The sequence below is a fragment of the Camarhynchus parvulus genome, chromosome 3 (genome assembly GCF_901933205.1).
Source record: "Camarhynchus parvulus chromosome 3, STF_HiC, whole genome shotgun sequence".
NCBI classification, from domain to species: Eukaryota; Metazoa; Chordata; class Aves; order Passeriformes; family Thraupidae; genus Camarhynchus; species Camarhynchus parvulus.
In genome coordinates, this window is record NC_044573.1 from 41,897,882 (window position 1) to 41,969,377 (window position 71,496).

The following is a 71,496-nucleotide window of genomic DNA, read 5'->3' on the forward strand; positions in this document are numbered from 1 at the left end:
AGGAGACAACAGCCCATAATGCATTTGTGACAGCACCTCAAGCAACAGTGCACCCTTCACTAAATGGACGTGACCCCAATTAGATCCATGAGAGAACATGGAAGAGGAACACAAAGAGGAAGGGAAGCAATTTATTCTCACTTCTCCTGAAGCGAACAAATGGTTCTGACAGCAGGTTTGTTTTCAGACAGTTATAACTTGGGCTGACAGGCCAGCTTATTTAACAGAAGAAGCCCCTTCACCCAAACACTAGAACCTATACTAAAAACATTTTTATTTCAATCTGCCTCTGAAATGAATGAAGATAATCTCAACGTTAAAGAAAAGTCTGCATTGCTACCACAGAAATCACATTGTGCAAATCCATGTCATTCATCTGCAGTGCTGAGTCACATCTGGATGGTGGATGTGCATTCCTGCATACCACACCCTGGGAATGTTTCAGCACTTCCCCTCCTACCAGAACACTGCCTTAAAAAAGAACTGCTACAGTGACATGATGAGAATTGATCTTTTCCTGCCATCTGCTGTACATGTAAGATTTCCACAAACAATTGGCCAAAATTTGTGTACTACAGTTATTTCCCAAGTCACAAATACTATACAAGCCCTTTGTACAGGATATGCTGTCCAAGGACACGTGACCTCCACCTTCTCACTTCCCTACACCCCATCCACCAAGTAAAGCATTCCATGCTTGCAGGGATTGATTCAAAGTCTTCAGCTTCTGGAATGCAGCAGACAAGAGTTCTGCATCTTTCAAGGACTCAAAGAACCTCTGTTTAGCTCATCTGCTCAATGTACAACATGTTCAGTAAGTGCTGCCACCTTGTTCCCAGGAACAGTTAGGTTCACTTCACACCACAGAGGTGGTACTTTCCGGATTCACACGCATCAATCTTGAGGCATTTCTCAGATCCTGTAGCTGCTTGGCTGGTTTTCCAACTCCTTCCTCAAACCTTTTTTCCACAACAGGAAGGACAGTTTCATACAGGAAAGAGGCGTTCTGCCTAATGAATGCTTTTTTCTCAGGGTCCTGTTCACACCGTAAACTGTAGTCAACATGCTGGACAGCCACCAGGATGATTTCCACCAGGCTCTCCAGGAGAACCATATGCAGCTCTGGAAAGTAAAGCTTTAATGCTTCCTCTAAGAAGGCCATAGTCTGCTTAGTGAAAGCTACTACAGTGTAACTGAGGTTGACCCAGCAGTCATCACCTGTGTATTGGTCAAAATTGCCCACCCCACAGCTCCTCATCTCCTCCCTGAGCTTCCCGAGAGCCTCCGGAGTCATCAGGTTCATCTTTCTCCACATCTCCTCAGAGTTGCGGTGCTTGGTGGCCTCAATGATGATATCCTTGTAACTCTGCAAAGCACCTTTGATATCCTTCACCAGGAGGGCGTGAATGATGAAGGTGAGATCCAGTCCAATCTCACTCAGCTGCTTGCAGTGCTCCTTAGCCACCTGGGATAACAAAGAAAAGCAATGTTATATTATTACTGTGTTGTTATTACTGTGCAGGCTCCCTTCACATTTTACACATTTATCAAATGTATCTCAGAAAACTGAGAAGGATTACTCATACTTATTTCTCGTGCTTTAAGAATCTCATTAATGAGACATTAGTAACTGAAAGATGGCTGTCAAAACTACTCTGGACAATTACACTATATAACCCACACATGTAAGCTTCCCCCCCTTCCAATTAGCAGCTGAAAGAAAGCATAACCTGAGAAAGTTAGTCTTGCAAAAAAAGAATGAAAATGTAGCTAAGGACAGCCTTGGAAAACAAAGAGAAAGTTCTGAAGTACTTATAATTCAGGTGTAGCTTATGTAAATTTTAGAACCTCCTACTAGCTAAAGGCAAATTAAGAATCAACACATTTTGCATTCCTGATAAAGGCAGGGTTTTCCTTGACATGTATTATAACCTTAAGGCTTTCCTCTGTTAAACCGAAAAAAACCCCAAACAAATCTCAAATTAATACTAATCCTTCAATGCAGAAAACCTCTCTGGAGACCCACACAAGAGTCAACAACTAAACTAGAGTTAGAAAAGAGACTTTAAAGCTTTGAAGCCTTTGTTTCAGCTGCTGTGCCCCACTACCCCCCGCTTGGACTCTCTTACCTTGACACACTCTGCCGCAGTTGACAAACTCTCTTTGCTATCAAATACTTGCTTACTGAAGGCATCTACAAACATCCTCATGGACGAACGCGCCCAGACAACGAAGGCCGAGTAGCAGCCGTTGTTGCCGGCGAAGTCCGTCTCGAACTCCCTGGCCGTCTCCAGGAGGCTGGTGAAGAAGACATGGCACAGCTTGTGGATGTAGAGCAGCGTGGCGCCCTCGATGCGCAGCTGCCGGATGGCCGTCTGCACGGCGGCCGCGCGGTTCTTCAGGAACAGCTCGCAGGCCTTGGTGGACTGGCCCAGGCGGATGAGCTGGGACACGGCTCGGCGGGTGGCCCGCGGCCCGCCCCGCAGCGAGCGGTCCGGGGACAGCTCGAACACCAGCACGTCCGTCAGCTGCCGGACGCGCTCGTCCACCTTGGCCCGCAGCTCCTTCACGGGCTGGCTCACGGGCTTGTCCGCCAGGTACTCGTTCAGTTTATCCAAGAGGTCCACCGCCCCCTCGAAGTCCCGCTGAGCAATGCAGACGTCTAAGTCCTCGGGCAGCTCCTGGATCCACTCCAGCGAGAGGTCAACGACCTCCTCCTCAGCGGAAGGCTCATCCTCCTCCTCCTCGTCCTCATCCTCGTCGAAGGGGTTGGTGGATTCGGGGGGCGTCGGGGCGGGCCGGGGCAGCGCCTCCTGCTCCAGGCGCCGCTTCTCGCTGAGGGCACGGTTGCGCTTGGTCTCCTCCAGCACCTCCAGCCACTCCTTCTTGATCTTGGCGTTCTCAGCCTGGAAGATGCGGCTCTCGGGGAACATGAGCAGCTTGAACATGTCCTTCATAGGCGGGTTGTCCTTGACGTTGACCACGGCCAGCCCGTCGAGGGGGTACAGGGCGTCGTAGCGGTAGGCGCCGCGGCGGTTGGGCAGGGCGGTGGCCACGAGCAGGCAGTCGTTCATGAGGAAGGCGTGCACCCGCTGGATCTGCGCCATGTGGTCGGCGTCGTACTCCACCAGGTCGCCGTTGTAGACCAGGTACTTGCCAGGGCTCTCGGGCAGGAGGTCGCGGCAGCCCTCCACCTTCTCCAGGAGGGTGGTGAGGGTGCGCTGCCGCCCCTCCTCGTTGGCCGCCGCATCCTTGGCCGACAGCGGCAGAAAGGGGTCTGCGGCGGCAGCGCGGCGGGCGCCCAGCGCGGGGTCGTCGCGGTCGGCCTGGAGGAGCAGGGCCTGGGTGACGGCCTCCATGATGCCCTTCTGCTCGGTGAGGATGTGGCTGAGCTGGTACATCTCGCTCTCTAGGTAGCTGATCTCCCGCGCCGTCTCGATGAACTGCCGGTAGTTTTGGTAGACGTTGCGCTTCAGGCTCTGCGCCGTCTCCTCGCTCAGCGCCTGGATGCGCTGCCGGTGCTCCTGCAAGTCCCGGTCCCCGTCCGACTGCTGCGACAGCTGCTTCACGTACTCCCCCGCCGCGAAGCCGCCCGACTCCAGCTGCCGCCGCAGCCGGCTCCCGCCGCCGCCCTCGCCCAGCGACAGCGCCATGGCCGCGCCGCAGCCGCCACCGCCCTGTACCCACCCCGCCGCTACCGGGGACACGACACCGCGCCGCGCCTGCGTCCCGCAGCTCGGCGGTAGGAGCGGCTGCCCGCGGTGACGCGATGGGGCCGCGCCGGGCGGGGCGGGGGCGGAGGGAAGGACGGGAAGGAAAGGAAGGGATGGGAAGGGCAGGGAAGGAAAGGGCGGAGGGGACGCCGGCGGCGCGCGCACTCGGAAGAACGCGGCGGCAGCAGCCCGCGGGTCGGTGCTGCGCGTGCGCTACGGTGCTGCGGTTTCCGGTTGCGACGGTGCCGGCCGAGGGCGGCCGCGCTCGGCATGGAGGACGAGGATTTCTTGTTGGCGCTCAGGCTGCAGAGGGAATGGGAAGAGCAGGACAAGGCGGCGGCAGCGACGGCGGCAGCAGCAAAGCGCCCTGATGTGTCTCCGTACCGCTCGTCCCTCCGCCCGCTGTCGGTGGTGGACGAGGCGTGGGAGCTGCTGGACCCCAGCCCCGACGTTCATGGCCTGTTCGTCCACTTCAACCAGACGCTCTTCTGGGGCAAGCTGGAGGCTGTCACGGTGTCCTGGAGCCCCCGCATGACCAGGTGCGGCCCCGGCGGCTGTGGGGCCGAGCTCCCGGCGCTGCCCTGTCCCGGGGGCGGTCGCACGGCCGGGCGGGCAGGCCGATCCTCGTGTTTCGGGAGCTGCCCGCCGTGCCTCCGCCCGCCCCGGCGGCGGGAGCGGTGTCGGGGCGGCGGGAAGGGCCGGCACCCATGGAGCCGCGGCGTGTGGCTGTCGGTGTCGGGGAGGAGCTGTCACTTGTCGCTGTGCTGCTCCTCGCTGTGCCCCGCTAGCGCCGTGCTGGCGCCATGGCTTCTCTTCCCGGGCACTTGGATGTTCCGCTTCTCTGGCAGAGCCCGTACGGCGGGACATGAGCTGGTCCCTGTCGTTGTCTCCCTTGCCTTGCATCTGTCGTCCCTAGCAGCCATCAGTGGCTTTCCCCAGGGTGCAGGCAAGCCGGAGGGATGTTAAAATGGAAGAAATTACTTGGTCTTAGATAGTGTGTGTGGAAACCTCACGTACTCGTGTTGCTGCTCTGGTTCTCAGTCTTTATGATAGTGTTACTGCACGGCAGATACGCAAATATGAAGCAATAATAGTATATTTGAAACGTGTGGAATGGGCTAGGAATATAGAAGAAATCTGAGGTTAAACCCAGGAATCTTTGAAGTGCAGTCTGCAGTTCTGCAGCAGATGCAGTTGCTGGCAGCTGGAGGCCGCCTCTTATCCTCTGCTGGCTGTGGTATTCTTTAGGCATTTGGAAATAGTTGGATACTGCACTGATAGAGGACTAACTCAGTAGGACTAACACAGACCAAAAAAGTGGTGTTTCCTGGATTAGTGCACAGAAGTGGAGGTATATGTAGATTTGGTATGGGCCAAAAGTTGATGAAGGGTGGGGAGTGAAATTGAAACAACCAGCAATTTAGTCAGCGTTTGCTGCTGTGACTCTCCAGCCTCTGTGCATTGTATTTTAGTCTATCACAAGTTCTAAAGGAAACATTCTTCTGCCTTCAAAACAGGTTTTTCTCCTCTAAGGAACATGTGGGTTTTTTTCTTTGCTAAACGATGCTGAGTTTTTCAAGTAACTACTCAAAGGGATTTTATTCCATGTTCTGAGTGACCTAGCATGTGTTTGTAGGGGATGGCATTTTAACTCAAATACTCATTTTTCTTCATGTGCTACAGAAACAAATAGATTGTTATATTTTCTTTCTTCTTTTCCTTTCAGCTCTGCTGGTATCTGTTCATACCACGAAAGAAGTGGGTTGTGCTCCATTCGTCTCAGTGAGCCGCTTCTAAAGTTACGGCCAAGGAAGGACCTTGTGGAGGTATTTCAGCATGGCTCATGAACCTGCACATGAAGTGTACTGTGCCCACCCCCCCACTTCATACAAACATTTTCGATTTCATAGTGGGATTCTTTTATGCAGTAACTTATAGGTCATGAAATAGTGGTGGCTTTACTGTTAGGTTCGTGTGGCTTTTGTTGCAGTGCCATGGTAATCTTTAGTTTTATGTTTCTAAGTGGGCAACTCCACGTAGAAGTCTAAGTCACTCATTTATTTTATTGACTTTATATAGAGAAAAAAATCCCAAGTTTTTGAACTCCTAAATTATTCTTTAATATTCAAAGCAAACGTGGACTGTAGTTTCTAAAGGGCCAGCAGCAGAAATTAAGGATATAGGATATGACTTAACATGACATTTTGTTGCTCCTTGGGCCTCTGCCAGAGCTACTGCTTTGAGCTGGCTGAACATTCACTTTTGCCTAAGAACAGAAATGCTGTAGAGTTTCATCTTGCTCAAAAGTGGCTCTTTTTTGGGGGTGTATAGGGGATGATGTCTTTAAAGATGTGACTTAAGTTTGAAGATTATTTCTTCTTTTTGGAATGCTGCTTATTGGAGTGATATTATGCAGCATGTTTTAGTATGTGGGAATAGGGGTAATTTGGTTTGATAGATCAAACATGTTTTTATGACCCAGACCGAGTATGTGAATAATCAAAGATAAGATCAGGAACCACAATCAATGTAGAAGAGTAAAATAATTGCAGCTTAACCATGAAACTGAAAATGCAATGCTTTTCTGTGACTGTCTAATGGTTGCATCATTGCAGACGCTGTTGCACGAAATGATCCATGCCCTGCTCTTTGTTACTCATAACTACAAGGATCGTGAGTCTCACGGACCAGAGTTCTGCAAGCACATGCGTCGCATTAATCTCTTGACTGGAGCCAATGTCACAGTAAGAATAATCCTCTCCACCTGATTTAATAGAGCTTTCTTCCTGGTTTGCTGTTTCAGTTGACTGGTGCAGAATAAGTAATGTTCTTATTAGACACTCCACAGTTGGTACCAATACAAATTTGCATCCAAGTGTGTGCCACTTCCATAGTTATTTGTTGGGGATAATGATGGGAACAGGTTGAGGAAGATGTGGTGAGCTGTTAGTCATGTAATTTTCAGATGTGCTCTCTGTAAGAATTTTTCTTTTGTGGTAAACTAGAAAGAGCTGAAATAGTAGCAGGGACAGAAGTGCTCCATATGAAGAGCAGTCAAGATTTATGTCAATAGAGAGTAATGATATTTATGTTAATATTTAAAAATAAGGTGTCTAATAAGATGAATTAAGGTAATAGCTGAAAGGAGAATACAACACTGGTATTGTTTGCAATGCATTCTAAACTGTTCATCTTCTAGGTGAAATTGTAGATAGATTTCCAAAGTGATTTTATTGCAGTTCCAACAAGATAACCAGGACATATTCATCCACATTCTATCTTTTTTGTAAAGCTTTGTTTTAATGGTAGCTAAGTGTTGATCAAATTTTACTCAGGTCCAGCTCTTCTAACTGCTAATATAAAAATAACAGCAGTAGTGGAAGGAATTGAATGGAAATAGATTATTAAAAAAATATTATAGAGCTAGTGATGCAAAATTTGTAACTTCCTGAATGACTGGTTTTTGTGGGTTTGTTTGTTTGTTTTTTAACGTAGATCTATCACAATTTCTATGATGAGATTAATTTGTACCGCCAGCACTGGTGGCGATGCGATGGCCCCTGCCAGAACAGAGCACCTTACTTTGGGTACGTGAAGCGCTCCATGAACAGAGCACCCTCTGCACACGACTTCTGGTGGGATGAACATCAAAAGACCTGTGGGGGCACGTTCACTAAAGTGAAGGAGCCAGACAAATTCTCAGAGAAGTCCAAGCAGAAAACTCAGACGGCAAAACCTCCACATTTCAAGTCAACTAACAAAGGTATTTTATAATTTTTTTTTCTTTTTTGAACTGGTTTTTGTCCAGACATTTTCGTGAACAAATATGGACAAAACACTACATAAGCTTGGTTTAGATGTTGCTGTTACATAGACAAAGAACAGGGCCTGTTTGTTTGTGCACTCCTAGGCTGCTCCTCAACTGAATTGTCTGCAAAAAGTTTAGTTTGATGCATTATTTTCAAGCAGCTGATTTCTTTTGTGTGAAGCACCTCAAATAATAAGCCCATGATTTTTTAATGAAAAAATTATTAACTTATTTTGAATCTGATTTTGCAGGTAAGACAGAAATGCATGGTAATTGCAAGGACCTGACTCCTTTTAGTGGGACGGGGTATCGGCTTGGAGGAGGAGACGGTGTGCTTTCAGAGAAAAACACAAACGCCAGCAGCTCCACTGCAAACAGTGAAGCACACGGCTCACTGCATCGTTCAGCAGTAAGGACAACACCAATCCCTAAAAAGGAGATTAAACTGGAAAAATCACCCCATGGCAGCATCTTTCTGCTTCGTACCAGTAGTGCCAGTGAGAAGAGCAGCTTAGCTTTAAAGCCTGAGTTTCCAGAACCCTCTGCTGCTGATACAGAAGATGATGAGAACGACTGGGGGTTGCCTGCTAGGATGGCTCGTGTTGCTGAAGGAACATCAAGCCAAGACTCACCAGTTGGCAAGAGGGCTATGCCATCTTCTAGCTGGTCACCAAAACGAATTTGTTTGGAGCAGACCCCAAGAGCTCAGGGTGCATCTGAGAAAAAAAGCTTAGAATGTGCTAATACACTGCAGCGATGGCCAAAACAGGAAGACAAAACTGCCTTTGAAAAGTATTTCAACAAAAAGGGGGGTACTGATGTCACTACAACTACAAAACCCAGAGCTGAATTTACACAGTCCTCTGCAAGTCCTAGCAATCCTGTGAGGCAGGAGAGAAGAGTCAGTTGTCCTGTCTGTGAGACTGATGTTTTGGAATCTGAAATAAATGAACATCTTGATTCTTGTCTTTCGTAGAACAGCAGAAAGTTTCTTAAAAAGATAAACCAGGGCTGGAAACATTGTTTGAAAGGTAATTTTTGCTCAGGGTTTGCTTAGCTGTGGTTAAACTCCATGTGCCTGTTCTGAAATGGAATTAAAAATGTAGCTGACCTCCATATCCTCACAGTAGTAAGTAAAAATTGTGTAGAATGCTGCTAGGAATACTGGTAAAGACTGTTCCTGGACATGTCATAAGAGCTCTCATGATTTCCCAGTTAAACTTCCTTCAAATGCTATATAGGACAAATAAGGATTAAAGTGACATTACCTGCCAGTCTTTATTTTGCTTCTTCTGGAAGCCAGCCAGGTTCATGGTTAGCAGGCCAGTCAGTTGAGTACTAAAGCCATTGTGGCATGAGAAGTTATGAGTGCCAGCCACATGTGTTTTCTATGTGAGCTGCCTGAAATGTTCTCTTGGTGCACTAAGGTATTTCATGGGTTAAGCATTAAACAGTGTGATTCCTTACAATCAGTGAAACTGATTGGATGTTTGGTTAAACATAAAAATTGTTTTATATAAATAGTTTTTAAACAAAATAGTTTTATATCTTGTTACTGTAATTTTAAATGGTTGTACATATTTACAGTGTTACTGCTGCACTCTTAACTCACTTTAAATGCTTCATATTTTAAAAAATATTGACACTACAGAAGTTTAATGTAAATTACTTTGTTCTTGTGTACTCTGAATAAATTGTTACTGAAGTTTAAATTTCCACTAAGCCTGGCCATTTTGTGTCACTTACCACTGGGTTCCCCTGTATATAACAGTCTTGTTTATTAGAGCCTTTCTGCATTAACACTTTTCCTTCTTAAATTTCCCTGGAAAAATGGATGCTGGTGAGTACAGATTGCATCAGCTGCTGCTTTCTACATCCTGTTTTTAAAACAGTTTCACTATTGTTGCATTTCTGTGAAAAAATTTTAGGAATACTGATAGTAAAACTTGCTTTGCCATGTTAATTTTCCATACTTTCCTTCTTAAAGCTGCAGCTGTCTATCAGTGTTTCCAGTGACATTTTCAAGGCCAGGACTACCACGAAATATTTGTATTATATTTTTAGGATAAGGGTGACAGTTGCACCACAAAGCATCTCTCACATCATGAAGCATTTTTGAGAGGTATTTCCATTAAATTGCTCTCTGCAGTTTCCTCATTTGTCTTTCTTACTGTGACAGATGTGAGTAAAGGAGAAGGATTGTGGGTATTGTTAAATGTGGGGATTTTTCCTAATGTCTTCTTTTACTTCTGAATTGTTCATTTGAATGACAAACAGAAAACGAAGGAAGAATTTAGTGAGTAGTGTAGCCTGTTGAGGGGGGGAGCTGTAGGCAAGTCTGTCCCTCATATACAAGTCCTAAAATAGATCATTGTCCAAACAATTGAGCAATTCTGGATTAGCTATGGAAAAATAGCACCTCTGTCATGTGTTTTTACAAGGAAGTATTCTAAGACTAGGATCTCTTTTATCCAGAGAGGAAGGCTTTGCAGTTACTATTTATTGCAGGCTGTTACTAATGGGTCATGGCCACCTTTGTTTTGGGTATGTTACTACAAATGCTGTTTCTGTAAAGTGTTGTGCTTGAATACAGTGTCCTGCCCACAAGGATAACAATGACTACCACTATGTTTTTTAAATACGCTGCTCAATTTGGGTCAAAGATGAGAAATTCCATCCTCTCTATCAGTTGTCTATGTCCTTGAGTGAGTTTACATACTGCCTGGAACAACACATGCTGTCAGTGAGCCTTGAACAAATCCACTTCGCTGAAATGCAGCGTGAGTTGCCTGAATGGAAACTTGAGAAACAAGTTAATAGACTCGATTTCTGAGGCAAGGCAGCTGTGAAGGAGGGTCAAGTGTGTGTGTGCATCTTGTCAATAGAAGGTTCTGCAAACTAAAAGCCATCTCATTTTGAGGTGACCTGCTAGGATTGCTCTGGATAATTCAGAGAGGAGTTCCAGAGGTTAAAACTACCTAAGTCAGGGTTACTTGGCCCTTTCATTATTATCATAAGAGACTGCTCTTCAGTTGCCTTGAAACTGGTTATCAGGAAGAAATCCTGAAGGTCACATATTACCAAGTATTTTTTACTTTATGGAAATGTTATCTAGGAAGTTTTCATAACAATTGAGTTCTGATGAAGCAGTGGGAAGAATTTTTCTCAGGGCTCCTAAAATGTATCAGTATCTTGCAAGAAGATGCAATATAAATAGTCTGGTTTAGAACATATTCTAACAGCAGCAGTGTGCGTTCATGTCTCCTTTAGTCCAACCTCTATTTGTTTTCACCTGGCGTATTTGGGTCACATGGGAGAAGTGTATTCTCACAGCTGCTTCAACCCTAATGCCTGTGCATAAGCTGATGGCAAGGCTATTTACATCTGGGTGCAAACAGGCCCTCAGGCAGGGCAGGGCCTGCTGCTCAGAGTGTGGAACCAGGAACCTCTTACCTGAGCCCCCTTTCTAGGAACATTTCCCAAGAGAACAACCAGAGAAATATTGCTTATTTGGAACAGGCTGTGCTACCTGCCTCTGGGCCAATGTAATGAATGAAGGTCACCAGCTAATAATCTAGTACAAAATGAAAGGCTAGAGAGGGCTTAGGCATAACTGGACAAGAAGTGAGTAATAATTCCTGAGGTGCAAAGTAGCTGTTCAAACTTCAAACTTCCCTTGGTGCAGCAGGAGGACACTAAATATCTTGTGAGGGCTTTCTTCCTCATATGTTCTTCTGGAGCCCCTCAGTTCTGCATTTTCCATACACACAGCATCTCTTCAAGTAAAGCAAGATACACTTTACTGAAGGGTTAACAGCAAGAAGGCATCAACAACAAGTTTCTGAGGAAAAAAAACGATGGACATCTCTTCTGAGTGGGTGGAGCAATCCATGGTGATGGTGGGACGATGCAGACTACTCTGGCTGGAGAATGTTAAGAAACTGCCACCACAGCAGTTTGCCTCAGCACTGCTGGGTCTGGTCATCCTAGAACACCAGGTCTGTGCCTTTTGTTGAATCTTGTCACCTTAAATTGAAAGGCCACTAAAAGGTTGCACCAGGTGACCTTGTGAGGTTACACATCCCACATCCCCCTGTGAGCATGTTTGTTGCTGCCTGGTCTTCAGCAGCTGCTCCCTAACAGACAGCCAGTATTCATCAGTTTTACACTCCAAACTGAAATACCCAAGTTCTTACTTGCATCTGGATTACTACAGCTGTCTTGAAGCCTTGGGATTTAATAAACTATTTTTAAAAATATGAATGTAAAGAGTATGCATAAAAATTACCCTTGAAGTGTGGTTTGTGGGCAGACAGGCCATGAAAGAGACTTGCATTTCACTTTATGTGGACATATGTGTGTGTGATTTCACAGACTCCTGCGTGTGGAAAAAAAAAAGCCAAGACCCCAGGAGCGTTGTGTGGAGCTCTGGGATCCTTCACCAGGCCGTTAGGTGGCACTCCTTGCACATAAGGAATTCTTATTTCGTCCTCTCCAACCTGCGCGGGCAGAGAACAGAGTGCAGGATTGCCGGCTTGTGTTTTGCCTACCCTGCACTCCAGGCTTAACGTGTACCAGCAGCAACACTGACTGGATCACAAACAAGCTAAAGGAGGAGGAATTGGGGGGGGGGAATATCTGCGACTAGCTGGGAAACAAAAAGTAAATTCATAGCTAAGTAGATTCCATGAGTGCTGCAAGAAGGACTGGGAAGATGAAAGAGTAGCTTGTTTTTTCCACTTCAGGGCTCAGGAGTAAGCCCAAAGGCATCCTTTTGTGGGTTACAGACACCACACTGCTTGCATCCATTGCAGTGACAAAGCTAATTTTCTGTCATCATTTGGCATCAACACAGCTCTGTAAGAGATGCAGGACAGTTTAGGAAGTCAGAGGGGTTTATAAAACACAGAACTCCTGTGCTTGGCTAAGCCAGGGAGCCAGAGGGGTGTAACAGGCCCAGGGAAGGGTAGTGTACTACAGGTGTGAAAGCTTAAATGGGATGTGGCCATGGCCTTAATTCCTGTTTCCTTTTAGCTTCTGCCAGGCCAGGCTGCTTCAAGACTAGATTAAATTTCTAAGCAGGTGCAGCAGCTTGGCCTCAATAGCTCACCCTGTCTCTGTTCTATCCATCACCTTTCATTTACATAATTTCACCTGCTTTTTTGCCTTAGTATATCTTAGACGTGACATTTCCTAAACTGTATAACAAATAATCTTTGAAGGGGCAAAACCCAACAAGTCAAGTATTTGGCTTTGCCATTGCTTAATTTAAAAGGAGAGATTGCTTTATTTTTTTTTAACTGATGTCAATCTCTGGATCACAGCTTTTGTGTTTACTTCAAGTACCTTCTCTTCAGAGAGCTGTCATTAGTGGCACAAAAAGTCTGGGGCAAGACATGGGCTAGAGCTCAGTGAAGGCCTGCTACAGGATATCAGCTATAGGAATATGGTTTAGTTGGAGGTTTAATTCTTCTTGTGGCTTCAGTAAGCAATTTACAATGGCAGGAATGGCCAAAGGGCCTCTCCGCTCTTACCCCACTTTCTCCCCACTGCTTTGCTGCCCTGTCTTTGTCTTCCCACTGCCACTGGTCTCTTCCCTGGAGTATCCCAGTAATGATCTGCTTTCTTCCCCAAAGGATCCCTTCAGTGGGTGTGCTGCCACTGATCCATAAGCAGTTTTTGATTCACTGGGAAGGTGTTGTGTTTGGAGGCAGGCACAAAGCTGAAGTGCAAGTGACTCATCTGGAAGGTGCCCTCCTGCAGATGCCAGTGCAGCCTCTGCAGGGTGGGACAGGGCCTGGCTGCAGCCCAACAGCAAGAAAAGCAAGAAAGGCTCCCTGGTGTGTCCCAGCACCAACAGCAAGGAAAGGTGCCTGGTGTGTCACAGGAGCACAAGGCTGGGCATGGGCTGCTCCGGGTACTGTGGCTCTGCAAGGACATGGCACAGATCTGGGCTCTTCTGGCAGATGGCAAACAGAAACATATCCAAAGGGAAGAGTCATCCTGAGGATAAGCCAACATCCCAGGGGTTTCAGAGAGGGTGGCACCCATACCAGGTGCCAGGAGTATGGATAGCTGCAAGTAAGGGACTCTTAAATCTGCTCTGTTCCCCAGGCTGTGCTGCTAAGAATCCTTTGGGCCGTTCCTTTGATTTACATTTAGCAGTACCTACATGGGAAATTTAACTTAAAGAAGAGAAAAATTTTCTTTCAGCAAGGGTGGCTGAACATGGGAACAGGTTTTCTGCAGAGGTTCTGGAGTGTCCATCTTTGGAGATACTCAAATCCCAACTGGACATGGTCTTAGGAAGCTGGATTTGGGTAACCTTGTTAAAGGGCAGGAGAGCTGGAACAGACCACCTTCAGGAGCCCCTTCCCAATAAACAGCCCTGGGTTTCCACCTAACAAGCCCAGGAGCACTTCAGGTCAAATTGAAATTACAGCTGAAGGCAATTAAGGTCCACCTGCTTGCCCTTGCCCTGGTATATCCCAGAGGTGCTGACACCATCTCTGACCATCAGCTGATTTCCAGCTGGGCATTTCTTCCTCTCCCTGCAAGGTTTGCGTGGGCAGCTCTCATCACTGCCACCATGCAGACCCTGGGCATGGGGGATAAGTCTCCTGTCACATCAGAGACTGGGGGACTCCAGGCAGGAGCTGGGCAGGTGCCAGGACACAGGGACAGGTACAAGAAAGCTCTGCCCTGCCAAGCCTAATTGCTGAATCCTCTCCAAGTCACACTGTGGGGGGGAGGATTATCAGCCCTGCAGACAGCATGAATGAAAACTCAGACTTAATAAACTCTGAATGTACCTAGAAATTATTTAGAATGCCAGAAAAGCATCCCATGAGAGGAAATGGGAGGTATTCTGTGCACTGCAAAACCCGAAGTCTATCCAAGCTATCGGGCAGCCTTTCCCAGGCAATATGGCAGAGTTAAGACAACTCTGCCAAGAGGTCTCACACCGCAGGACCTCACCTCCTCTCTCCAGTCCCAGGAGCCTGAAGCATTTCTGCACACCACTCCTGGTGTCCCAGGCACAGCCTGGCCACAGCTGGCCCCCTGCTCCCTACCTGCCCTCCTGGATTTGTATAAGCCTTGGGTTTATCGTGAAATACGTGCCCTCCCTCCTTATCTCATTGCATAATGTTCCATGGTTGCAGAGCTACAGCAGCTTTCAGCTAGATACAGTCATTTCCTAATGTGCTATTTTAAATAAAGGGTTAAAAAAGCCCAAAAAACAAATCAAACAGCTGTAATGTTCTTAAAGTGCAGGTGGGAAAAAAAATAAAAGTCGTCAAAGAAGTTTCAAAATTGCTACCAAAGAGCCCAAAACTGCTCTTCTAGATACAAGAAATATTTAGGATTGAAGAGAGTTAACTTTGTAGTTTCTGCTTGTTCATTAAAACATGACTGTGCAGAACATGTGTCCAGCACCACATTACTCACTATTATGTTGTGGCTGGGGAAGGGGAAGTGAAGGGAAAATAAATATGCCTAATGTGACAGCTCAAACTTTGCTCTTTGCTATCAAGAACACCATCAACTGGACTCTCAGAAAACAGATTGTTATTAGTCACGGCCCTCTGGCAAACATTAGCGGTGTCCACAATCACATTTTCCCTGAGGAAATATTCTCTTTTATGTCCAAAGATGTTCTCAAGTGCTCCTATAAAAACAGTTCTGAAGTATCTTTTGGCTCTGGTAACTCATGGTACAGCACTCACCAGAATTCTATTTTTCAGATCTAGGGGTAGTGGCATTTAGTTTGTTTCTGTAGTGGTTGGTTGATTCACTCCTATCTTACTGCATGAAAAAAATTCTCAGGATTCCAACAGCCATTAATCCAGACCGAAAATTCTAGTTTCCTTTTGTTCCTTAGAGCTGCCACCATGTCTTCTGCTATGATGCACCTTTTCACTGCTGTAATGCAATCTTTTTCACTTTATAAAGCTTGCTTACATGCAGTAATGTAAGCAAGACACATTTACAACCAAAGCGACTTGCCTTCAGATAGTTTTGAGAGGTTTTTATTCTTGGATTTTGGTTAATCCTTGCTTTCTTTAGGTAGCAAAATACAACTCACAACCCAATATGATATTCAGGCACTAGGCTTTTCATTTGTGAGTAGGAGTCAAATCTCTACACTTTAGTTATGATGTCTTCATCTTTTTGCTCTTAAATAAAATAAAACAGAACCACATCGGCCCTTGAAACAACTCCGGGAGAAGAACTGGTTCCACCCTGGCAAACCACACTGACACAGACAGACAAGCCCACAAGGAGTGCTGGATATTCAGAATATTCAGAGATTAAATTTTACTTCCTGTCTCCAACAGTATTTTAAAGAAATAATGTGTTTCAGTGCAGACACTGCCCTGAAGCATGTGCCTTTTATCATGGCTTGCCTGTGTGTGATCCTGGTAAGTTGTTAGCCCATCTCTGTTTTACATCCCTCCCACTCTGATGTGAGGCATGCCCTGCAAACTTTCAGCCATATGGAAAGGACAGTACTGGGTTTAGAGGCTAAACGAGCCAGTCACCACTTCCAGCATTTATCACCATGTTACAAAGGTAGTTATCATTATTTCTCCAGAAAATCCCCTAAACTATTACCATTGGAAGTTTAATCCTAAACTGTATATTTAATAAGGGGAAAGTCCAACAGCTTGCTTCTGGAATACAGACAAGAAAACCAGCTCCTAGTTCAAGTAAAGTTATGAACATCTCATCTTCAGAGATAAAAATATGCTTGTTTGCAACACACATGCATGAAGAAAAGGATGGATGGGATGCAGCAACTGTCTTTTCTGAGACAAACACACTGTGCATTCCTTTTCCCCACACTTCATGTTCCTCCCAAAGCAGACATCTATAGAGTGTTTTTAATTGCACTGTCCCATATTCCTCATACCACCCAACATGTTGTATCTTGGTCTCATGTGCCAGTCTCTCCACATCCTACCTTACCATTTCTATTCAACTCATTACTTCCTCCCTCTCCTGCTAAAGACTTGAGTCTATTCCCAACAGGTTGCCAAGTTACATCTCATCTGTCCCTTCCACTTTTAGAGCCAACTCATTTGGGAGCTATGACTTTGGGGTTCTTTTTTCATATTTCAGGAAAGGGATAAATGTTCTGTATATTCACTCAACTTCAAAGCCATCAGGAAAAGCCTGATGAAACTCAGTAAGCGGTAGTAAAAGTCAACAGAGCAAATTCTCTGGAACTGGTTTTGGCTGGTAGGAGAGAGGACCTTGAAACCTGCTCCTGTCAGCTACTATCCACCCCTAACAGACAGGGTCAAGCAACTCTGATGCAGCAGATGTTCCAGAGTGAACACAACTCCTGTACAAACAGACTTCAGTACATGTGCAGTAATTACTTACATTCAAGCTTTACATGTGGAAAAAAAAAAAGCTGACAATGGGAGACCCAGAGATCCATACTTTGACGCCCATCCCCTCCCAACAGCAGGTGAGATCCAAATCCAGCTAAGACACAAAGTTATTCAAAGTCTTTGCTGCTCAGTACTCATAAATTCATACTAAGTATTTGCAAGAGCACGCTGCTATCTGCATGCCTGCAGGCAAGGTGCAAATGGGAGACTCCTGGAGTTTTGTGACTTTGAGTTTGCTCTCTTCACTTGGCCTTCTCCCCTCTTCTTCAAAGCATTCAGCATGCACAGAAATGGCACTTTTCAGTCTGGCCATACTTACCAGTAGGATGGAGATGTGATTTTTCCACTCCTGACCCTGAAGTGGTCAGCAAAGCCAGATGTTTTACATATGATACAGGCTGTCAGCTCTGAAATCTGCAAATGTCTTTTCTGAGAAACACCCAAGAGAAACACTATTTTCCCTGGTGCAGTGCTTAAATTTACTATGCAAAACAATCCCCCAGCATATTGTGCTCAACCATGTGATAATTTAAAAAACAAAACAAAACCCAAACCAGGTCTACACAGGATGGTTTCAAGAAAGGCTCCTTCCTTGTTCAAAGTAAAACTAGGATGGGGAAGAGGTACTTTCAAGAGAACTTGTAAGAAGTTATATAGCATTGAACATGGAGAAAGCTTCAAAGCACTTTGCCATCAGCTCAGTGCTGCTACACTTGTGTTTCAACCTAAGAAAATGCCAAGAACCATCACCTTAGAGCAGAAATGTGCACAACTGGCACCCGAGTGCCATGAAAGGTGCACTAATGCTGGAGACTCATCTGAAGACCCAGGTAACTCTTTCTGAACTAGCTGAAGACAGACAAACACAGGCAGGGGGCTTCACAAAAGCTAGAGTGATGTCAGAAGCCCAGCCGGACAGCTGCTTCCTTGATAACCACACAGCCAATAAAAAGCCAAAAGCTCATCAAAAGAGGAGGAATAGTGTGTGCTATCTCTTACAGTTCTGCACCTGCAGCCTCTACCTCTCTCAAGGGCCCACAATTCATTGGGAGCCATGTAAAACTGAGGACATCCCATGAAACTTTACACATCCTGTTTGAATGTGACTCATTCTGTACCTCACATACCTGTCAAAAGTGGTGAAAAAACTTGAGCTGACTCTACATCATAATCACTCTTCAGAAAGCCTGAAAAGGGTTCTGTTTTTGAGGGAGGAAATCATCAGGAAAATGGTGACCACACCCAGATAACTGTAGGCAGTCTAAAGAAAAAAAGTCCCAAATCCTTCTCCAGAGCAGAATCAGCTCTGATTAAAAAAAAAAAACAAACCAAACCAAAACACACCACCAAAAAAAAAAAAAACCCACCAAAACCAAAACAACAAAAAACCCCAATGCAAACAAAAATCCCAACCAAACACCCACAACAAAACAACCAAAATTCCACATACCCCCTTTATCAGGAGGCATTCATAACTTAGTTGCTACAGAGTAGTTTTAAAAGTTAAAAATATTACAAATAACCACGTAGTTTTCAAGAACCTTTATACATCATCTTTTTTAATTAGATTAGCTTTACAAGCAACTTGAGGAGATGTTTCATAATGAACACTGCTTTTGAAATTACACAACTTTATAGGCAACCTGTAAATGAATCCTGAATTTCTTTGCCTGCTATAGATAAAGGTCTCATATTTCACAGCCAGCTAACATCATGAATAAAAATAGCATTATGAAGCTTTATTTTTAACCAGGACTAGACACATACAGATCATAAGACAGTTTAAAAAATAGTTTTAAAACAAGGACCTGCTTGGTGATGCTCAAGACTGAATATTCAACCGACATGAAATGAACAGTTTCTAAAGGACATGGAAGAAATGGCTGACCTGATTTGTTGACCCTGTTGTAATGACTTACATGGAGTGAAAAATTAAGCACTTTTTAAAACTGTCTGGCAAGCACAAACTTACAGTGTGATTAGAATTTGATACGCTGTTTGACTGCAGCAGTTTGAATTACAGAGGGACTGAAATGAGTTTAAAGGCTTATGCTTACATTTCTAAAACAAAACCAAACTTCTGTTAAAGGCAGTACTAAATGAAGATGAAGTAGAAGAGGTGACTTTTTTGCTTGTTTCACTGGTAGCCTAAAAGCACTGCAGACCAGACAGTAATGAAGATTTGCACTCCTTGGCCAGGTTGGCAGAGGCACTTACAGTAAAGGTATCCTGTCTGTTTCTCTGGGAAGAAAAGAGGAAAGAGGAAGAGAACTGTACAGGGCAAGAACTTACTAAAAAAAGGAAAAGTGAAATCAAAACAAAGCTGGGATTTCTGTTGGTTCTCCTAAATGATATACCAATACTGAATTTTTCTCCCCTTCTGTCAGTTTGTTACTAAACAATTAGCTTTTTCATGTTTTACATGAACAATAGTAATGTTTTTAATAAAAAATTACTGAGCTTTCCATAGAAAGGGTCTTTAATTGAATACAAACTATACAGATGCTAAAATTGTCACAAGTTGTAATATATACAGAAATATTTCTGTACACTCACATTGTTTTGGCTAAGTAAGGAAATAAGGGACAGATAGAAAACTGCAGTGGGTAAGGTGAACAACCCCCAAACTCCTGTAAATATGAATGCTGTCTTTGATAAGTTTGCTTTTGTTTTCTCAAGCTTTTAAAGCTCAGGGAAAAAAAAAGGAAAGAAGAAGAAAAAAAGTCTGTGTCCAAAACATCCATTTCTTAAAAATAAGAATATCACAGTTTCTGCACATCTCACTTTTATTCTGTGATATCTCATCTTCTGGATAAAATAAAAACAATGTAAAAGAAAGCAAATGTTTTCTTACTAAATATATACCTCAGTATTGATCAAAAGGCAGTGCCTTTTTGGGGAAATCCTTCAGCAACAGCGAAAATTTAAAGACGTATTATTGCACAAGGAGCTTACAGAGTGATGCACTTCAGCTTCAGTGTGCTGACCACCTCCTTGATACCATATAATAGATCAAGGTGTCAACTTACAGACTGCATGGGACACCAACATTGGAAAAGGAAATCTAAAAAAGCGAATTTTAGATATTCTATTAACTTATATACAAGGGAAAGGGGGGTGGCAAGAATCATTTAGAAAACGGAGAAAGCTCAAAAAATTTCTGTCAAGTAAGTAAGGAGGTTCTGGGTACCTCTAATAGCCTAGGAAAGCCCTTGTATATTCTTGTAACTCGATGGTATTTACTAGGTCCCCAAAGCCAATGACAGCAACTGATAGTGTCACGTTCACTTAGTGCCAGTCACTTAAAAAACAAAAAAAACCAACCAAACATCCCCCCTCCAAAAATAAAAAAAAAGAAACCAAAGAAAAAAGAAGAGAGACAGAAACTTCCCCTCTGTGGATTCAACATACAAAACCACAAACTGAATGTTACTAATAGCAAGATACTGATTTGCTTTTGTTAATAAGGTTCAAGAGAACATAGTCAAAAAAAAAAACAAACCAATACAGCAGCAATCTTTAAAAGTTAAGATTAGTGTGAGATATGATATAAAACAATCAGATTTTTAGCTGGTAATTAAAGTGCTCCTTTTCTGAATTAAGTTGTAAAAAAAAATTAAAGTGATTATCAGTTACTGGCAACCCTTACATTAAATTAGGTCTTTCATGGCAGAGGAGAACAGTATGAACAGTTTTACAAAAATAGATCCACGTTATATTGGAGAATACTGTAATTTTTTTCCTTTTTATCAGTTTTTCTTTTTTTTTTAAGACTCAATTTTGATAAACTGTACCTGGTCATACAAAAATTACCCAAAATCCAAACTTTTACCATATAAAAAAAGGGAGAGATGAAATGGATTCAGCTGAATGACAGGTCTGGCAAAATATAAGGATGGACAAATTCTATGTAGGGCACTTATTTATGTCCAGATGCATATGGTGTTTCTTACTGATTGCTTATCTTCTTCACATAAGCAGTCACAGGCCTGGAGTCACAATCACATAGTACAATGCTTCAGCAGTCAAAGAACCTTCTTTTTGATGCAACATTGAAACACTGTTTGCTTCCGTATTAAGATGTTTGTTGTTGATTTTCCTTTATCTTGTTATTCACATTCAAAAGTTAATAGATAGCATAGAGATTTATCAGGGCGAACAGCAAGGGGAGTTGCTAAATCAAAGGCTTATAAAACATCTTTCCCAACTGAGTCAGAAGGTTTATTAAGTTCAACCCTCACACCTTTTTCACCTGCAGAAATATGAAAAGGAAAATGGTATTTTTCAGCATTTATCCAAGTACAGTCTAACAGTCTACATCGTTTTCCAGAATAAAATTTTACTATCAAAACACAACATCCCATAAGCAAGAAAAACTCACACATATTCTACATGGCTTTAGTAAGACTGACACTTATCCAAAAAATGAATAGGTTTCTATTTTATGATATTTCATTCTATAATTTCACCTATTATTGTAGAAATAATATGCATCTTGCACAATTCTTGCTGCAGATACAGAGCAAAGAATGCAATTTCAATTTCAATTGGAAACTGAAACCACAACAATATGGTGATTTAAACCCATTACAGAGAAAACCAATACTGAAGGAGGAACTTCTTCACAGAAAGGGTGATTAAACATTGGAATGAGCTGCACAGGGAGGCAGTAGTCACCATCTCTGGCAGCACCATCTCAGTGCCATTATCTAGTTCATAGGGTGGTGTTCAGTCATCGGCTGGATTTCATGACCTCAGAGGTCCTTTCCAACTTAAGTGGTTCAGTGATTCTGTGAAATTTAAACAACCCAGCCTTCCTTCCTTAAGCGCCTGCAGTTTAGGGGGACCCTGGAAAGGGAGGTGGGCAGAAGGGGGAGCACCTTCCCTTCAGGCTTGAGCCCTCCACCCCAGCCATTTCTCGGTAGTCCCTTTGAAAGGGCAGCAGCTGAAGCTGTGCAGAGGCTACAAAGTTCTGATCCAGCAAGGCTGATTCCAGGAGCTGCAGAGTTGCACACTGGTGACATGAAGGCTGGCTCAGATACAGACAGACTTCCTGTGGAGGCCAGGCAGGCTGACTGCCTGGGAAGTTACCTGTGCCTTGCCAGGCATGTGCCACCAAGCCCTGGGGCAGCCTGCCTGGCTGGAGCTGAGGGGTTCCCTTCAAAAGCCAGGCAGGAGCTGCACTGCTCTCACCACTCCCAAAATGCACGGACACTGAGAGCACCAAGAGGGACTTGGCTGAACTGTACACAGTTCTGGGGCTGCTTGGGAGCTCCAGACAGCAATAAATGGAAGTCTCAGCTGGAAATGACTGGCACACGTTTTCAACATCATTGGTTTCAGAGCTCTTGACAAAGCCATGTTTGTGTGTGTGTGTGTCTGTGTGCACTTGTTGTACACCTGATTTTGGGTTATTTTTAAACTATTGTAATAAACACAAAATTGTGATGGCAATTACAAGCATGACAGAAGTCTTAGGCCGTTTCTCCTTATAATGCTAATTTGAACAGGAAAATTAGATCAACTTCCTCTTGGGGGAGAAGCCAGAGAAGGAAAACAGATGCTAGATAGGTGAAATTGGAAATGAAGGAAGTAAGTCCATTCTTTGAATACAGATTTTAATTTTAGGCTTCTGTTTTTCCAATATAAAAATTCTAGTCAAGTAAAGTTGTACTCACTTGTTGAATCCCTATATTCAATCGACACTATTTCCAGAGCTCTCAGTTCTGCAGTGCCTTACAGTCTCTGGTGTATTCATCCTCCATATATATTAGGGAGACAAGAGTAGGGAGAAACTGTATCCCCCATGTAAAAATACTGAGCACCCTCAGGCCTCAGAGGAAGTATACGCAGGACAGGCATTGACCTGAATTTCATGAATCACTGCCCAGGAGTTGAATCCCTGGGTCACCTTCCCTGTAAAACCTGAGTTATGCCACTTTCTCTCTCTTTTTGTGCAGAGGATGGGCCAATGAGATGAGGCTACATTTACCTACTCTCCCACAAAAAAGTAACCATGATATTAAGAAGAGCTTACCTGTTAGATATTTCACTTTAGCTCGTGCTCTTTCATCTGCATCAAAATACCACACTGTTATTGCGTACCTAAGGAAACAGAAGAAAAAAGAACTCCTGAATTATGAAGCAAAATACCAGTGAAACACTTGACATGAAACACAACCTAAACAAGATGATGCTTCCACAGTCTGACAAAGTTTTCATAAACAAGCAGCGGGTTTGGGGCTTTTTCCTACTAGTAGGTATTATCTGGAAAGTCATTGAAAGGGTGACGTTGATGCTCTAAGTTTACACTCTTTTTCCCAATGCTATTTATGGTTCTTGTCCAGAATAAAGTCTCTGCCCACATCACCTTGCCCTGTGACCTCATCTTTTTACTAGGTCAAGTTCATCACTGAGTCACACTGCAGTATCATTTTTTTTGGATATTTGCCACAAGGGACAATTTACTACCCCTTCTTACACGGCTCCTTTGGTTTTCCACTGTCCGTAGAGGTTTTAAATACAAATTGCCATCTATTGAGAAAAGACTTTAAGGAGCTTTAGTAAATGGCATTTCACCATGACTCTTCTGGGAGTAGAGAGGGGGAGGGGAAAGTGGTACAGCTTCTGGAAAAGCTGCAAGAGGATATGCTTCAAGTTTCAAGTTACTTCTTGCAAACGCAGCTGTGTTATCTCACAGCTCCAGTCAATGTTCCGTGCTCTGGCCATCCAAACATGTTAAAACATGGGGAACAGGAAGTCTGGATCAAATGATTTACCTATTGCCACTATCTGGAAATGTCACTTATCATGGGGGATTGGGGGGGCAGTCAATGTAGGTACCTTTAGCATCAACCACTGCCCTGCACTGAGGGACAAAAGAGAGATCAAGTACCCCTGTGTTTCAGATTGGGAACAACTCCTCTAATACGCCATAAAAATATTTGTGTATTGATGGTTGTTTCTGTTCCACAACCCTCACCTAATTCCCAAATTAGATATGGTAGCTTAGCTTGAAAATTATTATTTTCTGACAGCTCCCTGCCAACAAGAGGGAACATTAAACTGAAGTACCCAGTCAATCTTCCAGTAACACAGTAGGATGGTAAGGACAAAAGCAAGTCAGAAGGGTATAAAGCCACTACAGAGAAATAATGAAGATGGCACCCTTTGGCTATGTTGGGGCCTGCATATGGCTCTGTGTGCTCCCACAGAGTTCTGCCAAGCACATGCTCAGAAACTTCCCACCTACACACTCAAGAGGTTTTTTCCAAAATAAGAGATCAGGCAACACTACAAACTCAGCAACACAGTGGAAGCCTAATCACCCATTAGCAGAAACCACTCTCCTTTTTGTCAGGAGTAATAATTCACAGCGTCCTAATTTCTCATTTCTTGCTAAGATAGGCACCATGCAGTAGAGTCCATCACTCCTACCTTGTAGCAAATGCTGGCTGTACTTCATGAGGGTTGCGGCGATCAGACCAGAAGAATAGCAGTCTATCAAATTTGGGTTCAATATCAGCAAATTGGGCTTTACCTTCTGGAAATATCCGAAGGATGCCTCCACTTACCTGCAAATGAAATATTTACAAACAATGCTTGAGAGCCATGTCTCATTGTATTTAAAAATTCTGAATATCACATTTGAAAATATTTCGGACACTTGGAACTGAAACAAAAGCCTTTATCATGTGCCATAGAAATTATGAATCTATGGCTTTTCCATCAATATATTTCATTTAACAAAATGTTTAAACACATTTTTCACTGAATGATTTCAGAATGCTACATCCTTTCATGTTTAAGTAAAAGCTGTGAGTTAGATGGGGGGGTTGATGCATTACTATTAACAAAACAAAAATGGACAAGACTGACTAATATTACACAGGTGGCTAAAAACACCCCAATATAGATGGGAGAAACATTTTATTTCACATCTGAGTTTCACCTTTCCCCATTAAAGAGATTATTTCATTTAACTGCAGTACAAGTTTATGTGTAATTAAAATAAGGAAAGAGTAGGAAACTTCAAACTAAAGCTTGAATCTGTACTACTCATGGTCAATTTAGATCTCTTCCAGGTTTTGAAAACAGTCGAACCTATCTGTGTATGCCTAGAAATAAGCACAAATAGATGGGGTTAACCATATTTAAGTCACACTAACTTCTTCCTATTGATGGTGTTGATGTTGTTAAATCTAACTATAGATGGCCATCATAGACCTTCATGTCATAACAGACTTAACAATGCAAGTACTAACAAGGCAATTTGATATAAATGACAGGGCATCTGTGATCTAAGTCAGCAAACAAGTGACAATTTAGATCCATTTCTTCTCCTAAAAAAGTTTGAGATTCTTTTTTCAATAAACAATATACTTGGTAGTATATTAATTTGTAATTTGAAATAGATTTTGCAGGAAATAAATGCCTTTGTTCATAAATTAAATACCCAGCTTGTAAATTTCTCACAATGATTGTGAAAATGCAATTTGCTGGACTTCTACACTCTGGCATGTATTCTTTTTTTTTTCGAAGAGAGAAACCATAAATCAGCTAAAAATCCCCAAAGCTGCACTTTAAGATGTTTAGTACAATCAGTCCATTTACATGCAAAGATGCTATCATGGCAAAAAAAAATATTTTCTACTTGTAAGATTCAATTTGACATGTCAAAGAGCATATCAGAAACAGAAAGCTTGAAGTGTATCCATCTGACTCAGCTTTCTGATCTATCAGTTTTATGCAAATATGTTATTAGGGAAAAAAGGAAAATAACTCTCGTCTGCAATTTGTGTTGTCCATATGTGGTGGATGCTATGCACAGAATCTGACTGCTCCCATGTACTCTTCCACATGCTACTCTCTTAGCATGATGAAGCATCAGTAGTTTTATCTTGTTTTTTTTTCCCATACACTATGAGAATAAACTTTTCCATCATTAATGGCAGAGAAATTAAAGAATGAGCAAAGCTATCTTTGCATTACTCTTTCATGGTCTCATTAACCTACATTGTTCTTCAAATCTAATTAGTCCATTGAATCACTAGGAAAATTCTTATTAAAAATTCACTTTATCATAGCCACTAGCAGTAAATTCTTAGACTACTCGAACTGTGGTATAAAACTGTTCTACACCCTGTACCTACAGTGATACAAGACTTGTGCTGCTTTGAACTATATATACTGATGTAGCAATGACTGTAACTCTTGGCTTATTTGAAAATGCTCCCAAGCTATGGCATCTTTCTTTTTATAAGCATACTCAAATAAGCAATCTAGTTCCACACAGAGCAAACTCAAGATTCAACAGGAATATAAGGAAAATTTAAAATAAGAATGTATGAAATTGCCTTTCTCAGTGTATATAGGGAGGCATTTACCACTTTCCTCCAATCTTACTGTCAAGAAGGTCCTGCTGACATCATGCAAAACCTTGAAAATAAATGCTTCATCTCTATCTGCTCTCACTAACAACAGAATTAGGGAGGCAAAGGACAACTACAGTTAACACAATGTAAAATCACAACTAAGGCACAGAAATAAGGACATGAACAAAAACCTCAAGCAAAGGTGCAGTAACTATATATATATACACATACATATATATGGAGGTAAAAAACATTTTAGAAAGAAATCATTGCATACCTTGGCATCCCAGTCCTTATTAAGATAGTATATACATGTAACACATCTTCCATCTCCATTTGGGTTATCAACATGGAGCACATAACCTGTTCCATTGCCTGGATAACAAGCCACCATAGCCTGGAGTCAAAGAATCAAATACAAGAATTACTTTTATCTCTGTGTGTGGGAAAAGTGTACATTTTATCTACATTAATTATTAAGTAATTAATACATAAGCAATAGAAAAATTAAACCAGAAATAACGTGCAAAGAAATTTTTTAGCTGTGCTTTCTTTCTAGTTAAAAACTGGTTTAGAACTCAAACAGAAGTTGACAACAAAGGCATGAGAGACACTGAGAGGAACACTTAATTAAGGCATGGAAGGTGGGGCTACTCTCACGTTGTGACTAATCACTCAGACTTCCCTCCCCTGAATGACATGGAAGAGAGGAAGAATGTATTGTGTGTAATTAAATAGCTTCTCCTTGTGATAAGAAATCTTCCAGGCTCAAGTTCAGACAGCTATCTTTTTATCTATTTTTTTTCCCCTGTGTTTCCAATGCAAAGAATTCCTTCTCAAAAAATGCTGTCAAACTTCTATTTTTAGGAGACTTTTAGACAAAACCAGTAGCCCATGTTACTCGATCACCCCAAGAGCATTCTTGGGCTTGTGTTTTGTCCTGTACATAGGAGGTCTTTGAACCTTTGTTGAAACAAACCTACACGTACAACAAAAACATCCTTTTTAGACAAGAAGTGAGAAATGGAAAACAGACACCGAGCAGCAATCTGCAATAACCTTCTGACATCAAACGACTCCCAGTACAGCAGTGTGTTAAACTTCCCATGCTGCATTTTGCTCAGCTGACTTGAAAGCCCCCTGGAAGGCGATTTCTGAGTCTTCAGACACACGGATGTGCGTGTGAAACAAAGTGGCTCTTGCTCCCAGATGGCCTGATTAGCTTGATTAGCTATCAGAGCACGTGGCTGGTTCATTGCACAGCACATCTCTGTATCTTTATGCCTTTGCTAGAAATAATAACTATTTCACTTTTTTGAAAGAGATCAGAACAAAGTTTGCCAAGTCAGGTCACCCACTGTCACCACAGTACTCACAGTGACAATATCCTACCTGCAAGAAATCGCAGCATGAATTAAAAAAAAAAAGAAAACCAAACCAAAAACCAACCAAAAGGTGACTTTCTACCAACAAACCAACATACTGCTAATATCAATGACTGACTGCTGTATGAAAAAGATAATGTAAACAAACATTTCTGTCTAGATTTAGCCCAGTTAAGTTAGAACTCTAAGTCTGAGCTCTGCATTGCAAACTCTTTCAACTCTAATGTAATACACAAAAAAAATTTTCCCAATAAAGTGATTTTTTTGCTTTAGACTGGTAATTTTAATTTCCTCCCCCTCCTTTTATATGCTATAAATACAGCTTTCCACACTTTGTATTACTTGCAAGTGTTAAGGAATACATTCAGTGCAGGTAACTGGATAAACTGTGCCTTGTGCAAACTGAGAAACAGTTTAAAGTACTTGCAGTTCAATCGATAAAATTTTTGAATATCACATGTAAGCAGAATGGATTTTGCTATAGCAGCAGCCTTTTAAAAATCTTTATTTCCATATATACTCTACTAATGGAAACAGCAATTTTTAGTAGCTATGTCTAGGCTGAAATCAGAACACAGTACTTGCCAAGTTGTAAGCCTGTGACTTTAAAGAACCCTAAAAATAAAGCCAAACTTCATTCACATCATTTGGAAGTGACTACACTGCATGAAAAGTATTTAAAAATACAAAATCCAAATATACTTCTAATTTTCATTAGGCTTCAGCTTCCTAGCCTCTTTGCTGTAATCATAATGCCTTTATGATTACAGGCCTCATGTTAAGAAAATTTTACACATATCAAGAATGTGATCTAATATTTGGCAAAGTTGTGACTTATCAGTTTTGCTTCAGGAAGATAAACCCACAGAAATCAAAACAGTGAGTTAAAGATACCAAATAATGTAATAGGGTTCTGTAATTTCCTTTCTTAGGGAAAAAAAAAAAAAGGAAGAAAACAAAAGCAAAGCTGGGCTGGAAGAGGAAGATATTTGGTTTCCACTGAAAGCCAACAATCTTGATAAAAAAGTCCCATGTACCACATAAACCATACCAAGGTCTCATGGAGCATGAACAGTTCTGAAAGCAGATCCAGGTGCAACTCTGGAACAGTATTCCTAATAGCAGGAAAGTTTTACTTTAAGGGGCTTTGCTGAGACATATCATGCAAATTAAACCCTGATACTGTGTGAAAACTAAAAATCTCTCAGAATGAGGTGAACTTTGAGATCAAGCAGCTGGAGCAATGTAAATTCTCATTTTAATAATGAGGAGTTAGACTCCAAGGCAACAAAACAATACTTCACACCACACTGCTGAAGAAATAGAGGACCAACAACACTTTTTGGAATGTCTGAGGAAACACCAGTTGTCACCAATTTCACATAAAAAGCAGCCATATCCATTTCATACAACTATTTGAGTCTAAAATACTTTCAGTTTTTTTAAAAAGACCTCTTGTTTTTCACTTCAGAGTCTCAAACACCTCCTATCATCAATGCCAAGCGACGAGAAACAGTTTTGCTGCGATAACTTATCTAATATGTATTTGTTATAACACTGAGAATCATTCAGCCCTCAGCAGCAAACTGGAAAGCAAATAAATTTGCAACTCAGCTGCTGTAGCATAACATACATTGCCCCTGCCGTGTCCCCAGTTAACACATGATAAGGAAAGGTACAAAATGTAACGATTTATTGGACATGGGACATATATTGCTTTGTGCAACAGTATGAAGTGAGCTCATGCCAAACTGTCATGTAGTGCAAGATTACCCACGTGGACAGGACAAAGAAGTGATCCACATAAATAACAAAGCCTTTGTTGTTTGTTTTAACATTTTACGGTATAAATAAGAAAGCAAAGACATGTATATCAAGAAGTAAGAAAAATTTTTGTCTGTGGCAATTTTTTTTCCCCAAACACTGTTAGTGGCGGTCAGTACAGCCAGGCATTTGAGACCTCGAAGTCAAAGATTCTCTAACATTTTGGGCTATGAACAATAAAGTTCCTAGCCTTCCAAAACAAAGAGACACCCAGTTGGGTGGCTCATCAGCTGTCCCAGAGAAGCAATCAGTTAATTCAACTCAAGGTATTACTTGCATTTTCTTAACAGAAAAGGAGCCTCCTCTTTTGTCCTTCTTGGGCATTACTATTCTTAAGCATTCAGTAAACTTACTTTCTGCAAAGAATGTACTTAAGTTACACTGGATTTGTTCACTCACAGGATTCCTGTGCCAACAACTTTTAATATTAACCTTCTTTAACCCAAGAGCATTCCGTTTTAGGCTGAGCACTCGTGTCTAGCACATGAGCGCTGTCCTAAGATACCCCCTGGAATTCATGAGTAATCAAGAAAGCATGAAGGTGCCCTCCCCACACTGATATCTGCCCAGCTTGTGTCTTATCAAGGCTGAAGTACTCACATGGTAAAGCTCCTGCTGATCCCTATTTGTATACAGATGTTCTGTGTGCAAATGTTCTAAGTCTGGAAAATAAGGCCATCAGATCAAAAAGCAACATTAAGTTGTTAACAGAAGAACTAATTGAAACCACAGATTTTCTGCTAAGAATAGGCATCCTTAGTGTGTCAGACATTACTCTAATTAATAATAAAATGCACAAAGGTAGCATCAGAGGGAATAAACCATATCCATACAGTTTTTTTACTATGTAAAGACATCAACTAAGACAGCCCTGGGAGGCACAGCATAACAGTACAGCTGAAAACATTGTGTTGTTTGGGACTAATCTCAGCCTCTTTTCACACAAATGTATGACAGCCTCTCCCATCTATAAAGAAGGAAGACTTGAAGGTAAACAAACTGAAGCTTTATCTTCTATCCTCTCCATTCCCCTCACAGCTGGATGCCTGAAAGCTTAGGTATCTCTCCTTAAAAAAAAAAGGAAACATCAAAGCAAACTCTTAGGAAAGAGAGGAGAATACCAGTTAAATGAGAACACAAAATTCTCTAAGGAGGGAAAACCCCCAAAACCACAAACATATACTGGAGAGGATGCATGTTCTATTAATCTATTAAATAAATATATTAAATATTTAATATATTTAAACTTTATTGTTAATCTCAGATTAAAGCTGCATCAGTCAAGGAGATGTCACTTTTGCTGTTTGCTGAAGGAACTGCAAATCTCAGTGAGCCAAACAAGATGTCTAAATGCAAGACCGATGACTTCCTACCAAAATTTATCAGATGTGCTCACAAAGACTTCACTGGAAATCCTTGGCATTGGACATCTGACAGATTATTCAAAGAAAAAAACTTCACACACCACTACAATGAAGAACCAAAGAAAAATAGAATTAAATTTAAAAATGACCCAACCCTGTCTGGCTTGTGATGTATTTCTATTTCAAAAATTTATTAATCCCTGACAAACAAGAGCTCCCAGGAAATATATTTCATTTTAAGCACACATCAAGCTATGATTTTTCACAAGTTGAACAAAGTAACAGTCAAATCAAAAGAACAAAAGACTGGTTTAGTATCACCTTCTGTGAAGAGGATCAAGATTACTGACTTACACATGCTAGCATGGTACAACTTGGCTTGGATTCATAAGTGTCCTGGTTTAGGGCAAATTTAGGACAGAAATCCTTCACAAGCATAGACAGAAACTTGCAACTAGAAACAAAATGTCAACAGGGAGAAACTCCTGTCTGCCTTACCCAAAACAGAGCAATCTAAAAAAAGGTAAAATAAACCTGAGATACAGCTAATCTAAATATTTCTATACTAACTTCCATCTGAGTAAAATTTCCTGCTGTTATCCTCCACGGTTTAGTAAGCAATGCTAGAGAATCAAGTTTTCACATACGTCAACAATGTGAAACTAGAAAAGCTGGAGAGAAATATCAGGCCCTGCAAAGATTTTTTATTAAAAATTCATGCCTTGCAGTCATCATCAACTGCAGAACATGCAAGGGAAAAGCAAACTGCTACTTAGCATCTTAAAAATTAATCAAGGCATTACACATCCTCAAGAGAAGAGAGGAAACTCTAAATTAGAAACTAAAATAAAGAAAAAAATTGACATGTTGCAGCAGCTTTGAATCACTGATCTTTAAGCCCTTTCTCCTAATATTAAATTACCACTACAGCCATTCAATTTGTCCATTAGCAAAGGAGTTAGGAACCATTATTTTCTTCTGCATTTTTCTCTGCAGATATGGTAAACACCCAGCTGCAGAGTGAAGGCAAGAAAAACCCAAATACCAAAACAGAAACCAACAACCACCCAAACTAATAAACCCTAACTGCAGCATACACTTGCTATTTGTGCCATCTTCTTGTAAGAACAGAGTAATCTGCTCTTTCAGGAAAAAAAACCAAGCAACTGAAGGCAAGGATGACAAACACAGGTCACCCTCTCTTGTATCCTGCCAAGTTTTAACAGCAAAGTTGGAAAGCTTGGCAAAGTGAAGGCAAACTGAACTCGGAACAGAGATGAAAAATGAACTCAGACAGGAAGAGAGAGAGGAAAAACTGAGAGTTGACATAGCTGCTTACACTATTAATAGAATCAGCACACAGCTATGTACATGGATTACATCTTCCATGACCTTCTAGGGAGTTCAGTAACCTGACCTACGCCCCTCCTTCCCAAGCTCTTCAATGCAATGGCCAACACAAGATTTCTACTTGCTTTGGATAGAACCACATTTCATAAGCATACACAATCAAGCAACGTAACATACCATACCATCAAAAGTTTGGCACAACATATTAATACCTTTATACATTGCTTATTTCTAACTTGCCAATCAGATGCTGATTTCTCAGCCCAAATTTCAGAAAAAGCCTTGCCAACCATCAGTTAATTCCTCTTCAAGTCATGGCTTTATTCCTGTCTTCATTTTTATGTGACATTTACCGGCTCACGACATTCACTTCAAACATCCTAATAAAGTGACACAAGCCAGAAGGCAGCAGTTTCCATGCTGGTTCAGTGGCCACATTCAGCTGAGCTCTCTAGGGCCAGCAGAGCCACATGAAGTTTGGATCCAAACAGCTTGAATGTAACCATGGTGCCACGGAGAAAAAACCAGCTCAGGTATTTTTCCCTGTAGCAACAACTAGTTTGGTACTCTCCCTTTACCATTCAATTCTAATTGTGCTCAACAGCAGGACCACACAAAGTTCATTTTCAAGTATCACTCCTTTAATCCATGCATGCCCATAGACTCCAAGAAATGCTCTTCAGCTCTTGAATTTCTGAATAAATGTGCATATAAGTCTAGATAATTCATCAATTCTTACACATGGCACAGGAAAAAACACAGAACTGCAGTTGCTTAAGTCTGATATTCAGGAAATGACTGTGCACGTGGGATGTGCTTAGGCTTTGATGAATACATCTAACAAATAAGAAATAGGATAGAGAAGCTCTTATGAAACTATCGAGCAAGAGGCATTAGCCAGGGAGAAATGGTATTGACTCTCAACATGGGGACAGCAGAAGGCATGTTCCTTGCATGGAGGCTTTGACTGAGCCCTGAGGAGAGCATGGCAATTGGGGAAACACATCTCCAAAGGTGAGCCCATGAGCAACTGAAACCAGTGCTAAAGACACATATAACAGGAAGATCCAAAACACTTCCCAGCTGAAGTTCTGCGGCTCTCACTGCTACTAAACTGATAAAAGTGCTTAAACATTAATGAGCTTTTCTGCTCTCCTATACCTCAGCTTGTAAAGCTGCAAGTCTCAAATCTCCAAAGGCAAAGAGAGGGCTGAGTCAGCTAACAAACGGCAAGGAAAAAGAAAGACTGTATCTTCTGTAACAGACACAGTGGCATTTTCCAGGCTGCTAGCCAGGTTAGGTGGGATGTGCCTATTCTCAAAATTGTGCCAGTTTAACAAAAAGGTGCTGTTTTAAAATTGAGCCAGTGAAGGCACTGCAAATACACCTGCAGTCCTTCAATCTTATGAAGCCCTAGTTTCCATTAACTTAATCTAACTGCTTATCAGGAAAATAAAATGGAGTTCGAATCTAAAAATGTACACAGAGAGCTGTGTGCACTGACTTAGAGTAATAATTAAAAAAATAAAAGTTTATCTGACATATCTCTAAATACAGACAATGTCTTCAAGTCTAAACCACCTGCATTCCCCCACCCCCCCCCCAAAAAAAAAAAGAGAGAAAAAAGAATCATTTATATAAACACATCCAAGATATGCCAGTGCTTCAAAAAAGGAGTAGCTCCCTCCTCTAAGGTTCAATATAACACAATCTGATAGTTTTGATATCAAAGTCTACTGCAAACTTAAAAAAAAATGTCAACACAGAAGACACAAACAAAAAAATCCCCCAGATATACTTAATTGAGGCTTCCCAAAGAAAGTAGATGAAAAGCACCGTCACCAGAGGCAGAAAGAAAGTTCTTTCTTAAAAGCTGAGGAGCAAACACAACACTTGGCTTTGCAGCTAGGAAGGGTCTAAAGCATACTTGATTGTGTCACTCTAAATCTGTCTAGAGTATGATTAAATAAGTTGACCAATACATTTCAGATTCAAACCACTGTTGAATAATATTAAATATGTTTGTAGAATTGGCAAGCCTCCATGGCTAACTCCCCATTCCCTTCAAGAGAAGCAGACTCATGACTCACTGTTTTGGCGCTGTATAAAAATTTGACAGAGAAGTAAGTCAGTCAACACAGATTTTAAGAGTCTGTTTTTAATTTAACACCATAATTGCTTTGAAATGAATAAAACCATTTAGAAAATAAGTACTTTGAAACTTTTTTCCCTAAGATGGGGCAGAGCTTTCTGCTCTCGCATAAGACTACTCAACTTCCTAGTTTCATCACTACCCATTCAAAAAGGGCACAGAGCAACATCTTTAGAAACTAAAAATAACATAACACTAAAGCAAATTACAACAGTGCACTAGAACAGTATGAAGTCTCATTCAGCTACATCACTTAAAATATATTCTGACAGCACTTTGTGCACACCAGATTTCCAGAGCCAACCAACTGACACCAGCAGGCACGCACAGCACACAAAAAAGCAAGGTTACCTGTTGTTAGATTATTACGTATTATCAGTGAATTTCTTCAGTTGTGTGAGATCTACTGGGTAAACAACAACTGGACTCAACCTTAAGGGATCTTTTTCAACCTTAATGATCCTGTGACACACTACCTTAAAGATAAAGCACACACATTAGCCTAAACACCAAGCCTGGGGACTTCTTAGCACCAGGAGAGGCTGGGAAAGAAGAAACACTAACAATTAAGAGTGGGCAAGAGGTGGTTGCTTTTTGTTTTTCTTTTTGAACCAAACTTTACTGTATTACCTGTGAAAGTAAATGGCTGAGAAATTTGCCATTTAAAGAACGTCACTCATCATCTCTGCCTTTCTCTCTTCAAAACTATACATACTGAGAAGCCTAGAATTTCTTTCCCCTAGAAGATAAACCATACACAATCATTTTGCTAACTGCTAGGAGCGAGATTCATTTCTTACTTAAAACTGCAATTTTGTTTCTGTTTTAGGGAACAAAATAGCCACATAAATGAAATTTAGCTTGTAGGAAAAGTATCTTTATATAAATTTGAATGTTGCACAACTGCATGGGAACAGGATTGTGCGTTTAGTACTAAGTTTAGCCAGATACTTGAAAATATTTGTGCACTGCAAGTTCCTTAAGTTTAGCTAATGTTAATGTAGTTGCAGTAAAATGTCCAAATGTAGGCCTCAGGTACCTCTGGATTTTAACCACAGAAAGATTTACTGTCATAAACAGCATGCCAAGAATGATTTTAAAGAAGGCTTTAAGGCTATTTTCAAGGGGACACACATGATTCAGCATGCCCAAACCTCACATTAAATGCAATAGCATTGACTCTTTAATATTAGAGTCCAGATAATCCTTTGAAATTATTTATATATTACAGAAAAAGAAGTAACTATGCACTGAAATGCTATTAGACATTTATTTATGGACAGATTTAATTTATAGTAGTACTGCACAGAAGTCTGACTAAGGTTTAAAGCCAAACAGCAAAAAGCAGCCTGTAATACGCTTTCAAGCCACCTACAATTTAAATGCAAGAAATGCTGACTCTGCCCATGCTACATTTTATGGGTTTCACACATAAACTGTCTCCATCCAAGCTTTTCTTTACAATCCCACCACAGTCCAGTAATAGGGCCTCTTTCCCAGCTGGCATAAACAACATTTAGGGGTTTTGTTGTTTTAACCAGATCACCCAGTGTATCCAGTTCAAATGCATGCAGGCATTAAACAAATCTACTGGTATTCCAGCTGTCTCATTCCCACCAGTCCTTGGGCAAAGACTTGAGGAACAGCTGAGGCCATGCAGCACTACATGCTGAATATAAACACCAGGAGCAGGACTGCTGATGTTGGCATGCCAAGTCGGAAAAGTGACTCCCAAACCCACCCCTTCTGTGTATGTCCCAGCAGAGCCAGCTGTGTCAGCCCAGGTTATGGAGGCATTCTGCTGCAAACAGGGAGGCTGCACTGGCTCAGTGGAAGGAGAGCAGCTCAGGAATGCAATCTATTTGCTCTAAGAGCACGAGGCCTTGTGAGCGTGAGAAAGATCTGAACATACCCAACACTGACTCCAGGAAAAAACGCCTGAGGAAACTGCCTGTGCTTGTCTGGCTGATACAAAAGTCCCACTGTCTTCTGAAATGCCAATTCAACTGACCATACAGTGAATTTATGTTCATGACAGCAACAAGATCATCTCTACATTGGGACCTCCTGCAGAGCTCCTTGGTACTGCTTCAACAGGTTTTTTCCCCAGTCTTCCCATCCATCATAACCACTGGCCCAGGAGACCAACGTGATGGAAAAACACATCACTCTCATGCCTTGGAAAAAATGGAACATGCTGCATTATCAACTATAAATTGGTTAAAACGGACCCATCTGGTTTGTTCCAAGCCTGTTTATACTCGGCATTAGAAAGCTGCTATGAAAAAAACCAATTCAATCAAAAAATCTTTTCACCTTTGCCACTATTGCAGCAACAAAAATAGTATTTATTAGTATTTATATATATATATAATTGTTCACCCTTCCTAAAAGGCAAGGCTTCTCCATAGATTAGTCCTTTCTTGTGAACAACTAAAAAGCCTGTTTATGTTAAGTGACAAGGCTCCTGTCAACCAAATTGGTTATGACTTCTGTAACTCAACAAGTATTGTGGTTAGAAGTCACACGCTAACCTCAAACTCCAAATTTCCCAGAAAGTGACAGAATCCAAGCTCCACACAAAGTGGTGATGTAAGCAAAAAGCCATGGTGTACAAAACCTGACAGGAACGAGAAAGGTTTTCTTTACCAACTTGTCATGGAGACTTCCCCCACGCCCCCTGCCCCCCCTGCCAAGGCATTCAGAAGAACACAGAACCAGGACCTCTCCCCTCAAATGCTCACACAGAAAGTCAAAAATCTCAACATCAGCTGTGTTAGCATGCAGCCAGCACTTACACACTCTAAAACCTTCTTAAAAGCACTGTATTTAGTAAGAAGGAGAAATACACTATTCCACACCCCATCTAGAAATAATAGATTTCAACACAGGATATGCACACCTCCTTTTTTTGTGTTTCTGCAGAAAGGTTTATCTGTATGTCCTTTAAAATCCAATCAGCAGAAACTTTCCTGGTAAACCAAAGGACAGCTAGGGCTTTGCAATCTACAGTACTCACTGGGGAGAGATTGTGGGGATTAGCAATAGCAGCCTAGATCAGAGGTGTCATGTCAGAACAAGAGGACTGTTCCACAGCACATATTTATGCAACCTACATGCAAGATCTGCAGAGCTTAAGTAAAGCCTGTTCCCAGCTTAATGTTGTGCCAATTAAAGAAGAAAAAAAAGAGGCAAGAGCATAATGGATGACAAAGTGTTTGCCTCAGTCTGCAAATGACCCAAAACAACTCATACCCAAGGTATGAACTCATCATCAACTCAGGCAACAGCAGTGGAAATTACTGACGGACAGACAACATACAGCGACATGAAAGGAAGATGAAGAAAGTAGACACCAGAAGGACATTGTCAAAAGCCTGCATTATTGAAAGGGAGAAAGTAACACCAAGTACCACAAGAACTAAGGGAGGAACAGAACAGCAGCCAATTCTAAAAATCTTAAGATTCCAGATTTCTACACATTCAACTTCCCCTTCAAGTTAGCAAGAAATCACTTCAGATTTCAGGACTGGCAGAAATAGTCTTTCAGGCAGAGACTGTATTTTGAAAGAAATTTTCCACAAAATTGTTGAAAATAAATAACACATGTCCTAAATTTGTATCTAGTATTGACACTAACACTGGGTAGCAGTTTCTAAATAGGAGACTGCACTTCAAGAAATTATCTGTGGGCAGCCAACTGATTTACTAATTTCTACAATGTGTAGTAAAGGGCCCTGTATCTTTATACTAAAGACACTACAGATCCCCAAACTTTTTTGGTATTCTCTCAAAGTCACACTTGTTTGGAGATGGGCAATCAAGAGGAAAGCTGATTGTGAAACCAGAGAAAGGCTGTAGGGAAGAAAAGGGAGGAAGGGGAGGAGTGGGCAAGGACCTGTGGACAGTGGATGCACTTGCCAGCCTGTGCTGCAGTAACAAGGGGAGCAAGCCCCACAGCATGGGTTTTAATTGCAATTACTCTGCTACCAACCCCATGAAATCAAGCTGCAAGCACTAACAAGTGAGATACCTCAGCAGGCCTCAGCTGTAATTGTTTTTGGGTGTCCTCCAGCCCCCTAATGAACCACACCACAAAACATCTTGGACATTGTGGGTTACTCTCAGCACACAGATTTGCAACAAAAGATAAGAAAAAAGCTGCTGCTCCATGAACAGCACTGTGCTCACATCCACCCACTGTGTGCAAAAGGCTGCTCACATCATCTGTACTCCAGGTAAAATGTTTGCATGGAGTGGCCTCACAAAAAGCTACTTACCTCTCTGAATGCCTGCTCTGCCCTCAAGCCTATTGGTCAATTTATCCCCCCACTTGGAGAACACAAACATCAGTAAAACAATCGGTATATTTTATTTCCAGGATCAACACAAGCAATGTGATATAGCTACCATGAAAACAACTGAGAGTTACTCCAGAAAACAAGAATTTACTTCCTCTGTAAAGACAGGCCTTAATTAAGGGTTCCCAAACCAAGATAACCATTCCTTAAAAATGAGGGCTAGATGATGAAAAAAAGTGTAACAGATTTTTCAAAGGAAAAAAAATTCTCAAAGGGACTCAATCTTCCTATCACTGGCAAATTCTGCTCCCTACTGAGCCCCTGAAGAATTCCATCACTCTCTCCAGAAAGCTGCCCCCAAAGGGAAGGGGTGGGGGGGCAGGGAGGAAGGCAGGGGGGGTGCACTGGAATTTTTGCTCTTCAAAGGCAAGTTTTCTCTGGGGTTTTAATATGGAGCTATTCTAAGTTGAATTGCAGAACTCTAAGTCTCAATGGTGAGGAAGCATCATTTATTACTAGCTTTGTCTTTCAGTGGGTGTGTTCCTTCAAAGTAGCAGGATGTGAGCGTAGAAAGAGTAAAAGACACAGCAAAAACCAGAAATCTGCAAAATTCAAGTTGCCATATGAGACAAACTGAAAATAAAGCTAATTGATAGTATCTTCATCTACATTTCATGTCCTGCAGTGGAATATTATTTTCCATGTTTACAAGGTTTTTTATAAAACTATAGGACTAAACAGGTAAAAATAATGTATGTGTATCTTATTACCTCTTACAATATAATTTTGGCATAGCCTTGGCTCATGAGTGAGACAACTCCCATTTTCTATTTTCACTAAGGAAAATGACAAAGTCAGGACTCCAGTATAGGAACTCCTGTGTTGTTCTTGAGTCTGTGCCAGGTGTTAGGAGGCCTTCAAGAGTCATTACATGTCATTTTTTCCAAGCTATAGCAGAGACTTAAAGCAAATTTACTCAACCCATTAATTTTAATGCAAACATTGAACATTTTTAAATATAAAGCACTTGAACCATGGATGTTACTTCCAAGGCATTTGGTAATAATGGAACAGGAAAAGTAAAGACCAATAAAATAGTAAATTCCAGTTGTAACTTCACTATAGCAAACTAACCTCCTTTTAGTGAATAATGGGGTGTTATCAGAAGGATTCCCAGAGGACCTGTACTATTTCTATATGACCTGGGAAACAAGGGTGAAGGAGTAGAGGGATGGTGTTTACCTGCAATACCTAAATATGCTGCAGTTCCTCCCAGCCCTGGCTGCAGAAAGGCACACGGAGGGGTGTAAAACGATATCAACTGCCTCAACAACAAAACAGGAGGTGAAATTCAGGAAGGATTCAGGAAAGTAAGTGCAAAAAATACCCCTTGGGGAAAAAAAACCCCAAACTTTCTTATACACTGGTGTCTTCTAAACTGGATACCATCACTTTAGAAAAAAAATTCAGTAAATATAGGCTGTTCTCCCAAGAACTTCATGTCAGCACAGCAGAGGAAGCAACTGAAGTGTCATAAATCACTAAACAAGGAAAGGCAACACAGAATACATCACCCTGCCAGCATATAAAATCAGGATATCTTTATACATTAAATACTGTGCTTCTGCTTGCCTTACCTTGATCAGCATAACCAGAAAAGCTGCACAGAAGTGCAGCAGGAATAACTAGAATCATGAAACTACCAATTGGATAAACACAAAAAGGACTACAGTTCTTCAATTTAGGAGGGAAAGCGTGTCAGCTGAAAAAAATGCATGCAAGCAAATGCCAGACTTTTTTCAAGAATATGACAAGTAGAACTACTGGGAAGTGAGTTTTCACAATACAGTCTAGGAGACACTGAAATCACCATCAGTGGGTTTTAAACAAAAGGAAGTTCCTTTTCCATCTAATCAAACTGCAGGATTTGCTGTTACAGGATGTTGCAGAGGCCAAAAGTACAAATGGCTTTTAAAACAAGATTACAAAAATTAATGGCAAATGTGTCCATCCATCTGCACGTATTACAGGCAGTGGTCTAGATACAACCTCTGTCTCAGAGCTCCTTGATTGCCAGAGGTAAGTGGTATATGAGAACATAATTTTATATACACTTTGAAGCTTTAAATACAGAACAATTATTGATTATTTACAACAACTACATAATAGTATAAACTAGATGGCAAATACTTGTGTGAAACAGACATTTGATAAGGGAGAACTCCCACTGAGCAAACACAAGAAGGCAGCCTGCTAGAACCTAAATCAAATTAGCCAGAATGCAAAAAGTCAAAGTTTTGAGCAGGGTGGGTCTTCAGCATCTGAACGATAAGAACAAATGGCTTTAAATGTTAGGACTTTTTTCATAGTAAGACTGGGTAGTCCTCAAAAACGCTTAGCTTTAACCCACAATTCATGACCTAGCATCTAGTTCATACAGAAGGTCACTTCAGATGAACACAACTCCATCTGGCTTCAATTTACCACTAGATAGATGGTAGGGATGGCCAAGCTGACACTCCCGAGAGGCACACAGCTCTTATCTCTCTAACGCAGTTCCTTGCAGAGGACAGGCCATTGACAGGATGCCTGCAGCTGCTGTACCTGGCAGAGAGCAGCAACTGAGGCAAGCCTCGGCCTCTGCACCCTGCTGGGGCAGCCAGCCTCTCTCAGCACCTGCTCCTTATCCTGCTCCCTCCCCTCTACCCCAACAGGACAGGAACACACCACTGCACAACAAGGTCCCCAGAGGAGCACAGGCAGGATGGAAGCGGGCAGGAGCAGCAAGTTTGTGTGGGGAATACAGATGAAAAAAAATAACTAGAAAGTAGATGGAAGAGGTAAGGATCATAACTTGAGAGCTGCAGATTTTTTATTTATTCAACAGCCTGGCAAAATACATAAGCCTGACTCTTACCAGTTCAAAAGTTCCCCACCCACACTTTTCTTTTCTAATATGGAATGGGTGGAATTTTTCGTAAGTAAAATAAAACTGAAATGTACCAAAAATAATATTTGGCCAGATGTTTGTTACAAATAAAAAAAAGTAAAAATATGTGAAATATTAAAAGTAAAAGCACTTTTTGGCAGTTTGTGGCTTTCAAACAGCATATTTCATTTTTCTGTCTGTCTTGCAAGAAAAGGATAACTATGTATGCTGCACTATGCCCTCTCAGTAGAGAAGTGGACTCAAGATCATATATAACTTTAAAATAATTTTGGACAGAAAGTACGAATCCCCTACAGGTAACTGACTTTAATTTCTTAAATGTTTGCTTAAATCAGTCTCATGGAGTGTACACATGCTTTGTATTAGCAAGCTTTGCTAGGAAAGGACTGTGCTATGAGCACATGCACACATGAATGGAAAAACAGGCAGCTTGGGAGAAAAGAGGAAAGAGGCAGCACCACAGACTTAGTAAAAGTGACCACCAGGATGACCAAAAGGGATCCACAGCAGGAATATTTCAAACCGTTACATTACTGGCATATTCGACCACAATGATCCTTTAGGGAGCAAATGACACAAGCAGGAAGACAGAGTACTGGTAACTTCATTCAGAGATGCAATAAGCAGGACTTATACTGACAGTGCCATTGCTGGAAAAAAATATTTTAACACAATGCAAAATTTGGCTTGTTTTGTATCTTTTCCATTTCAAACTGCAGTATTTTTTTTCATGGGAGCACTGAGCTTGGCAGTCACCTCTGGAGATCACATGGTCCAGCCCACTGCTGAGAGGTGGGTCACCCAGAGCAAGCTGGGTGACCAGTAACCAGGTTTTGAGTATCTCCAAGTATGAAGACTCCACAACCTCTGCAGCAACCTGCTTCTTGGTTCATCACAATGGAAAAATAATTTATTTCATTTCAATGGAATTTCTTGCATCTCAGCATACCCACTGCCTGGCCACTGAGCACTGCTGCCAAGAGTCTGGCTCCCTCTCCTTCACTCCTCCTCTCAAGTATCTGTACACACTGGTATGGTCCCCTCACACCTTCTCCTCTGCCACATAAACAGCCCAAGCTCTCTCAGCATCTTCCTGTATGACCTGAAAGACCAAATCTACCACTACGAACAGTGCTACTGCCTGGCTGATGCGCTGTCATAGAGGGGCTAAAGCACACACAAATAAAGTTAAGCCAAACAGAGGTACAATTCAGCCAGCATCTATTTCACTGGGCATCATCCAGTGTGCCAGCTGTAAAGGAGTCAGTTTAAGATGCCCTTATCAACTGGCCACAGTCTCCTTTCTCACAGAAGTAAGGCTGCATGCCAGCTGCCTGAACAACAAAGCAGCAACCACTGAAACGGGAAGGGCCCAATGCCTTCAGCAGAGAACAGATCACACACTGTTCGAATACAGCAGAAGCTGTTGAGGGATCTTGGCACCCATGGCAAGGTTTAGCTGCTTGAACAGATGCTTGAACAGGACACAGAGCAGCAACAAGAGAGATATGTTATTAGCCAATGGTAAACTACTTTGGAAACCTTACACATGTTGCATCCCTGGACTTTTTCACAGTATGGAGAATTTATGAGGATTGCTGCCTCAAAGCTGGGACAAGTTTTTAATCTATAGCAATTTAAATTCCACATTACCACAACTGTCAGGTAAACTACTATTGAAACATTTTTGTTTCAGTTGACTAGCAATGTCAAGACTGTTATAAACTATATAACTGCAGCTGTCTAACCTGCTCAAGCAGGAAGATAACAGACCCTGGCATACCAGAAGGGCAGCAAACCACAGCAAGACTATGCCCAGCAGAGAATCCTATAGCCTCTATCAACTCACCAAGAATTTCAAGCTATCAACGGAACAAATTGATGTGAATTGATAATACAAGCTCTTCCTGGAAATGGATTTTAAGTATCTTCATACAAAAAGACAAAACAAACAAAACCCAGGAAAAATAAACCAAACCAAGCAAACACATATAAGGCCCTAATGTCTTCAGCATTTAGTACATTTTTTAACTTGACAGTCAATGCAACAATTCCTCTACCCTGCTAGGACCAAAAAAAAAAACAAACCAACAACTCCCTCACTGCATTCATCTTTGAATCATTTTCAGCATCATGTTTGTTTTTGCTGAAACAAAGCAAGGCAGCCTCAGGCTCTGCTCTCACCGCAGCACACGGAGGTGACACAGCATCATCTCCTCAAAGGTGTACTTAATTTCTACAATGCAGAATGCCTTCATGATCAAACTATGTGCTCTGAGCTGGTCTGAGCCTATATTAACGCACAAAATTAATCCTTGGGTATTAAATAACCTTTTACTTTAGGCCTCATTAGTTACCCTACAGGTATGGACTTCATCTCTTTATCAGAGCACTACACACACAACATATCGATAACCACCCTACCTCCACACACAACCTCTGCCCAGACGTGCAGGCACGCACATTTCTACCCCATTCCTATTTATAACATCATGTGCTAACAAAAATACTCTCAAGCAGTTTTAAGTTAAATACCAAAGAACAAGAAAGTCTTCAAGTGTAAGCAGCTGTTACGTGCATAAAAGCATTGCTCTATTTTTGACAGACACTGCCCTGGAACAGCGAGTGGATTTTGACCTGAAGCTTACGACTGCCACTTACCAGCTAATTCTGGCACAAGCCTGCACTGGAAATATGCCTGACCACCCATCTTAACCAACAACCTTCAGAACCTCAAAGGAGTTTACAAGGATTTCATCAGCACCAAATGACTTTCCCAAAAGGCTTCAAAGACTAGCATTAGTCCTCCTTTTAAAGGGTCTAAGTAAGTCATAAATGCAGAAGACAAAAAGGGTGTCATAAATAACAATTATTTCACTCAGTAATAACCGCAAAGTCAAATAACTCTACTGTTCTATACACTAAAAATACTGCTTTCAAAATACTGTTTTCTTAGCGGAGCGTAAAAAACACGCCAATGAATAAAGAACCTGAATTGATATAATCGGAATATGCTGATTTCCAAAAAACACTTGTACAGTCCTCACATTGTCTGCAGTCACTCCCCCAGAGAAAAGTAACAAAATACAGCGGCACAAGAGCCAGGGAGCCCCACGAGTGTCCTACTGAAGAATTCACTAACCAACCCACTCACAACAGTCCCAAAATTAATTTCTGAACTGAAAAAAGTGTTGTTTTTGTACAAGAGCTCTCTAAGGAGCCTAAAGAGAAACTATTTAGTCTCCGGATAGGCAAGAAGAAATTTTTGCTTTATATAGAGTATCCGTTTCCCTTTTATAACAAGTTTCCTTTCTGCTGCAGGAGAAAGCCTTCATTTAAATTCCAAGGACACTAGGTACATACCTAGAGGTACAAACATATGTACTAGCACCCAGTACAGAACACAGAAGCAACTAGAAAGAGAGCATCCTGCAAAATTCCAATAGCAACCTAGCCTGTTCAAGCCAAGAGCCATCAGACATTAAGACAGGCTATCCAACTGAATTACAAATCTAACGAACATGGTAAATAGCATAGAAGAGAATAATATGCTGCCAATTTATTTTTTCAGGAAATAGGTAGCAGCCTATTCAGAAATTAAGCACCATTTAGAAAAAAGGAAAACATCTCTCAACCAACCAGTCAAGGTTACTGATACAACTAACCCAGGGATCTGAGAACTGCTGTTCAGACAGTCCTATGACTTGGCAGGACATCACTTGCAAAGAATTTCAGTCCAAGAGGCCACAGGGAAGGGAAGACAGCTCTTCCTCTCAAGCTGTACAGCTATGATGAGAAGCATCCCACTTGATTCTTAGGCAGTATTAAATGAGCCCATTCTGTGCAGAAGAGACAGCACAGAACATCAAAGTAGCAACACAGTCAAAAAGTCATTGATATCACTGACAGGAAATAATTAATTATCCACAGGGTACGGAAATCACTGATGAGCACAAACTACAATGCCACAGGTTCCTCATCTCCAGAACAGTAACAAACTAAAAAGGTGAACTCTAGTTACAGTCAAAAATGGCTTGGAAAAGCAAGAAGAACAAGCACTGGAGCTGGCACAAGGGGATGGGGCTGAGCAGGAACCTTCCTTACCAGCAGCAAACAGAAGCAAGCTGCAGCACACTGTTCATGGCAAATGACACCAATCCAGCTCTCTCTTGAAACAGAGGTCAAGAACATCTTTGATGCTAATAAAACTCTAGAATAAGGGATAGGAACAGCCAATAAAGCTTAAGAGCAGGTTGATTTTGAAGCTGGGAGCATGGGGGAAATCAGTGTTCATTTGGAGAAAATACATGTTTCCACTGTACATGCTATATGGGATCACCTGGTGGGTAGACGAGCAAAGTTTCTGTATAAAATTGTTGTAAGAAAGATTCTTGTAGGACAGAAGTATGTGTTTCTGAACACAGAAGAGCAAAAAGAGAAAAGTTAAGAAAGAAAAAAACATACATAGCTAGCAAAGAGTTCTTAAACTATGTTTGAATTTTCAAGGGCAAATTTTGGGAGAATCAGACTCAAATTCTAAACTAAGGCTGTAGTTTTGGCAAACACTTTAAACTGGCATAAATTTGCATTGCTGCTGAAAGAAAGTCTCACCATCTGCCAGTCCTCTGTGCCAGCACAAACATCCGAACACTGAACCAGGAGCACTTCTTTTGCCAGTTTATTTTTCAGATGGATCAGTTCCCCAAACCAGTTCACAGGATGGCCATGTAAATACTTGTGCTGGCAAAGAAGAGTGACTACTCCAGTGCTGCCAGCCCAATATGTTCACTGAACTACAGCCTACCACACAGGGGTGTGGAGAAGTCCTAGCAGTCACAGGTGGTGCTCCCCACCCTTGGACACACTATATTCGTACCACACTTGGAAGTTGCAACCACCACACAGCTGCCCTCAGAAACCAGCATATCTCTGTAATTTTCTCTAGTAGGAGAACCTGTCAGAATCTCAGCTGGCTGAGAATGCTAAAGCTGGCTGTAAACGAGTATTTTCTGGATGTTGCTGACCTTCTCCATCAAAAGATCATTTGGAGGAGAAACCCCAGTCACTCTTCTGATCACCTCCTTCACCTGGGACCCAAAAGGCTTGTACAAAAAATGAAAACTACAGTCATCACATGTCAGGGCTCTACTCCAACAGGGATTTAAGAACCGTGTGTGGGCTGTTGTGTATCCATGGATCACCACACAATCCTTTGGAGACAGCACAGTCATCTACAAGAAAACAACATCACCAACAGAAGCGCTGCTGTCAGGGAAACAACCAAAAGATAAGGACAAGCATTGGTCATGTTCTGTATCAAGGTCAAGCAACACAAGTGAGTACTGGGAGACTGAGAGAGACCTATCCATGCTTTCCTACAACTCAGTGGTAAATTCAAAGCCATACATGAGGTCATTCACTAGGAACCAATTAGATCAGTAAGTTTTCTACCAAGAAATAAATTCAAGGTGTGATAGCGAAACGATCTCCAGAATGATACAGGAGGATCAATGTAATCACACATGCCACAAGCAAATTGAAGGAAAGGCCACCACTTTACAGACATTCCTAAGCCCAGATCTCCAGTCACAGCTCTTGGGTCCTTCAACCAGAACAGGACTTACCCGAGCTGCACACCTGGCCCTGTGACTTCTTTCCTTTCTTCTACCTTTCTTCTACCTTCATTTCTTTCCTTTCTTCTACCAGTTTTGGCATCATCACCTTCCAGTCCTTGCTTGGTTGCTAAGCTCTTATTCCCTCTTATTTTTCATTTGTCTTCTTATTGCCACACATGCTTACAGTCATATTTTGTAGAATAAGATATAGTGGAAAGAACACCCCTAAATCTTACTTCTCCTTGGTAACATTAATCCAACATGTTTGTAGAAAAGCTGCAACATAAATAAGTGGCAAGAGCAGAGAGCCTCTTCTGTCCAGTTTATAAAAAAGCGAACAGCAGGGTACAAGAAATCCACTCACTCTTGGAGAATTATTTTCTAAAGGAGCATTACTAACTTTGAAAGAATCTAATTTAATAGGGCACAGTCAGACTAGTCTGAATCCTAGGTCTTCGGAAAACTCCAGGATCTCCAGAGCAGGAGATAAGCAATTGAGAAAAAGAAGAAAAGCAGGTTTACAGGATATGTAACAAATAAAGCAAATTTTTAAGCTACAGGTGGCTGAGAGGCAGTGGGTGTCACTAGCATAATAGCAGAGAGAGGAGAGCATTAAAATGCAGCAAATTGAACAGGACTGGTTTCTAGAAGTAGGAATGAAGGAACAACTAAAGGGATGCAAGAGGGCCTGTTAAACTGTCTATTTTAATGTCCTTCCTACAAAAGGCAGAGGTTAGGGTTCAGGAGATGGCTGGCACTGGGTGTAATGGTGAGCAGAAAGAGGAACAGCTGATGGATCAGATGTCTGGTTATATGGTGATTATTAGGAACCCAGTCCACAACTGGGAAGTCACAGTATTACTCCAGGACCAGTAAATGATGCAAGCTTCAGATCAGAGAGTCCACAATATGGGAAAGAGAAAGCTAGCAAAAAAAATCATAAACCTGACACCACCGCTAACCCCTTCTTCATGCTCCATATGGGGAAAGAGGAAAAACCATCTCACCTGGGTGAGATTCAGGATGATTTCTTTTCCTGATTTTGATGAGCAGGCTGTTACCTCTACTAGCCATGTAAGAACGGGACAGGCAAGAAACAGAAATACATGCATGCACAAATGTGGCAACTGATAAGACAAAGGAAAAAAAGAGAATGTATGAAAAGATGAAAGAAGTAAAAACTAGAAAATAACAGGAAGCAGGAGAAAGACACTAGAGCTCAAATATGCACGTATGTGCCAGTGTCTGCTAGAGAAAAGAAGGAAGCAGAGTCTGGAAAGAAAGAGAACAAAAGCAAGGAATGCAGTAAGTCAGGACTTCCAAGATGAGTAAATAGTTAGCCACTCTCTTATACTTGCTGCTGTCTCCACACACCTCAAAAGTACTTGGCTAGTTTATAACTAATGCTGTATCTTTCAGGCTGGAGAGTAACTTGCTGACACTCAGGACTAGGTAGAACCACACCAGTTTCAGTAGATCAGTTCTAGGTGGCCCAGGTAACTTAGAGAAAACACCTACAGAGACTTTAAAATATAAAATCTCAGGTCACAATCAACATTTTACCTTATTTCATGTTCTTTGCCTTAGTGGACTGGCCCTGGTGAATGTAAATGTTTGAATTAGATTAACACAACATAGCTTTTTCCCTGACAGGCAAGTTTACAAGCCAAGAGATTCAGGATATATATACACACACCTCAGACCAATTTCTTCTTGTTTTTTCAACACTGCTTCTAGACAGCTGAAGTGCACTACAACAGACGCCACAGAAGTGATGGCAAGTTCAATGCCAACAACACCAATGGGTTACAAGTTACATGGTTACAATACAAGTTATTTGAAGTGATACTCTGGGTATCATCTGCTTCTGTTTATTCAGCTCTGAGGTGAATATTTGGGAGTGAATGACAGTTTTCATTCTGGTTTTGCTGGCATTTTAGAGAACTGAGATTTCATGCACACTAAAAGCACTGACTTTTGCAGGGAAATAAACAAGGGAAAGTGAGAAGACAAAGTAATGCATTTCTGTACCACCAAGGAGTGAAGTATTGTGCTCCTACTGATCTGATCCCTACACCTGTTCTGATCCCCCAAACAGAGGGACTTCAAAAACCAAGTAGGAACATAAAATACAGTGGTCCAGGAATTACAGGCGTGATTGAGGATTACAATTCCAAAAGCCTTGGCACCTATTCTTTACAGAAGCATACCACTGTGCAGAAAAACAGAAGCAGTATTCCCTTTTGCTGCATAAAACTGAAATCCAGCAAAACCACTGATATTTTTAGTGTGTAAGTTTGATGCCTTGAAGAGCTTTAAGACTGCCTGAAAGATAAGTTGGCTTAGAAAAGTCCTGCAGGAATCTATGAGGACTCTACACCATGTTCCCATTTAAATGTTTTAGCACAGTACTGGTTCAACTGAAGAAATGCAAAGACAGCATTACCAAAAAAAAAAAAAAATTCCCACCCTCTTTTCTTTATCACGGGAGTTTCCCGTGCCCTGAACAAATCCAGGGCTGTTTTTTGCTGTCCAGTTTCTCCCTTCCTCCCTCCCTCCCGCAGCTTCCTACCAGCTGAGATTCTGCAGCTGCAGCAACAACAGTCCATCTGTGACAGTGCAACCACCTCGGCAGGATGACTCCTACCATTTCACTGGCTTCCTTATGTTTTAACAGAGGTAGCAAAGTCAGAAGGGGCTTCATCCTTCTTCTTTTTTTTATTAAACTGAAAAGATACTGATGAATATTCATTACTAGCTCTCTACCAAGGGCATGAATTTTATTTAAAGGACTGGAAGGGAATCGCAAATTAGGCTAATACAATGGAAGATTTTGACTCAGTTCTCTGGTCTCGAAATAGAGCTAAAGAGTAAGATTTTTGTGGAAAAGTGACTTAACGAGAGTAAAATAAAAACTGCCCAAAGCCACCCTGCTCCATGGCTGTGATTCCACTACTTGCCACAACACCCATTTTCCAGAGTGCCTCACTGTAACTCACGGGTTTATTGTGCCACCGGGGCACTCACTCACTGATGCGGGTCTCCTGACCACATTTTTAAGTCCTGCACCTGGCAGGCCACATCCTGAGCCAAGGTTTACCACAACCCGGCACATTCAGGCTAGCCTACAAACGCTGCGCACAAGTGGTTCCACACTCTTCAGCCAGCGCCGCTGCCGTGACACCCCGCAGCCAGCCCCCTGCTCCCCGCAGCTGGTCAGAGCTGTCTGACCCGCGTTTTCCGGGAGACCATGAAAGAACTCCCATTTCAATGCTCATCACCTAGAGGATAAGCTTCCAGGTCAAGAGGTTTTTAACAAAACGCAGGTATATAAACAAAATCACCTTTTTTACCTGCAAACAAACCCTTTCGCACCTTCCCGGCAGAGAGCGATCTCCAGGCTGCCCGCGGGACAGCAACCTGCCCGTCCAGGCTGCGGCCCAGGCCCGCTGGGGCTGGGGATCCCGCCACGGCCGGGCGTGAGTCACAGAACTGTGAGGGTTGGAAACGACCCCTGGAGATCATCCAGTCCAACTCTCCTGCCCAGGCAGGGTCACCTCGAGCAGGTGACACAGGAACGCGTCCAGGTGGGTTTTGAATGCTTCCAGATAGACTCCACGGCTCCTCTGGACAGCCTGTTCCAGTGCTCTGCCACCCTCAACGTAAAGAAGTTCTTCCTCTTGCTGAGGTGGAACTCTTGTGCTTTACTTTATGGCCACTGCTACTTGTCCTGTCACTGGGCAACGCTGAAGAGTCTAGCACCGTCTTTTTAACATCAACCTGAGATATTTACATACATTAATGAAATCCCTTCTATCCTCTTTTCACTAGACTAGAAAGGCTCAGCTCCCGCAGTCTCTCTTCATGACAGAAACGCTCCAAACCCCTAATCATCTTTGTGACCGTCTAGAGACAGACAGGAGCTTCTTTCTCATACTGAGGAGCCCAGACCTGGGCCGCACGTATGAGTCGGCTCCGGGGAGCAGAGCGGCAGCAGGCGCACACGCACAGCACAGCCCCGCACAGGCAGCCGCACGGACGGACGGACAGACAGACAGACAGCCGGACGGACGTGCGCACACGCACGCAGCCCCGCAGACAGCCGCACACGTGCGCGCACACACGCCCGCACCGGGGAAGCGCCGGCTCCGCGGCCCCGCTCCCGCCCCCTCGCCACAACCCTCCCGGCAGCAGGAGCAAGGGGAGGCCGGGCACCGGGGGTCCCAGCTCCCTCCCTCCCTCACTCACTTTCGTCCTGCCGTTGATTTTGTAGTTGCCCAGCTTTCCATTACAGTGTCGGATGAGATCGTCCATGCTGTTCATGAGGAGCCGAATGGTCTGGCAGCCTGGCTCCTTGCCCTCCACCCAGGTGATCTTGTCGCCGCGAATGTCCTTAGAGGAGTCGCTCTTCTGGCTGACGAGCTGCCCGTCGGTGAAGCGGCCGGTGTGGTGGAGGGCCCGCACCTCCTCGGCCACCAGCCCGCCCAGCTCCTTGCCGAGGAAGTCGTCCACCACGCAGATGCCGTGCTTGTTCATGCAGGGCACGATGTACTCCAGCGCCAGCCGCTGCGGCACCAGCGACTTGGTCTGCCCGTTGGGGCGCAGCGCGGCCGCACCGGGTCCCGCCTGCACGCCGCCCGGGTACAGGTTCGACTTGTCCCGGTACAGCAGCACTGCCTCCCCGGAGGGCGACGGGGACTGGGCCGCGGCCGATGCCTCCGTCTCACCGCCGGCAGCTGCACCGGCGGCGGCGACGTGATTGTTGGTCAGCGGGGCGGCCTCGGCGGGGGCCTCCGGGGACGGCGGCGCTGCGCCCTTCCCGACCCCCGCCCGGCTGCCGCTGCCCGCCGCGGCCCCGCCGTGGGCGCGGGGCGGCGGGGGATGCCCGCCGTGGGGCTCGGTAGCGCCCCCTGCCGCTCCAGCCGCCGCAGCGCCGCCGCCGCGGCAGATCAGCTTGTGCTTCTTCCAGTCCTGGCGCTGGTGCTCCTTGCTGCAGTAGAAGGAGCTGCGGCAGCGCCCGCACCGCAGCAGGTTCTCCATCTTCCCGCACAGCTCGCAGTACTGCCGGTCCCGCTCGCTGCTGTTGCTGCTGCTGCTGCTGCTGCTGCTGCCCCCGCTGCCGCTCTCGCCCTGGCCGCCCTGACCGGCGCCTCCGCCGCTGTCATTCGCCATGGCGCTGGTGGTGCCGCCGCAGCCCCGCTCCGCCGGGTCGTGTTATGTAAGGAGGCGGGCGGGAGCGGCGCTAACGCGGGCCCCCGCCCGGCCGCGCGGGGAGGGAGCGCTTACTGCATCATGGCCGCCCGGCTCCGGCTCCGGCTCCGCCGCGGCCCCCGCCGCCCTCCGCCTCCGCCGGCCCGCGGCCTCCCCCGGCGTGTGGGGGCCCGCGCCGCCCTCCCTGCGCCGCTAACGTTGCTTAGCGCCGCCTCATCGCCGCCCCACCGGCGGCGGAACGGCCGAGGGGGCGCGGAGCGGCGCGGTGCGGGGCTGCCTTCCGCTCCCCGCCGGCCTCTCTGGCCGGTGCGGCCGCCGCCTCTACCCACCGCGCCTCCGCCGCTCTGCCGGGGCGAGGAGGAGGAGGCGCCACTCCAGAGGCCCCCTGTGCACGTACGCCACTTCCAGCCCGCCAGCGCCGCCGGCGCGTCAGGCGGGCGTGGCCGGGCGGGCGGGGCCGGCTCGGAGCCGGCCGTGTCCTCCGCGCCGCTGCGTGAGGGGCTCGGACGCGCCGCTCCAGTCGTAGGCGCACGGACAGGCCGCGGGCCGGACCGGGGCGGCCGCAGTGCTCTCGTGGGGATGGCGCCCTTCTCCCGCTGTGACGAGTGCGGCCTTCCCGGCAGGGACAGTGGGGAAATTGCTGAGGGTATCACTGGTCTGGGCTGCCGGGGCCGCCCCGTCGTCGCTGGGCAGGTCGCTAGTCTGAGGGTGCCCGTGACCCCGGTAGCGAGCTGCCCCGCTGCCCCCGTGAGGTGTGGGCCTGCCGCAGGTGAGGCTCCGAGGAGCGGCGGGTGACGTGGAAGCTGGGCACTGTGGCTTGGATGACAGGCAGGGTGGCGGCGGCGGCACCTGGCTACAGTAGAGAGCCAGGTTTTGTCACTCTCGTAGGCCCCAAAATACTCCCGCCGGATAGCTGGTAGGGCGGGAGAGACATGTGCTGTCTCCTTCATAAATAACACGTGGCTTGTGTCCTGCTTGACGGAATGGTAGTGAAGGCTGGAGCTAGGCTGATTAAGGAATGAAAAAGCAGGAAGAAGGAGCCAGTTGATGTAGCTGCCAAAACAAGGCGAGCCCAGGAGTTGGGGCCTGTGCTGTGATGAACGTAGCAAAGTCCCTGACAGGCAAAAGGAAGCTCGTTTGGCAGAGCAGTGCTGCTAGAGGGACAAAGGTCTCAGCTCAGTCACATCCGTTGCCAAAAGCCACATGGGCATCTGGACTCCTCTGAGGTGATGTTTTAGCTTCCACTGATCCAATTAACCATGGCTTTGCTTGCTTGTGGTAAAGTTTAGGAAAGCGGAGTTTCCTGCAGTACAGCCCAACACGGTGGTCAGTGCTTCAGAGCCGTGTGGTGAGGCAGAGCAATTATTCCTCCTGGGCTGGATCTTCTCCCACCCATCTTCTCAGAGAGCCATTTGGTGAACAGACAGCAAATAGCTGCTCCATGGGCTGGGCTGGTGAGACATGATCCATGCCATTGGTCTGCACTGCCTGTAAGTTAAGCAAATGCATTCTAAAGCCCAAGAAGTGTAAAATACATGACCCAATACACAGATCTTGAGGCAGAAAGGTGAAATGAACCCAGAGGCTGCCACAAGACTTCGCATGACATTGGATAAGTGATTTGTTCTCTGCCACTGTAGAAGAGGAATACTAATGCTTTTGCTTCTCACAGGCTTTTGTGAGGCTTAACACTGCAATATTCTTGTATTATAGTGAAATGACTTTATGTATGCAATTAATAAAAAATTGTTTAGTTCTTTTCTCTCCTATAGAACTGGATTTAGGATTGATTGGCATAGTAATAGGACTTGGAGAAATGTTAGGCACTGAATGTACTATATGAAGAATGCAAGAGAAACAAAGTGTACCAAGGCTACAAGTGCCTTGTGGTACATACATGAAAAATGAGAAGGAAAACCAGGGTGAATTATTAGAAAGGCAAAAGGAGTACTGAGAGGACAAGGTCATGAAAGCCCAGTGGATAAAATTTCAAGGTGAATATGACTAGTGAGCTCCAAGGGAGAATTAAAAACAACAGCAACCACCAAAGGGAAAAAAAAGGTGGCAAATGAACTGGAAAAGATGGAAACGAAAACCAAAGTTCCAGAATAGTAATTTCTTTGTGGTAAGGGCAGAAGGAAGTGGACAAAACCAAGTTTTAAATCCAGTGCATGAAGTGGACAGATTTTTATGTATGTGTAATGAGAGTTTTTCCTTCAAGTATAGGTGTATGAGGTATGTCAAAAATACTAGGTTTAGGCATTCCTCTAGCATGCTTTAAGATGAAATTAATTCAGCTGATTTCCTTGGACTTGCAGCATTGTTAAACTGGGCTAAATGAGAAGAGAGTCAAGGCTATTATCTTCAAAAACTTGAGAAATGCAAACATTGGTATTCTACCAGATAGAAACTGAAGAGTTAAAGATCTTTTGCATTTGTGGTGTACTCCTTCAGCAAACACAATGGAGATGAAAGTCACAGACTTGAAACTCAATCATCCAACCATGAAACAACTAGGAAAAAGACCAAGGCACAAATATGGTGCCTGGCTAATATCTAATGATAGTTATTAATTTACAGGCTAAATTGGCTTCAAAAGTCTTCTGTTCTTTCCCTCTCTTTTCCACATGTCTTTGGGATGTAATTAAAGGTCTTAGTTTTCACATTTGCTAATGTGCTAAGCTACTTCAGGTTGTCTTGACATCATACTGTTTCACAGCATGGTTAACAGAAATACCAACTTCAACAAAATCCATCTTTGGGTGTATGAACCACTTGCCTTATTATTGCAGCACTACACCAGTGCCACAAAACTTAATGTAAAACTGTAAAACAATTGACAAAGCTGTGTTGAGGAGCAGTGGTGGTAAGGAAACTCAGGAGGACAATGAGTATTTATATTACAATAGTTTCTGCAACATGCTAGAAATGTTTTCCAAGCATAGAAGACACTATTCATTGCCAAAGAGCTTGTGCCTTAAAAGACAGTGTAAGGACAAAGCACAACATAAAGCAACATATGGTATACAAAGTAAAATGATCCATATGATGGTTGCCAGAACAGAGGAGGAAGGGACTTCCTTCTCTTTTTTTTCAGCTGGTTGCTCTTCACTTGGTCTCTAAAGCGGCCTTTCTAAGATAGATAATTTCTTGTCTGTGTCAGTGAATGTTGGAAAAAAGCTTTACTGTTAACTAGGTAATGATGAGACATACTGCTTTGCAGAGAATGCAATGAAAAGTCTTTAAAATTAAATACCAGTCATGATGAGGATGTTATAGGATAAACTTAGTGCAAGGTCATAGTTTTTTATCACCACTTAGATATGGATCTGATATGTTTATTAGAAAGGGGAAAAAAAAGGTTTGGTCAATGAATAACTTTTCTGTTTTTATTAAGTAGTAATAACAGCTGCATTTATACCATGTTTTAGATAGCTTGTGTACTTCAGCTCTGAGATTATATAAGCAACCAAAACAGAATCTTTGAAGCCCAGGGAGAAGGGGAATGCAAAGTAACAAGATTATAGAAGGTTACAAAGTCAGTTCAGAAATAAAGTTTAAATGAAAAGTAATCTCATGCTGAGATAGTTTCGCTGTGAATGGGAAAAAAAGTGCTTGGACTCCAGGCTAAGCTTTTCATTGCTGCCAGAAGGCTTCTTGGAAGCTGCATGTGCTCCTGAGGTGGGTGGTAGCGTCAGGCATCAGTGAGACAGATGCATGTCCACAACAGCATCATAATTAAAAGTCAGAACTTGGGGGCTTGTAGCATTTGCTCTCCTCCACCCAGACCCCTCCATGTTCTTCAGTCTGACTGCTGCTATTCGACTTAAACCATTATTCACTGTTCTCAACAGTGCCATTTTCCAAGCTTGCTTTTCATACTAGCAAGTGAACTGTAACAGGTTTGCAGATTTTCCAAATTAAAGGACAGAACTGTTTGTCTGAGTTGGATTCTCTGTTAAGCTCACTTCCTTTCTAATCAGGACAAAGTGTACAGAGTACATCCACAAGGCTATGCAAGTGCTCCTTTGTTGAATGCACCCTCTTTTCCTGAGGTACTCAAAGGGTTAGCGTGGCTTATTCATCTCCCAGATACCTCCCCTGGCCCCTGTTTCTGGAAAGCAAGGAAAGGGTCACCCAGTAGATGTGATCCAAAAGGTGTGGGGTTATTGCTTGGCAGGACTTGTGCCAGCCATTACAGAGGAGCACATGACCAAACACAGGGTCCCCTCAAATCACTTGGGAAGGGGTTTCAGAACTTTTCAAGATCCAGGCTTTGATATGCCAGGAACTTGGTGTTTTCCACAGTATGAAGTGGCATAGGGCCTTTGGGACAACAGAGAATTTAGCTTAGAGCTCTGAAAATAATCTGCAGCACCCTGTACCATCTTTCATTCTGCTTAGTGCTTGTTGATGCCATTGTAGAGTTTCTCTAAAAGTTTTTGCTGAAATTAAAGTCATAAAATAAGTTGTTTATCACTGAATATCATAATGGTCTAATGTTTAAAAGAAAAAACCTGTCATTATAATCTGAGTTTATAAGTGTTGGACTAAATCACAAAGAGTATTCTCAATTGCTTTATGTAAAGTTGTGTTTAATACTGTCTTTAATATTATGAGATTCCTCCAGGCTGTTTAACTAAAATTGGTTTTGCTGTCCCTGAAATCTGTCTGAAATTATATGCAGTTTCGTATCTGGGAATATAGCCTATTTTTATTACACCAAAATATGGTTAGGGTTGATCTAGAGAGATTTATACCTATTAAAATTTTTGTCTACTGTAATAACTTTATTCATGTTTAAGGAAAATTAATTATGCTAGTGAAATACAAAACAATGGGTTTTTTTTTTTCTTTTTAGCTGAAAATTCTGCTTCCAGATGTCTGTGTCTGTATCTCTAAAGCTATGGAAATGCAGCATAGCTTAGAAAATCCTCAAGACCAACTCATTCCAGTTTTGTCCTCATTTTAAACTTTGCACCATGGAAAGTTCAAAAGCTTTTTTTCACATTGTTTGTGAGATTTCTCCAGAGGGAGTATTTCTGGCTCTGGTTAGAAAAGAACTCCCTGTCTTGCTAAAGATTGACAATTATGTACATTTTTAGCCTCTAACTTAAGCAAGCCAGCAGGCCCTTGGGGTGCTTAAAGTCCAGTTATGAACAGAAAATTACTTTTAAAGAACACTCTCTAAACCCATTTGAAATTCACTCACTGATACAGCAATAAGCAGTTTTGGGGGCAAAAAAAGAGAGAGATTCCTGTTTTATCTGTATGTAGGTCAAATTTATCTGATCTGCTCCAGAAATTTTTCTTGATTTTTCTGCAGAGAAGTCTTCCAGAGTGAGAACAGAGGACTCCAACATCAAGAAAGCCCAGTGCTTCATAGCACCACAATCACAAAAAGACCTGTTCATTCTGCATCTGATATGTGCTTCCTGCCTCTCTGTCATCATGATTCAGCATGGTGACATGCTGAAAGATCATTAAGGTGGAAACAATGCCGAGCAGTGTTAGGATGATGTGACCTGCCGCGATTATTTTGTGTGTACCTGATTTATTGCACATCATATTTTCTCTTTCCTTGTCTTTCGGCTGCCAGGCACGTAGTTCATACTTCTGCCAGTGCCTGGTCTTGTACTTGGAAAAGAGAACAGGGATGCCCTGGGGTGTAGGCAAGGACAGTTTGCCTCTGTCCCTTGGTTTGGGAAGCTTGAGAATACCTCAGTTCATGCCTTGCAATATATCATGCTATTTAATGAGTTACAAAGTCTCCACCTTTTTTATTTATTTTTCTGATTACCTATGAACAGTTACCCAGAGCTCAAGAGGGGAGCTCAAGAAGTGTTCCTTAAAACTATGAAGACAAATTTGTTAAAAACCTGGACGTTTTATCTTTGGGTGAAGATACAGTTTCTTTTCCCTTTCTCCAGATGACTAGCATAATTTCTGATACCCCTAAACTCTTTTTCTTATGGAGGCAGTTGTGCAAGTAGGGGAGATTCCAAGGAAATGGTGATCTTAAAAGACTTGCTATGAAAGGAGAGACCTGTCTCTGTAATTTAAGACAGGAAGGAAAAGATAATAGCGAGTGAGGTTTTGAGCTGATAAGACTGACTAGGTGGTATTCCTCAATAACACTTAGCAGTTTCTTTTTTGTTCTTTCTTTTTTTGACGAGGCAGTTTCTTGAGAAGAATGGGGACAGGCTTCATTTTGTTTGTTTTTCGAGTGAACAATGGTGTCCTCCCTCTTTTCTTGAACAATGGGGATACAGTATTATACCTCATGTTTTGTTAAAACTGTCAAAGTAGCGCATCTGTCCCAAAGAGCTCACCTTTGCCAGGGCTGCCTACAGATGCACATAGACAAAAGCACTGTGAGCCTCCAGGTGGCTCAGTCCTGTGTTTTCTGTCACTAACCATTCTTCCTTCTGCCAGGACAGTGCCTGTGTTCCCAAGCATTTGCTCTGATGCATAACTCGATCCAATGTCCTGTTGCTCTCCTGCCATTGCACCCTTCAGTGTCTATCCCATCCCAAAGGCTTTGTGATGTCTGTTTTTGCAAAGACGCAGTGCCCTTACTCTATGCCTCCCTGTTTGCTTTCAGTGCTCCTCCTGTGCCCTTCTTCAACACTTCCTTCACTTGTGGTTCACTTAAGACACAGTGTTGAGTTGCTGCCCACCAGCAGGGGTGGTTCTGCTCCCTCCAGAGCCTTTCTCCTTGGCATCGCTCTTGTCAAGCCCTTTGGTGAGTCAGTTCAAGAGAGTAGCTTTCTGTTGGATTAACAAGTTGGATCAAGTGGTTTGATGTGGTGTAAGAGAGGGTGTGGACCAGCAGGGCCAGGAGTCTGGGAGGGAAAAGCAGGACCACCCAAGTCAGAATAGTAAGCTGACTCGGTCACGTCATGTAACTTCACTCTTATTTACTTCACATTATGTAACTTGACCCATTTCTACTTTCTCTTTTCTCTGATTGAAGAGAAGCTTTTCATTTTGGAGCTGTATTGAGGGAATCAGCAGATCCAAAGGGCAGGATATTTTGTACCAAGACAGGATAATGGCTAGTGTCACCTGATACTGCTGTCTAAGGATGCAAGGAGAGGTGTTTCAGGCTATTGATGGTGCAAACAGCATGCCAGGGACTCCAATTTTGTAGGTTTTTGTTTGTTTCTTTGTTTTTCTTTTCACGTTTTAGTAGTTGAAAGGTTCTGGCTGTTGATGATAATAGTTATTGATATTTTAGAACTGAACTCCATGGTATTAAAACTTGTGATATTGATGCACACTTGTTATGATGGTGTTCTCTGTCTTATTCTTCCTATGCTAACAAGCACAACCCTCTGTGCAAATACTCTTTGACTAATACCAGAGTAAGGTATTTCATCTTGGTTTAAAGCACGTCCCAAGGACAGATACTTACTAAACCAGGAATGCTAGTAGTGGATATACAATAATTTAAATTCCCATATTATGAAAATTGTTGTCTCCTCCCTGCATGATCTAAACTGACACTATTCATTTTATCTCTTTCAGTGGGCATTCAGATGGCACAATGCTGTTCATGAATCCACTGAAACATAATGTTGGAATTGTACATTGAAGAGCTTTTACAAACCAGTAGTGAAATATTAAGTCCTGGAAAATTAAGCTTACAAGGATTTTGTGCAAGTGCACAGCTAAATTTGTATTATTAACATCCTTGTTTTGTGTTCAGAGTGATAGTATGTGCTGCAGAGCTGTAATTAGTGCTGGGTTGTGATTGAGTCTTGCTATCATTCTGCATCAGCTTGTCACTGTTTGAGTCACCTGAACCTGTTCCTTGCTCATCCAGTCAGCTAATTAGTGACTTAGAGAAAAGGTAGCATTTTATTGGTACTAGAAAAAATGGCCTTTCATTTTTATGCAGAAGCAAAAAACAGGTCAAGAAGCAACTCGCTCCTTCTTCATCCACTTAGAGTGCAAGGGAAGATGATAATGTTTATCTTGTCAGGAGGTGGATTTCACTTTTTTTCCTTTCCTATTGCATTAGGTTTATATTTTCTCCCTGGAATTATTCTCTTTTTTGTTGTTGTTTTGGGTGTATGTTGTTGTTTGTTCATTTGTTTGTATCGGGGTGTATGTGTCTACCCTCAGATTGTTGGTAATGCCAGGACCATGTTCAGGAGTTTTCATTAAAAAGCAGATTCCTAAAAAGTATTTCTCCTTTATTTTAGAGCTTCCTCACTGTGTGATTGACTTCTGACTGGAGGGGACAGGCAGACAATAGATGAAGACTCTGTCCTCATCTATTTACCAAATTGTTCAAATGGTTGTTGAAATTTGTGTAGGAGGCAACACTCCTCCCTTTGTGCAAACACATCCTCCAATAAAAGCCATGTGCTGTGGGCAGAAGTAGTCAAAGACTTGCTGCCTTTTTCTTTTTTTAATAAACAGCAACTTATCAGTTTCAGAGGCTAAACATGGCTAGCTCATATATGCGCACAGACTGTGTTTGTGGATTTGCCCCCCTGTGAACCCAGCCTGACCCCTACCTTATTTTAGCTACAGCTACAGCCATTTATCCACTATTTTAAAGCATATTCTGTGTTTAACTTGTGACACGAGTAAAAAAAAAAAGCTGAATCATATCTTTGTGGAGCAACACGCAGCAGTGCATTTGTTAATGGAACCTTATTTTTGATTTTAAAATATCAGCCTCAATCTATTAAGGAACAGCAGCACAAAGCTAAAAACAGTTTTTCTTCTCTGTTATCTTAAGATAGCTCTGAATCACAGACCTAGGACAAAAGCAATTGAGAATATGGGTTCATGGTAGAGAATCTGCCCCAAGCATGTCAGGAAGGAAAGTTTTCAGAGGTTCATAAATGCCAATGAATAACATCAAACACATGCCTGGTGCACTACATACTGTACTGCAAAGGTTCAGTGATTGTTAGAGCCAGGCAAAGCTCTAAAGCAAGGTGGGAGCTTGTTTCCCTTTGTAAGCCTTCAGAGCAGCTAGATGTGAGCTCTTCCAGAAAACTCCCTGGAAACTTTCATCTAGCCTCAGTGCTCTATAAATAGAGGAGGTCTTCATCCCTGAGGAGGTTTTGCAGTGTTGTGTGGGGGAGTGCTGAGCTCTGATGCAGGCAGAGGACGCAGAGTTGTGGAGCAGTGTGGTGGAACCAGGAAGGGGAACAGGATCTCCTTCATTGTGAGATGAGGTGTGAGGACAGGTTGAGAGGAGAATAATTAAGATATAAGGCTCTTCCCAAAAATGTGTTTGGAGGGAGAAATTCCCTTAGATGCTATACAGAAACTACTGCCAGCAGTGTGGAAAATGAAGCCACAGTGACCATCAGCTGCAAATGACGAAAAAAGATACCTGCCTCAGTCAGTCAAGAAACACTCCTGAAGAGGGGATCTTTCCCTTCCCACCACAAATGGAGAAATTGTTTCACTGGGAGCAGTGAATACAGCAATACATGCTGTAAGAAATGCTGTAGTTCACCATGTAGAAATTATTCAATTTTTCTGATGGACTGTCATGAGTGTGGTAATATATGACAGAGTAATCACAAGCATAACTCTAGACTAAGTCCCAAGAGCAAAACACTTGGAAATTTGTTCCTGAAAAATATGTAAATATAGAAGGAAACCAGGTGACTGTTACAGAAACCAGAAGAGTCTGACCTAACACTCTCCCTTTTCATTAATGTAGGTCCCCTGATTGTGATGGCAGATTAAAAAGCACTGTCTTCCAAAATTTAGCTACACTGTATTTTCCAAGATTTAGCTACAGTTTAAATATGGAGGAGAAGTTGTGTTTGAGTAAAGTTTCATGTATTATTTTCAAAAGGAATAACTTTAAAAAATTGTATTGGAAAAGGAAAATTTCAGTCTTACTTCTGACAGCACAGCCTCATGGCAATATCAAAGTCTTGTGTACTATACATTTGAAAGAGGCATACTCCATACTTGTTTGGTTAGTTTTAGGGAAAAAAATCTGAAAATACGAAAAAGAGGCTTAATTTTGGCTAAGCTCAGTAATTTGGAGTGAACAAGGCTAATATTGGAGGCAATATTCTGTCTACAGAAGAATGAAAAAATGAAAGCAAACTATTTTCCTGCTTACTGACTGCATATTGAACGGTGGTCTATAGATAAGTTATTTTTTATCTCGAAGACCTTTGATATGCAATCTTTAAATGTTTTCTTCCTGCCAGCAGAGTTTCAGAGTTAAGAGAAACCTTAATTTTGTTGATGTAAAAACAATATGGGAATAATAATAATATAGGAAAACTGAGCCACTGCCCTACAAGGCTATCATTCATCTGCCTTCCTGAAAGTATCATCTAGCTACAATTTCTTTTAAAAAGCTTACAATTTCTTTATCTCTAAAGGTGAAGGAGTTGTGTTTTCTGTACCAGAACAGTGCTTACTTCTTTCAGTGTGCTGAGGTTTTATGGTGGAATTTTAAGATCAGCCCTTTAAATGGGCTAGAAAGTATGATACAAAGTGCTAATTTTAAGGTAAATTACAAGGAGAGAAACCTCACAAAACCAAAACTGATGACAAATCACTTGGTCATGCTTGGCTTCTAAGTAATGGGGACAAAATGTACAAATGGGAGGGGATTTCTAACAGTGTCATGCATTAGCTCCCAAAAACTTCCCTTTGCTTTTTTATTCCAGTGAGCAAAGTCATTCTCATATATCTCAGGCTGCTGCAACTGAATCGTCTACTGCAATCTCAAATGCCACAATGGAAAGAGTTTCTTCATGTAAACAACCCTGTTCACACACACGAGAGAGAAGTAGTCGCTCCAGTGTTGGTGTAATCTCTCTGAGCAGCTTCTCAGACACCCTAAGGCAGTACTCTTGAAGTCGTGCACCCATAGCTGACATGTGTACAGTGGTTTTAAGAATATTTTGTTAACATTTTGCTAACTACTGAAATACATTGTTCATAAATTAGTCTGGCTGCATGCTGTGTTTCTGTGAGAGTGTCTGAGAAAGAAGGGAGAGGCTAGAACTTGTTTTCAAGTGGTTTATTGAGTACTAAACTCATAGCTAGAGTAAATGCAGCAGCAAATAACCTGATCTTTGTGTTACAACAGTGCACAGTCTCACCTTCTCCCTTCTTGCATCGTATTTCCTATCTAGGTCACTGTGCAGTGCAAGGCTGTTGATTTACCAGATAATGTTTCTACACGTTGCCCTAGTCATGGTGATGACAGGTTTTCAGACTGTTTATGCAAATCTCTAGTGTCTTGAGCCTACTCCTGGCACAAATTTTACCTTCCTCCTTGCTGGTTTGGTGCCTGGTATGGCTTGCCCAGCCTTATGGATGGCACTGGCTATACTGACATCTAAGCGACTTTTAGATAAAGCCATCTTGCTGTCAGCCTGTTAAACATAGATTCCATCACTACCCTGCAACTGCTGTGTAATTAAATGTTCTGCTAGGCATACTCTGGCTTAATGAGTTTTATGAGTCATGGTGGCAAAGAGAAAGGAGAGTCCCCGAAAACAAGAATGGGCACAAACACCCTCTTGATAATTATCATATTTAGAGAGTAAGGTTCTTGTACAGAGAAGTAAACACCAGGTCTCCTTGGATCCCTTGTCAGAGACTCTCACACTGATGCCTGCTAAGGTACCGGAGAAAGTGATTTTGCAGTTCTGAATTATATAAAACAGTAGTACAGGCACTTGCAAAAAAGTGGTTTGTTTGTGGCATCTTGATTTGAGAGGCTTGAGAAGGAAGGAAGGAAGAGGTGAGAACTTGCAAATTCTGTGCTCTCATAAGCTCAACCCCAAACCCATCTACACCACAGAACATGTGTTACACCTAGGAGGAGAGCGTTGCTAGGTCCCAGTAGTCAAGATCTGAGCATTTAAAGCATCACCAAAACCATGTCTCACTAGCTGCAAGCAACTAGGAGCATGAAAACTGCTGGTGTGAGAAGGAGCTCAGCAGCATCATGCTCTTGTGTGCTGAGGCAGCGGGAATGCACCTTGCATGGCCAGGACCATCCCACCCCCTGCTTTCACACCCTGTTGTTCCAGGAGGGAAGGACTGTGCCCTTGGCAGTGTGTGCAGCGTGGTGTGGCTCTGCTTGACCCCAGCTGGACCTCAGTGGAACCTTCCCCTTGACTGCCAGTGGAGGGAAGAGGCAGTCAAGGAGAATGTAGAGATGAAAAAGTGTTGGGCCCATCTGGAGTTCCTCTGACCAGACTCACCCTCTTGGTGTAGCTTGCACTGAACACAAGCCAAAGCCAGCTCCTGGGTGCATGGGGCAGAGCAGCACAGAGGTGCCTAAGTCAGTGTGTAAACTTCAGGTCTGTGGGCTGAGGAGATTACTGCTCATCCAGCTCTCAGGCACACACACACCCCAGCAGCTTTCCTTGACCTATTTACTAGCATTGAACTAGATATAGGCAGACCTTGTGTTTCAGCTGCCTGAGCTACCACGGCTCACTTTGATACCAGAGGAGCAGGGGAAGCATACAAACAGTTTTGCTGACAAATCTGGGAGGGTAGTGATGGTTAGGAGGAGAATGGTAACAGCCAGGGTGGGATTGGATGGAGGTACTGACACTGCAGCAACAGCTGGAAACTGGAGTCTCCAGCCTGGCTGGGTCCATATGGCTGCTTACAGGCTGTGGTTGCAGACAGGCTATGACTGCACAAGCAGGGCTTTGAGTAGAGCTGTTCCCTCCCTTTCCCCATGCTGCCCCAGGAGGTGCTGCAGCTGCCCCAGCAGCCTGCCTGCCCCTCCCGTGGCTCTCCTTGTTTCTCCTTGTCTCACCTGAGCCTGGTGTGCTTATGCAGGGACTGCTCATGCTGAGCCAGCTCGTATCCAGTGCTTGCAGCAGCACATACCACAAATGGCAGGGCTCTGTGCTGTTCCCCAGATGGGACAAGAATCAGCCTCTGCTGCAGCCCCTCTGCTTAGCTTGTCTTTGCACCTTAAGCCGTTCATCTATCTGGGTCCTGTTGCAAATGCTGAACTAAACCCTTAATACCCCTGAGCAGGGATGGAGGGTTAAATCAGATGAAAGATTATAGTATCTTAGCAGGATATATGCTTAACCAAGAGTCCTGGGTCTGTAACTAAAGTCTAAAATGCCCCCAGGCAGCTGGCTACACCCCTGGTGGTGCCAAGACTTGCTAAGCAGCAGCCTGTGTGAGCTGCTGGTCCCTATTCAGTCAGATCTGCTGCTGTCTCTTCAAGACCAGGACACCAACTTCGTTTGGTGGGCATCCTAACCCATGGGCAAGAGAAGGTGGCACATGAAATTCTTTGCAAAACCCTGCAAACCTGAGACAGATGTCTAACCTGCAGAGTGGGATTCACACAGCCTGTTCCTCCAGACACAGACAGTTTCTTGCTTCTCACCTTTTCAGTCCTCCAGGCACTTTTTGAGGTAGCCACCAAAGCACATGCTTGAGGTGGTGGCAGAAGAGAAAGGCCTGTGCAAGCAGGAAACATAGTCCATATATGAGAAGCATGGGAGGTCTGGCATACGGCACCTTCAGTTTGTACATCCCAGAAAAAATGAAAGAACAGTAAATAAAGCTGTCTGCTTTTTTTGGCTCTGGTGATTGAAACTAGGTGGTGTGAATTAGTATAATTTAATTTTCATCACTCTCTTTTATAAGCTCTAAAGTTCTGCATCTCATATGACTTACAATCTTTATGGGCTTCATTTTTGATCTCTTTTTAGATGTTGATATATCCATGCTATTTTTAGTCTTGCAGACTATTTTTGGGTAATAGCTACAAGATACAGTCTTTCTTTTAGCCAGCCTGATAGCCCAAACTGTGCCAGAGTCTCCTTCTTTTATACTGATTGCTGCAACATCCTTTCTCTGGTTGTGAGACCACACACTCATTGACCCTGCAGCTGCATACACATTCACAGGGCTGCTACAAAATCTGTTTTCTTTGCTTGCTGTTTTCTCACCCCTTTCCACTGATCTCCTTACCTCAGTAAGAGAAGAATTCAACCCAACTTATACAAGTCCATTTATATTGTGGCTGATGGTATTTTACTCTGTACGTGCAGATGGGCTTCTTTGCTGTGCACAGCAACGGGTGGAGCGGCTTTGCTCTGTGTGCCATACATGGGGAAATATTGTAAAGCTGCTCTCTACAAGCTCAGATTGAGTTTCAGTGATTTTAAACTATCAAACACACCTGCTTATCTTTCCTTTAAGAACCTTCCAAGCCTATCCCCATTCTTTCCAGGACAAAATACAAGCTGAAATCCCTCCTTCAAGGCGATGCCGTATTTCCCCATGCTTAGATTTTTACCCCTACAACTTTGTTTTCTTTCTCATTCTCCCTTTCACTTCCAGAAGATGCACCAGGGAACATCTGCTTCCCAGAAGTTCCTTAGATCATCTGCAGTCAAACTGGCAATGGCAAACCTGTGGGTGTCCCACTGCCCCTTGGGCTGGCCAGGCAGTGATGCTGCAGGGCTACTGCACTTCTAAGTGTGGATGACATAAAGTGGAATCACATCCTGCTCAAGTTCTTTGCATGCTGCAAACAAGATTAACTTGGATCTTAGAAATTAAAATAGACAGGCTATAAGTTCTTGCAGATGTTTATAGAGATTGCTTAGGAAATAAAGATCCAAACTGTGATAAAAATAATGAAAGAAAATAATCTAGATTATTTTGGTAAATTCTGTTCTCTTACTGTGACACAGAATTTATCTTGCAGACTACTGTAGGTCATCAATCTATTTTGTTTTAAGATAGTAGTTTCTTTCTTCCCCAACCATATCCTAATATTTGCATTATAAAAAATAAAATAGTTTAGACATTTTAATTTGTCTGTGCTAGAAAAGGGTACTATTACAACAATGCAGAAGTAATCATTCATACCTATTGTGCAGACAGCATAAAGATATAATAGAACAGCAACTCCCAAGTAAAAACTGGAAGAAATTAAGTGGTATAAGTCACCTCTCTATCATCCAAAGAAGGGATTTTGCCAGCATAAACAAACGAGTTTGGTTACAAAACCTCACAGTTCTTACTGCAATTATTATACCAGGAAAACTTGTAGATCCAGACTGCCTACAAAAACATGACTGCAGCAGCCACCAATATCCCAAGGACTTGTTACACTGAAGTCAGTCCAGTTACAACTCTTGATTTCACTGAAAGTTATTCCAAGAATGACTTTCTCCCACTGGACTGGATTCCCTTTCATAACAGGAGCATAAAATACTCTCCTAGTACAATCACATATTCCAGGAAATATGTAAAAGGAATTTTTTTTTTATGGTGGGGGAGGGACCGTGCTGTGAAGATGAATCATTTCTGTATTGGAATTCTTCCACTTCAGTAAATATCCAACCTCCCACCAGCATGCTTGCCCTCCTTATTTTGCTGGCTTGTGAGATTTTTACAGCTCCAGGTGGCCTCTTTTTCCCTCCTAGATAGCACAAGTCAGCCTCACAGCCAACACAACAGCTAACCAGAACTTTTTTTAGCTTGATAAATATATCTGTGTGAAGGCATTGTGTGGTGTGTGTGAATCCAAGTGGGGCCAAGGTGCGAGCTGGGCAGCACGCAGCCCAGGGCTGGGGCAGCTCTGTGCCAGGCTGAGGAACTCTGTCCCTCCCAGCACATAAGCAGGGGAGCTTTCAGCACATAGGGCACAGCCACGTAAATCCCTCTCAGCTACACGACTTCCCAACCCCACATTTTAGTTTCCACCCAGTGCTCAGGTGCCTTGTGCTGGGCATGCTGGGTTACCTGCAAATGGATGGCTTGGGCACCTGGTCCCATACTCAGCCTGTGCTCTTCTCCTTTATCTGCTTTGCTATGTTACAGCTTTTCTAAGCCTGACAGAAAAATAAAAGCACCATCTTGCCTCCACCAGGAGAAATGAAGCTGTTTCTGGGCTTTGAGGCAGCAAGACATGAGGAATGATCACTTAAGTCGGCTGTCACTGGTGGCAAAGTAAGCAGCTGGAATGGTGGTGGCTTTCCTAGGTATTTTAGAGCAGAGCTTGGGAAGCTGGAATGGGAGGGTACAAAGTACTGCCCAGCTCCCACCTCTGCTATTTCTGCCTTCTGTGATGGTGTTATGACAGCATACTCAACTCTCCAAGATCTTCTGTCAGCTCCCTGTAACAGCTTGACCATTTCTATGTTCTCTTGAGTGGTAAGAGCTAGTCCCAGTCCTGGTCTTTTATCCTTAGAGTGGCAAAAGTCAACTTTGCCAGTTCATCTGGGGAGCCAAGAGAAACGGCTTTGGCCAGTCAGACCCAACCAGGTGCCCTGAAGTGCAACATTCCCTGGGTCTGCTCTACCAAGCACCACACAAGGGGTTGACATGTTTTGGTACCTTCACTTATGATCAACACAGACCTCTTTCATTTTACATTGCAGCAGTCTAGGAACGTGCAGATAGTCAGTGACTGGACCTCATCTTACAATTCATTTAATTCAGGCCTTTGCACTGGCCAGTCAGCAGTTTTGCATGCAGCCAAGTGATGCTCAGACACCATAGGTGATATGGCCTGCCTATGCAGTTTCATGTGGTTCTAGCTTTGACTGTCATCGTTGTTTCTGCTTATCGTTGGGATGCTTTTTAGAGATGGTGCTTCATTGCCAGCGTGTGTGTAGCTCCACAGGATCAGTGGTGAGGAAAGCCTGTTTTACAGGCTGCTTTCTAGCAGGTGTTCACATGCGGTCAGCTCAGACCTGACTTTGCACTGAATGTGACTCAGAGCGTGTCCCTCACTGCACAGGGCAGGGTGGAGGCATGTGCATCTGGGCAAACCACTGTGTCCTGGGCTTTCCTGGCCATTCATATGTGCAAATGGCACTCCTCAGGCACCAGGGGCTGTCGTGTCACTTGGGGTGCTTTACCTCCCTGAAGAATCATGCCTTGTGCTTCCTTTCACTGCCCTGCTGGGGTAAGGGGAGTTTGCTTTAACACGTCAGGTTGAAAACTTCAAGTGGTTTAAGAGTTGCTTCACATGCAGCTCAGCTGTAGCTGCCTCCAGGGGAAGGGGAGAGTGGGAAGTGAAGCACAGACACCCTACAGCTGTAGGTCTCTACCTATGCGGCTCTGCCTTTGGCTGTTTTTGTAAAACAGTGCAAAGTTTGTGCATTTCAGTATCTGCCTTGTGCACATATTCCTGATTTGTTAAAAGCCTGCCAGTTATTCTCCTTCATCTGTTGCACACAACTGCAGTTTATCCTAATTTGGTGTTTGGAAAAATCTTGTCACTCAAATTACACTAGCAGAAGGTGAAAGTAAGCAAGGAGGAAACAAGGACAACTGCATATATTCCATGTGGGTAGATTACTTGTTCTTTTCCTGTGGAACAGCTATGGATGTTTTTCTTAAAAAGAAAGGCAAAAAAACCCCAGCCACCAACCAAGCCCCGACCTCTGGCTAATTACCAGCGTCAGCTACACCAGACATACCCAGCTATATGCACGTAGTTGAGTGATGCCCTTCCAGAGCAGGGCACATTCCAGGGACTCGGCTCTTTGGGATTAACTGTCTCTTTCATCAGCTTGGCTTGGACTACTGTTGCTGTTGATCCTGCAATGCAAATCTTCCTGAGAAAGACTCTCAGGCTATTGATTACAAAACACTGCCATTTTGACAACCACCACAGAGGATCCAACCCTTGGTGTTTTGGGCTGTTGTTACCAGAGATAGGAGCTGTGTTATTGATCACAGCCAAATATGAAAATATGCATGCTTTGCACTACACAATGTTGAATATCTAGCGAAGCAAGATGAAAGTTATCATTTATGTCACTTGGGGGAAAGGGCTCTGCCAGAATGTGGGTGAATTTATTTTATCTAACATCCTATCCAACATTAGTGGCTGAGAGCAGCAAGCAGGAGAATTACAACACTTCTGCTTATGAAACATCATGCGAGAAGCAGTAAGGGTGTGGATTTGTCCACACCTCATTTTAGGTGTCTAAATGAAGCACCAATGTCAGGAGCAAAGTTGCTCTGGGTACCTCCTCAGAAAGAGAAATGGTTAAGATTTTAGGAGGGATAAATTGCTTTCTGCAGGCACCTCCCTCTCTCTTGACCACAGAAGACCACAGAGAACTGCACTGCTCACCTCCTCACTGGCTGCAGCAAGGTATCAGGGTGGCAGAAGTACAGCCTGAAGGGAAGATACTGGTACTTGTTTGGGGCCTCTCTTAAGGAACGGAAGAGGGAAATGCTAAATGATTGGCTCAGGATTCCTCTGGTGGGGGGACAGCCACAGCCAGCAGTAGTTAGCATGTACAGCAGATCCTGTTATCTCCTGCCCAGAGGTGTGCTGCAGAGGAAGATTGTGCTGGAACAGTCCCCATGAGGTAAGAACCTACTGTGATGGCAACCCTGAAGCTCTGCTGATTTACAGTAGGATGAAAATAGCCTTCAGAGGTTTCACACTAGTGAAAGGTCAGTCACACTGGGACATCAGGGCCAACATACAAAGGAGTGGGTGAAATAGCTACTTTTCTGTCTATGTGCAGAAGCTCTGCTCTAAAGATAGACTGCTGAACTATTTATTGTGACATTTGTCTGTCCCATCTGCATAGGAACAGGTTTATCTCTGAATGCTATCACCATTAGAGTAGGTACTGGGCAGTTTTGAGAAGCCTTGAGCCCAGGCCAGGATTGTACTGTAGTAACAGAAATTTAAAACAGCCCTGTCCCATATTCTCTGCCTTCCACAAGCTTGCTCACAGTGTGTTCCCTGTTAATGCTTTCTGTGAAAACTGGCAAGATCCCCTTCTCAAAACCCAGGGGACTCCTGAGTTCCAGTAGAGCTGACATTCACATGAGCTGCAGCTATGGGCAAGTTCTGTGCACCTTCTTGATGCCAGCATGTGCAAAGGAAAAGTCAGCGTTAACCTTCCCAGCAGACCCTGGTTTCCTGGGGTGCAGAGGACACCCTGCAGGTACCTACTACTCATCTGGCTGCAGAAAGCCCCTGCCAGCAAGGAGGGGGAGCAGAGTTGGGGTGGCTTCAAGCAGTATTTGGAAAAGTTCCAAGTCTTAAAAGGCCAGTAAA

General features: G+C 43.1%; 3 protein-coding genes across 3 annotated transcripts; 1 reads left to right on the forward strand and 2 right to left on the reverse strand.

The window, feature by feature from the left end:
* Positions 1-510: 510 nt before the first annotated feature.
* Positions 511-3,781, reverse strand: EXOC8 (exocyst complex component 8). The gene is made up of 2 exons (XM_030945753.1): positions 2,130-3,781; positions 511-1,465 (listed from the first exon to the last, which is right to left on the reverse strand). The coding sequence occupies exons 1-2, from the start codon at positions 3,651-3,653 to the stop codon at positions 857-859; spliced, it is 2,133 nt and encodes a 710-aa protein (XP_030801613.1). The 5' UTR covers positions 3,654-3,781; the 3' UTR covers positions 511-856.
* Positions 3,782-3,861: 80 nt separating this feature from the next.
* On the forward strand, positions 3,862-9,237 carry SPRTN (SprT-like N-terminal domain). The gene is made up of 5 exons (XM_030945754.1): positions 3,862-4,252; positions 5,440-5,539; positions 6,329-6,457; positions 7,209-7,476; positions 7,773-9,237. Exons 1-5 carry the CDS (start codon positions 3,984-3,986, stop codon positions 8,495-8,497), a joined length of 1,491 nt encoding a protein of 496 aa, XP_030801614.1. The 5' UTR covers positions 3,862-3,983; the 3' UTR covers positions 8,498-9,237.
* A 9,215-nt stretch (positions 9,238-18,452) lies between these two features.
* On the reverse strand, positions 18,453-52,847 carry EGLN1 (egl-9 family hypoxia inducible factor 1). Its single transcript, XM_030944892.1, has 5 exons — positions 51,486-52,847; positions 26,574-26,693; positions 24,360-24,496; positions 22,960-23,027; positions 18,453-21,174 (listed from the first exon to the last, which is right to left on the reverse strand). The coding sequence occupies exons 1-5, from the start codon at positions 52,407-52,409 to the stop codon at positions 21,110-21,112; spliced, it is 1,314 nt and encodes a 437-aa protein (XP_030800752.1). The 5' UTR covers positions 52,410-52,847; the 3' UTR covers positions 18,453-21,109.
* Positions 52,848-71,496: the final 18,649 nt, after the last annotated feature.

Bases quoted from the DNA above. Each gene is read 5' to 3' on its own strand.
- EXOC8 (XM_030945753.1), bottom strand. From the start codon at position 3,653: ATGGCGCTGTCGCTGGGCGAGGGCGGCGGCGGGAGCCGGCTGCGGCGG. The intron at 1,466-2,129 runs GTAAGAGAGTCC...TTGTTATCCCAG, and splicing joins CTGCGGCAGAGTGTGTCAAG to GTGGCTAAGGAGCACTGCAA.
- SPRTN (XM_030945754.1), top strand. From the start codon at position 3,984: ATGGAGGACGAGGATTTCTTGTTGGCGCTCAGGCTGCAGAGGGAATGG. The intron at 4,253-5,439 runs GTGCGGCCCCGG...TTTTCCTTTCAG, and splicing joins TGGAGCCCCCGCATGACCAG to CTCTGCTGGTATCTGTTCAT. The intron at 7,477-7,772 runs GTATTTTATAAT...CTGATTTTGCAG, and splicing joins TTTCAAGTCAACTAACAAAG to GTAAGACAGAAATGCATGGT.
- EGLN1 (XM_030944892.1), bottom strand. From the start codon at position 52,409: ATGGCGAATGACAGCGGCGGAGGCGCCGGTCAGGGCGGCCAGGGCGAG. The intron at 26,694-51,485 runs GTGAGTGAGGGA...CTTTGACTCCAG, and splicing joins AAATCAACGGCAGGACGAAA to GCTATGGTGGCTTGTTATCC. The intron at 21,175-22,959 runs GTAAGCTCTTCT...ATATTTCTGCAG, and splicing joins TAAAGTGAAATATCTAACAG to GTGAAAAAGGTGTGAGGGTT.